At 38.2% G+C, this 60,948-nt stretch overlaps 2 protein-coding genes and 1 non-coding gene across 3 annotated transcripts; 1 reads left to right on the top strand and 2 right to left on the bottom strand.

Annotated features, from left to right (window-relative positions):
• Positions 1–6,781: 6,781 nt before the first annotated feature.
• LOC133082821 (U6 spliceosomal RNA) lies at positions 6,782–6,888 on the bottom strand. The gene has a single exon (XR_009699037.1). It is a non-coding gene; the product is annotated as a U6 spliceosomal RNA (small nuclear RNA).
• A 9,291-nt stretch (positions 6,889–16,179) lies between these two features.
• SLC25A14 (solute carrier family 25 member 14) lies at positions 16,180–48,524 on the top strand. Its single transcript, XM_061177934.1, has 10 exons — positions 16,180–16,260; positions 21,523–21,616; positions 23,587–23,734; positions 25,906–26,000; positions 27,266–27,351; positions 30,616–30,711; positions 35,454–35,578; positions 36,373–36,508; positions 47,007–47,087; positions 48,083–48,524. Exons 2-10 carry the CDS (start codon positions 21,553–21,555, stop codon positions 48,122–48,124), a joined length of 873 nt encoding a protein of 290 aa, XP_061033917.1. The 5' UTR covers positions 16,180–16,260; positions 21,523–21,552; the 3' UTR covers positions 48,125–48,524.
• An 8,781-nt stretch (positions 48,525–57,305) lies between these two features.
• On the bottom strand, positions 57,306–58,313 carry GPR119 (G protein-coupled receptor 119). Its single transcript, XM_061179209.1, has one exon. It carries the CDS (start codon positions 58,311–58,313, stop codon positions 57,306–57,308), a length of 1,008 nt encoding a protein of 335 aa, XP_061035192.1.
• Positions 58,314–60,948: the final 2,635 nt, after the last annotated feature.

Consider the following 60,948-nt stretch of genomic DNA (forward strand, 5'->3'; position numbering starts at 1 on the left):
AGATCACTTTTCCTCAGTATCTTTCTTCCCAACTTGGAGTCTTGTACTCTTCTCTTGGATGTCTGTACTCTTGTTCTTGGGCTGTTCACGTGGAAATCTGCCCCCCTCCTTTTGTTCATGAAACATTTATTGAGATTCTGCTGTATTCTAGTCACTGGAACTAACTGGGCAAGACAAAAATGGTCAGTCCACATTCTCTGGGCAGAAGGAATGCTCAATCTCATGGGGAATACAGGTGATTGTACTATATGATGATAAGTGCTATAATACAGACAGCCCATGGAGTAGTGGAAACACAGAAATAGAAGCAACACGTGCTTATGAAACCTTCAAGGCATATACCATACCAAATGAAAATGATAATCTGTTGTGTAATACAAGGAGCAGAAGATTTAGGCCTGTAGACATCTTCCATTATTCAAGTGGACTTGGTCAAGAGAATTACTCTCTCTGGACATCACATTCCCCACATGTAAAGCAAAAATTTTGAACAAGACCATAGTTTCCAAAGTGTGTTTCATAGACTATTACTAATGTGCAAATAAAGATCTCCATGGTCAAACACATTTGTGTATTACTGGGTTAAACAAAATTAAACAGATTTGTTTATTGTTGGATTTCTCAGTTTTTAATTGGATATTGTAAACTATAAATCTTTAAGAAAGGAATATAATTCTTCACATTTTTTTTACACCACAGAATCCCTCTGTATCAGTTAGAAAGTAACTGCTGCATAACAGTTTCAAGAAATATTTAACCTTTAGGTCTATGATTCATTGCGAGTTTATTTTTATATAGGAAATGAAATAAGGGAAACTTGATTTTTTTTGCATAAGGTTATCCAATTTTGACAGCATCATTTGTTGAAAATATTATCCTAGTCACCTCAGTCAAAAATCAGTTGACTGTATATGTATGGATCAACTTCTGGACCCTCTATTTTGTTCCATTGATCAGTATGTCTATCCTTCTGGCAATACTACTGTGTCTTGATTACTGTACCTTTATGATTCTAAAATTATAAATTTATAATTTTATATAAATTTTATATAAATCTTGAAATCAAGTAGTATAAGTCTTTTGTCATTCTTTTTCCAAATTGTTTTTTGTCTATTCTAGGTTCTTTGCATATCAATTATGAATTTTAGAATCAGCTTGTCAATTTTTACAGGAAAGCCTCCTAGGATTTTGGTTGGTATTGTGTTGAATCTATTCCTCAACTTGAGGAAAACTAACATCTTATTAATATTGAGTCTTCCAGCTCATGAGTATAGTATCTCTTTCTATTTAACCCTTCTTTAATTTTGTAGTCTTGTAGTTTTCAATATCTAGCTCTTGCACATTTTTCATCCAATTTATCCCTAAGTATTTCACATTTTTGATGCTATTTTAAATGATTTTTTAAAATCTAAATGCCCAATTATTTCTGACTAATATATGAAAATACAGTTGATTCTTGTATATTGACTTTACATCCTGCAACCTTTCCAGGCTCACTTGTTAGTTGTTGTAGCTTTCTTGTACATTCTGGAAGATTTTCGGTTTGGACAATTTATCATCCCTGAAAGAGAGCTTAACATTTTCCTTTCCAGTCTATATGCATTTTTTTCTTGCCTTATTGCACTGACTAGAATTTCCAGTATAATATTGAAGAGAAGTAGTAAAAGTGGATAACTTTGCCTTGTTCCTGATGTTAGGGGGAAATCATTCAGTCTCTCATTAAATGTGTTGTTAGCTATAGGTTTTTCTTCAGATTGAGGAAGATCCCTTTCTATTCCTAGTTCGCTAAAAGATTTTATGCTTTTGTCAAATGCTTTCTGTGTCTAATGAGATGATTATATGTTTTTTCCTTATTCTTTTATTAATATGGTGAATTACAGTGATTGATTTTTTTCTTTTTTTAATTGGTCTATTTTATTTACAACATTGTGTTAGTGTCAAGTGTACAGCAAAGTGATTCAGTTATACGTATATATATTCTTTAAAAATTTTTTTGTTTTTAATTAATTCATTTTTATTGAAGTATAGTTGATTTACAATGTTGTGTTAGTTTCAGGTGTACAGCAAAGAGATTCAGTTTTATTTATATATATGTATATGTATATATATATATATATATATTCTGCCTCAGATTTTTTTCCCATATAGGTGATTACAAAATACTGAGTATAGTTCTCTGTGCTATACAGTAGGTCCTTGTTGTTTATATATTTTATATGTAGTAGTAGTGTGTATCTGTTAATCCCAAACTCCTAATTTATCCCCCCTCCCCCGCTATCCCCTTTGGTAACCATAAGTTTGTTTTCTGTGTCTGTGAGTCTATTTCTGTTTTGTAAATAAGTTCATTTGTGTCATTTTTTTAGATTCCACATATAAGTGATATTATATATTTGTCTTTCTCTGTCTGACTTACTTCACTTAATATGATAATCTCTAGGTCCGACCATGTTGCTGCAAATGGCATTATTTCATTCGTTTTTTATGGCTGAGTAATATTCCATTTTATATATACCACATTTTCTTTATCCATTCGTCTGTCGATGGGCATTTAGGTTGCTTCCATGTCTTTGCTATTGTAAACAGCGCTGCTATGAACATTGGGGTACTTATATCTTTTCGAGTTAGAGTTTTCTCTGGATATATGCCCAGGAATGGGACTGCAGGATCATATGGTAACTCTATTTTTAGTTTTTTTTTTTTTTTTTAAACATCTTTATTGAAGTATAATTGCTTTACAACGGTGTGCTAGCTTCTGCTTTACAACAAAGTGAATCAGTTACACATATACATATGTTGCCATATCTCTTCCCTCTTGCATCTCCCTCCCTCCCACCCTCCCTATCCCACCCCTCTAGGTGGTCACAAAGCACCGAGCTGATCTCCCTGTGCTATGCGGCTGCTTCCCACTAGTTATCTATTTTACATTTGGTAGTGTATATATGTCCATGACACTCTCTCACCCTGTCACATCTCACCCCTCCCCCTCCCCATATCCTCAAGTCCATTCTCTAGTAGGTCTGTGTCTTTATTCCCATCTTGCCACTAGGTTCTTCATGACCTCTTTTTTTTTTTTTTTTTTCCCTTAGATTCCATATATATGTGTTAGCATACTGTATTTGTTTTTCTCTTTCTGACTTACTTCACTCTGTATGACAGACTCTAACTCCATCCACCTCATTACAAACACCTCCATTTCATTTCTTTTTATGGCTGAGTAATATTCCATTGTATATATGTGCCACATCTTCTTTATCCATTCATCCGATGATGGACACCTAGGTTGCTTCCATGTCCTGGCTATTGTAAACAGAGCTGCAATGAATATTTTGGTACATGACTCTTTCTGAATTATGGTTTTCTCAGGGTATATGCCCAGTAGTGGGATTGCTGGGTCATATGTATTTTTAGTTTTTTAAGGAACATCCATACTGTTCTCCATAGTGGCTGCACCAATTTACATTCCCACCAACAGTGTAGGAGGGTTCCCTTTTCTCCACACCGTCTCCAGCATTTATTATTTGTAGGCTTTTTAATGATGGCCATCCTGACTGGTGTGAGGTGATACCTCATTGTAGTTTTAATTTGCATTTCTCTAATAATTAGTGATATTGAGCATCTTTTCATGTGCCTTTTGGCCATCTGTATGTCTTTTTTTGGAGAAAAGTCTGTTTAGGTCTTCTGACCATTTTTTGACTGGGTTTTTTTTTTAAAAAAAACACTCTTCTAGCTTGTTGTTTGTTTATTTATTTATTTATTTATTTCCTGCACCCGCGTGGCTTGTGGGATCTTAGTTCCCTGACCAGGGATTGAACTTGGGCCCTCGGCAGTGAAAGTGTGGTGTCCTAACCACTGGACCACCAGGGAATTCCCCAGGTTGTTTGTTTGTTTGTTTTGATATTAAGCTTTATGAGCTGTTTGTATATTTTGAAAATTAATCGTTTGACGGTTGCATCATTTGCAAATATTTTCTCCCATTCCGTAGGTTGTCTTTTTGTTTTGTTTATGGTTTCCTTTGCTGTGCAAAAGCTTTTAAGTTTAATTAGGTCCCATTTGTTTTTCTGTTTTGTTTTGTTTTGCTTTTATTTCCATTACTCTATAAGACTGATCCAAAAAACTGTTGCTGCAATTTATGTCAAAGAGTGTTCTACCTATGTTTTCCTCTGGGAGTTTTATAGTATCTGGTCTTACATTTAGGTCTTTAATCCATTTTGAGTTTATTTTTGTATATGGTGTCAGAGAATTTCTAATTTCATTCTTTTACATGTAGCTGTCCAGTTTTCCCAGCACCACATACTGAAGAGACTATCTTTTCTCCATTGTATATTCTTGCCTCCTTTGCTGTACATTAATTGACATAAGCGTGTGGGTTTATTTCTGGGCTTTCTATCCTGTTCCATTGGTCTCTATGTCTGTTTTTGTGCCAGGATCATACTGTTTTGATTACAGTGATTGATTTTTGATTGTCAAACTTACTTTGCATTCCTCAGAGAAACCCCATGTGGTCATGATGAAGTATCCTTTTTACATATTGTTAGACTCTATTTGCTAAAATTTTGCTAAAGATTTTTGCATATATGTTCTTGAGGGATATTAGTCTTTTTTTTTCTTTCTTATAATGTCTTTGATTTTGATTTTGGAGTAATGCAGGTCTCATAGAATGAGCTGGGCAGTAATCTGTTATCTTCTGTTTTCTGGAAAAGTTTGTGTAGAATTGTAAATTATTTCTTAGTAAATGCTTTGGAGAATTCACCAGTCGCGTCATCTGGGCCCAAAGTTTTCTTTGTGGGGAAGTTTTTTAACTACAAATTAATTTTTGTGATAGTTGTAGGACTATGTGGGTTATTGATTTCTTCTTGAATGATCTTTGATAGTTTGTGTATTTTAAGAAATTTGTCCATTCATCCTTTTCATCGAAGTTGTCGAATTTAACATAAAGCTGTTGATAATATTTCCTTATCATTTTAACATTTGTGCTAGTTAACTAGTTCTACATAATAAATTATCAAAAACTTAGCAGCTTAAAACAATACATATTTATTATCTCACAGATTCTGCAGTTCAGGAATTTGGGCACAGCTTAGCTGGGTCCTCAGTTCAAGCTCGGTTGCATCAAAAGGCTGTAATCAAGGTGTCAGCCAGGACCAGGGTCTCATCTGAAAACTTGACTAGGGAAGGATCCACTTTTATGCTCACATGGTTTTTGGCAGGATTCAGTTCCTTGTGGGTTGTTGGACTGAGGTCCTCAATTTTTTTTGTTGGCTGTTGGCAAGAGGTGGCCCTCAGTTCTTTGTCATGTTATCTCTCCAACATGGCAGCTTGTTTCATTAAAGCCAGCAATAGAGAGAGTGTAGCAAGATGGTAGTCATAGCCTAGTTTTGGAAGTGACATCCCCCTACCTTTGCCATATTTTACTGGTTAGAAGCAAGTCACTAGGTCAGTTCACACTCAAGGGAAGAGGACTACACAGGGGCATGAATACCAGGAGGCAGGCATCAATGGGGACCATTTTAGACACGATATTTGTAGGATCTATAATTTATAGTTTATTGACATTCTCAAAGAACCAGCTTTTCTTTGTTTTTCTGTTTTCGATGTGTTTGAATTCTGTCATCTTTACTTTGGGTTTAAGTTTGCTTACTTCAGGTTTAATTTGCTTTTTGTCTTTTCATTTCTTATTTATTTATATTTTTGGCTGCATTGGGTCTTCGTTGCAGCGCACGGGCTTTCTCTAGTTGCGGTGAGTGGGGGCTACTCTTCGTCGCGGTGCGCGGGCTTCTCATTGCAGTGGCTTCTCTTGTGGTAGAGCATGGGCTCTAGGCGCACAGGCTTCAGTAGTTGTGGCGTGCGGGCTCAGTAGTTTTGACGCACGGGCTTAGTTGCTCTGCTGCCTGTGGGATCTTCCCAGACCAGGGCTCGAACCCATGTCCCCTGCACTGGCAGGCAGATTCTTAACCACTGCACCACCAGGGAAGTCCCTGTCTTTTAATTTCTTAGCGTGAAAGCTGAGGTCATTTTTTTCCAGATCCTTAATGTTTTCTAATATAGGCATGTAGTGCTATAAACTTTCTTCTAACCATCACTTTAGTTGCATCCCATAAATTTTTCTATGTTTTCATTTTCTTTTTAGCAGTAGAATTTTTATTTATTTTTTATTGAGGTGTAATTGACATATACTAGTTTCAGGTGTACAGCATAATGATTTGATATTGTATATATTGTAAAATATTCACCACAATAAGTCTAGTTATCTATGTCTTCATTTTATTCAGTTCAAAATGCTTTATAATTTCCCTTTTGTTCCTTTTTGATGTCTTTCTTGATATGTGTTATTTAGAAGTGTGTTATTCAGATTTCAAATACTTGGGGGTTTTCCAGAAATCTTTCTTTTACTGATCTACTTTAATTTAATCTTTAATCTAATAAAATCTAATTTAATTTTATTGTGTTCAGAGAACATACTTTGTATAATTTTAATAATTTAAAAATTTTTGTTAGGCTTTTTATTTATTTATTTTGTTTTTTTAAAATTAATTTTTATTGGAGTATAGTTTTTTCTCTTTAAGATTTTTTTGATGTGGACTATTTTTAAAGTCTTTATTGAATTTGTTGCAATATCGCTTCTGTTGCATGTTTTGGTTTTTTTTTTTCATTTGTCCAAAAAGTATTAGTATTTTAGGAATTATCAGAAACATTTTATTCTCATTTTTCAAAATGTGAAAATCATTTGAAATTACATCAATTTTTTAATTTAGCATAGGTAATGGCAACTGTATTTAAATAAAAAAATATGGAACGCTTCATGAATTTGCGTGTCATCCTTGCGCAGGGGCCATGCTAATCTTCTCTGTATCGTTCCAATTTTATTATATGTGCTGCCGAAGCGAGCACGCATGTTTTGGTTTTTTGGCCACAAGGCATGTGGGATCTTAGATCCCCAACCAGGGATCCAACAAGCAACCCTGCATTAGAAGGCGAAGTCTTAACCACTGGATTGCCGGGGAAGTCCCTTATTGGAGTATAGTTGATTTACAATGTTGTGTTAGTTTCCGCTGTACAGCAAAGTGAATCAGTTATACATATACACATATCCACTCTTTTTTAGATTCTATCCCCATATAGGTCATTACAGGGTATTGAGTAGAGATCCCTGAGCTATACAGTAGGTTCTTATTAGTTATCTATTTTATATATAGTAATGTGTATTAATTTTAATACTTTTAAATGTGTTGTGAATTGTTTTATGGCCCAGAAAATGGTCTATTCTGGTGAATGTTCCCTGGCCATGAAAAGAATGTATCTGTTGTTGATTGGAATGTTTTATAAAAGCCAGTTAGGTCAACTTGATATAGTGTTAACTCTTCTATAGCCTTACTGATTTTCTGTCTACTTTCACTATCAATTATTGACAGGTGTGTTGAAATCTCTGTGTGTTTTTTAAATTTTTTATTTCAATTCTGGTTTTGCTTCATGTCTTTTGAAGCTCTGTTATTAGGTGTGTAAATGTTTAGTATTATATGTCCTCTTGTAAAATTTATCCCCCTTTTAATAATCATATCAATATAATGTCCTTCTCCTGCCCTGGTGATATACACTTTTTAATTGGATTATTTAAATTTTATTGAATTGTGAGAGTTCTTTGTCTAGATACTAACCTGTTATCAGATATATGACTTGCAAATATTTTCTCCCTTTCTGTGAGTTATTTTTTCACTTTTTTGGTAGTGTCCTTTAAGGCACAAATTTTTTAAAATTCTGATGAAGTTCAATTTATCTAAATTTTCTTTATTTCTTGTTTTTCATAATATTTCCTTATTATTGTTTTACTGTCTGGAGGACATGTCTCTCATTTCTGATATTGGTAATTTATGTCTTCTTTTTTCCTGATCAGTCTGGATACAGGTGTATACGTTTTATTGATCTTCTCAAAGAACCAGCTTTTGGTTCATTGATTTTTCTCTATTTTCTATTTCCCTGATATCTGCCCTTAACTTTATTATGTCCCTTCTTCTGCTTACTCTGAATTTAATTTGTTCTTATTTTTCTATTTTCCTAAGATCAAAGTTAGGGTCATTGATTTGAGGCCTTTCTTCTTTTCCTATATAGGGATTTTGTGCTATAAATACTGCTTGAGCTGCATCCCACAGATTTTGTTGTTTTCATTTTTCATTTAGTTCAAAATATTTTCTAATTTCCCTTTCGATTTCTTGTAGCAGTGAACTCCAGGAATATGTGTGGAATATCTATGCCCAATGATGGGAGAGTTGGTCACATATGCACATCTTGTTAACAACTGGCCATGACCAGAAAACTCAGGACCCTAACATTCTTGTTGACTCCAGCAATGAAAACAGGTTCACATCATCAAGCTTGATATTTTTGCAAAGCAACCCTAACAAGATGGTACAGCAATGTCTATTACTCCAGGTGTACACAACAAAATCATCAATCCATTTGTGGTATAAAGAATACTCTGACAGACATATTCTCATGGGTTGGCTAAGGGTCAATCATGGTTCTCTTGGAGACATGCAAGGAGTAAGTCACCAAGCCTGCTGTGTGAACTCTTTTCTCATAACACCCAAACATGAGATTTCCCTATTGGTAACTCCTGCCAATTTGAGGCACAGGTCTCAGTCATGGGGCAGTGAAAGATGGTTAGGGATTGGGCACCATTTGGTCTGTAATCACAAATAACCAGGAGCCATTTGTTTTAATGGAAATTACTCTCTTTTTCATTTAAAAATGTAAAGAATAGACACCTCTGCTTTTTTGTAGTCTTGCTTTTTCCTGATAACGTCAACTTTCCCAGACTCTTCGAATAAAATCCAAAGTCTTTACCAGGATGTTACAGTCCTACCTGGTCTCCCCGACCCCTGTTACCTTTCTGACCTCATCTCCAACTGCTGTCCCCCTTCATCCCTCTTCTCCAGCCACCCTGGTGAACTTGATGTTTCTCAAACACACCAGGGTCACTCCTGCTTAGGGACCTTTGCTGTTGCCGTTCTCTTTGCCTGGAACGTTCTCAGAGATCCTTATAGCTCACTCCCTCACCTCCTTCACACCTCTCCTCAAATATCACCTCATTAGAGAGGCCTTCCTGACCATTTAATGTAAAACAGCAGCCCCTGCCATTCTCTGTGTTCTTTCCCTGCTTCATTATTCTTCACACTCGACAATGTTATTAACCTGAATATTTACTTCCTTTTTGCCTGCTCCTCCCCCAACCAGACTGTCTGCTCCATGGAGGCAGGGAATGTTTCTAGTTCACTGCTAGATCCCCATGCCCAGCACACAGTAGGTGCCTGTAGGTACCTATCAGTGAATGAATGAATGAATCTGATATAGATATAGACATCTATCTATCTAGATGTATATATATATATGTATATATATATATGTATCATAGATATAGATATAGGGAAGGAAGGCATTTGGAACACAAGATTCCTAATCCTCAGCTCCAGACTATAGAGGAAAATTGCTCAACGAAATTCTTAACTTTCAGGATTTGAGTATGCAAATATATTTAATACCATAAAATCTCTTTTATAAAGATGATTTGGCTTTGTTTTTCTTTTCATTTTTTCTGATTAGAAGTAACAGTTTTGTAAAAGAAAATGTAAGCAATGCAGAAAGGACTAAGGTGGAAAGTGAAAGTCCTCTGGACTGGAGGTGAGGAGAGAGGGCAGGCTGGGAGAGTGCACTGTACCTTGGGACGGGACACAGTGGGAAACAGTGGCTGCGTTGGAGCAGCTGTGTCAATAGGGCTCATCAAAATGTCCCCACAGATAAACTGGCCACATCAGACTGTCTTGCTTTGTTGTTTATATCTTTTACCTATTTTTCTAGGAAAATATCTTGAAGTGTTTGTATTTTTTTAAGTTATGAAGCTCATTGTATATTAAAGAGCTTTTAGTCTGTCAAATTTGTTATAATTTTCCCCAAATTATTGCTCATCTTCTAACTTTTTGGTGTTTTCTGCCATTCAGAAATGATTTTTATTGTGAGGTAAGTTCTAATAAGCCTTTGCTTTCATTGTCTCTGCCTCTGATAACATGCTTAGAAGGTCTTCCTCAGCCCAGGATTATAAAAATGTTCACTTGCGTTTTCTTCTAGTACTGTCATGGTTTGATTTTCTTTTTCATGTTTAAATTTTCAGGGGACCTGGAATTTACTTGGTGAAAAGACATGTCTGGAATGCTTGTGGTGTGCCAGGCTCTGTTCCAAATGCCTTTTGTGGATCATCACATTTGAATGCTCAGTAACTCAGGAGGTGGGTGCTAGCAGGAGTGTTGTTTTCACAGGGGAGGAAACTTAGGAACAGGGAGGGTGGGTAGTTATCCAAGACCACACAGCTGGTGAAATCTGGCCCATCAGTGGTAAAGTCTAAACAGGGTTGTTGTAAGGAATAGAGTCAGCATGTGAAAGGTTTGTGGAATATGGTAGTCAATAGAAGGTAGAGTTTATTATTATTATTACATAGTTCTCATAAACATAATTTCTGATGGCTGCATATTATTTGAAAAATGGTATATATTTAAGACAAGTATATCTCTAAGATATTATTCCTTCAAAAGCATGTTTAGAATTCCATGGTAACAAACAAAACCTTTATTTTAAGAAATAATTGTCATAAAAAGAAATCCTGGAAGAACGTTATCAATATGTGAAGAGTTTTATGGGATAATGGGATTAGAGGTTTTTACAAAAATCTTCTTTGTCTCTATACTCCAGTTTTCTTAAAAGAGCATGTTTTTAAAATGTTCTGATCAGAAATTTAGCCACAATAACTGTTCTTATTTTTAAAAAGGCTATGACAAAATGATGCAGCTGCTGTGGAAAACAGTTTGGCGGTTCCTTAAAAAGTTAATTATAGAATTACCATATGGCCCAGCAATTCCACTCCTAGGTGTATACCCAATAGAATTCAAAGCAAGGAGTCAAACAGATTGTTGTACACCAATGTTCAAAGCAGCATTATTCACAGTAACCAAAAGGTGGAAACAACCCAAATGTCCATCAACAGATGAATGGATAAACAATATGTGGTACATACATACAATAGAATAATTATTGTACGAAGGAAGGAATTTCTGATATAGGGTACAACATGGATTAACATTGAAACCATTATGCTAAATGAAATAAACCAGACACAAAAGGACAAATATTGTATGGTTTCATTTATATGACGTATCTAGAATAGTCGAATTCAGAGAGACAGAAAGAATAGTGGTAATTAGGGGCTGCAGGGAGAGGAGAAGGGGAAGTGATTGTTTAATGAGCTTCTGTTTGGGATAATGGAAAGTTCTGGAAATGGATAGTGGTGGTGGTTGGACAACATTGTGAATGTACTTAATGCCACTGAATTGTACACTTAAAAATGGTTAAAAGGTTAACTTATGTTATATATATTTTACCATAAACAACAACAACAGCAGCAGCAATGACAAAAGGAGACAAAATTAGACTATCGCATAGAGTGCTGGGCTTAAATGAGATAATTCATGTGAAGTGCTTAGCATAATGCTGGGCTTGTAGGGAATCCTCAATAAAGGAAGGACAAATGTATTTCTAATAATTGGAACCATTTAAAGATGGAAAGGGCTTCCTTGTGGATGAGATAGTGAGTTTCACGCTACTGGAAGTGTTTAACAGGAGGTAGAACAGACTTCTTAAGTTTTGTATGCAAAAAAATTGCCTGGGGATAGTGTTAGAATGCAGGTTCTAATTTAAACAGGTCTTTTGTGGGGCCTGAAATTCTGCATTTCTAACAACATCAGGTGATGTTGATGCAGCCAAGTGAGCTAGATGATTCTTTGGAGTGGGTGGATGCTGGAGAAGGTGCGTGATAATCTATCAGGTGGAGCATAAAGTTAGATCTCTGCTGTCCAGTACGGTGGTCAGATTGCCACACGTGACTATTGAGTATTTGAAATGTATCTAGTCTGAGGTGAGTTGTGAGTGTAAAATATACAAGAACTTAGTATAAAAAGAAACTGTAGGGCTTCCCTGGTGGCGCAGTGGTTGAGAATCTGCCTGCCAATGCAGGGGGCACGGGTTCGAGCCCTGGTCTGGGAAGATCCCACATGCCGTGGAGTGACTAGGCCCGTGAGCCACAACTACTGAGCCTGCGCGTCTGGAGCCTGTGCCCCGCAACAAGAGAGGCCGCGATAGTGAGAGGCCCGCGCACCGCGATGAAGAGTGGCCCCCGCTTGCCGCAACTAGAGAAAGCCCTAGCACAGAAACGAAGACCCAACACAGCCATAAATAAATAAATAAATAAATAAATAAAATTTAAAAAAAAAAAAAAAAAAAAAAAAGAAACTGTAAAACATCTCATTAATACTTTTTATATTGATTACATTCTGAAATGATATTATTTTGGTTATATTGGGTTAAGTAAAATGTTAAATTTTTTAAAACGGCTATGAATGGAAGGTGATCGGGCAATATCTAGAGGGTGTCACAGGGTTAGAAGAGGATTTTCTTGCTTTGGTAGCCTGGAAAGAACATGAAGCTAATAAGAAAGGGAGAAGTTGGCTCTCCAGGATCAGCAATGGGGCGGTGAGTGAGAGAGCAAGGTCTACAAGGAGGCTGGAGGTAAGGCAAGGTTTATGTGGCATGTATACAGTAATAGAAAAGACGGAAAGACTAGAAAGAAACACATAGAAATGTTAACGCCGGTATCTGGGTAGTGGGGATGACGTTTACATCTTATTTTTACTTCTTTTGTAATATATGTTTTTGTATTTTCCTTTTTCCTCCATAAAGAGGCATAACTTTTAAAGCCGGGGACTTTTAAAATCGGGGAAATATAGAGGGACCATAAATTAGAGGTAGCTGGAAACACTGACTTTAGCACGAGGCCACCCTGCAGGAACTTGTGACAGGAACATGCAAATCACAAGAATGATAGTATAAGCACGTGTGTAGGCATAGAAAAAGGACTAGGAGGAGGTGCTCCACACTGTTACGAGGAGTAGTCTTTGGATGTTTGGCTTTCAGGTAATTTATACCTTCTTTCCACTTTTGTATATAGTTCAAATGTTTTATAATGACTATGTACTTTTTTATAATCAGAAAAATGAAGCTATTGTACTTTCAAAAAATAGGTTTAGTCCTTTATCACAGAAAATAATAGTCCCTCTATATTCTGCGTGGATAAAACCACATCTTAGGATCTTGTCTCCTGCTGGCCTGGAAGGAGCAAGTGGCCGTACTGTGAACTGCCTATGGAGAGGGCCGCATCGTGGGAAACTAGGGACTGCTTCAGGGGCTGAGAGTGGCCTCTGGCCAACAGTCAGCAAGAAACTGAAGCCCTTGTGGTACAGCTGCATAGAAGTGAATTCTGCAACAACCTGAGTGAGCTTGGAAGTGAATTCTTCCCCAGTCAAGTCTCGAAATAAAAACACAGTCTGGCTGACACATTGATTGCAATCTTGTGAGACTCAGAGCCCGAGGACCCAGTCAAGTCACGCCTGGAACTCCTGACCTGCAGAAACTAAGAGACAGTAAATGTGTGATGTTTTAAGCCACTAAATTTGTGGCAATTTTTTTTTTAACACAGCAATAGAGAACTAATAGGTCCTCCCACCATCAGTGTATGAGAATTTGAAATGCTTTCCACCAAACCTCTTGTTTTGACAGTCCTTTTAACTTCAGCCATGCTGGTGGGTGTGCAGTGTGATTTTAATTTTAATTTTCTAGATGACTAATAATGTTCAGCACTTTTTCATAGGCTTATTGGTCATTTGGATCGACTCTTTTATGAAGTGTCTTTCAAGTATTTTTCCCATTAAAAAAATGAGTTGCCTGTCTTTTGATCACTGAGTTTACAAGCTTTTTATATTGGATATGAGATGTTGTGGGATACATGATTAAAAATCTCTTCTCCCAGCCTGGAGCTTGCCTTTTCACTCTCTTAATTGTGTCTTTTAATGAAAATAAAAATGTTCTCAATTTAATTTGTTTTTTCCTCAGTTTTATTGCGATATAATTGACATAATATTGTATTAGTGATGTGAACTTCACCTCAATTAGTAAAAAAAAGGTCTTCTGACTCCAAATAAAATTCTCTTTTCATTTTTTAAGACCAGATGTTTCTCTTGGGAGAGTAGAAAGATGAAAGCACGTTTTGGTTCAACATAAGTGAGAGTTTTCAGAGTTGTCAAATAGTGTAATGGGCTGACTTGTGATCTATACTTACACTGGAAGCATTCTAGCAGGGACCGGACAACTGTCTATAATGAATATTGTAGAAGGGACCGCTAAATCTCCTTCCAACTTGAAGATTCAAGGATTCTATTCTCTTGAACAGCTTATCTCTTGGAGAGATCAGAATTTGAGCATAACACAAGACAGAGTATAATCAAATATGGGTCTGTGTGGTAGAGACTACAAATAGAAGGCGATAATGTTGGAAACAAACTAAGCAAACTGCAAATGTGTTAAATAAAAGTGTGCTATGTGTTTATAATGCTATTTTTAAATTCATCTATCGTAGATCTTTTAAAATAAGTCGTTTGAGAACAGTGCTCCTTTTTAACAAAATTTACCTAGGTGGTTGGTGAGATTAGCTGGTAGTGGCAGTGGCTGAGGAGACAAAAGTGCAGTGCAGTCTCGTAGAAAAGCTAAGATAGTGATTTGGTCACAAAGAGAGCCAAAATTCTACAAGGTTGAGCAATCTGGATGTGAGGGACAGGCCCAGGCCACAGCCACAGCTGGACATACGATTCATGTCACTGGAGAGAGTATAGTCCTTCCGAATAAGAAAGACTCTAAGCTACAACCCCCTTAGTGCGGCTGAAAGGGAGTACTTTGCTGAGATGTAAATTTAAGGGTATTCGCATTTTGGAATGCATGTACGGGTTTCTTGCATTATCTCTATATTTAGTAAGGAAGTTTCTGAAGGTAACAAGGGTATTATTAAAGTTGAAAGCAGTATAGCAGTGGTTAAGAGCCTGGGCTCTGAAGTCAGAACTGAATTTGAGGTCTTAACTTCTTAAGACCTCAGTTTTCTCATCTATCAAAAGGGGGAAATAATAGCGCCTGTCTCACAGGGTAGTTGTGCGCACGTGAAGCTCTTGGCAGCACCCTTGGTAAGCATTCCATAATGTCAGCTAATACTATGTGTGCTGCCTGAATAGATTTTTAAGTGGGGGAAAAAAACCAAGATGTGAACTAAACTGAGAAAGATCCTTTTGGAACAAAGGTATTCCCAACATTTATTCCTTTAACAAATAATTATTTAGGGCCACAGGCCTTGCATTGACTTACTTTTACTTATACTCAACGTCTAAACCATAGTATTTTGTATTCTTGCGTGATTACGGAACCTTCACGCGAGAGGCTTAAAAACATAGCCCATTGGTTAACGTAATCACCTATGGTGCTTTGAAGTTATTCCTTCTGGCTCCTGGGGTGGGGCTAGAGCCCGAAGCTGGTCACCAGGCCCTCTCATCATCTGCTGGCTGATTGTGAGGTGCGGATTAACTCGGATTCCCCCGTTAGTATTTCTACTCTTCATTTTCTTTATCTTGAACTTTTTATGGTCCCTTTTCTGCTTCTAACTTGCTCTTTCTCAACCATGTGCTTTGAGCACCTGGCGACCTCAGACCTGGTGCTGAGGTTATTTGCTTATTTGATCTTTATTTCTGCCCCCACCCTGCCCCACTCCTCCCCCCCGCCCCACTCCCCCCCCCCCCAGCTCAGGCACCTCTCTAAATACCGCTCACTCCCTTTCCCTCATTTTTCCACTTTTGTTTTAAGCATTTGCCCCGCCCCCCCCCTTTCCCTCCTTTTTGGTACTCTGCTCGCAGGCGCCCCGCTCCGCCCCTTCACTCTGCTGGCTCCGCCCCTCGTACCCCGCCCCTCCTTTTCCTAGTCCTTGTACGCGGGAGGTGGGTGGTGATGCGGTGACGGGGCGACATCTCTGCACCCACGTTAGCTGCAGAAGCTGCCAAATTTCTCACGTCTTAGCCTCCTCTCCCTGCACCTCCCTAGAGTCAGGTTGCCCCGTCTGGGCCTTTGCGCCTGCAGCCTGCCCGACTCCCCCATTAAGACCCTTGTCTTTTCCGCCTCTTATTTCGCGCCTTCTCTTTTAGCCTCGGAGGGGGCGGAGTTGGAATGGCTGTACCACCGTTGCCGAGGCGACGACTTGGTTACTTCCGTTGGTAACAATACTTCCGGGTTGGCGTTGCAGTGGCGCTTCCGACTGTGGGAGCCTCGGCTTCCCAGTCGTCCGATGAGCCCGAGCAGGTGAGGGGGAGCTCCTGGGCTTCCAGGCTGGGGAGCGGGGCTGGGCCGCGCCAGGCCGCGCGGGGCCAGGCTGGCCTGGTTCCCGGCCTGGGAGGGGCTTAACGGTCCTTTGGTCTCTCTCTCCCCTCAGCTGAGTCCCTTCCCTGTCTTTCACTCTTCTGGCATCGGTGGTTTTACTTCTTCTTCGATTGAACCCTGCTTCCTCGAACCCCCAGGGAGGCCGCCTCCTTCAGGCGCCTCCCTTCTCTCCACGAACTCGCTCTGACAGCTGAGGAACTGGCAAGATCCTGCTACCCAGAGGGTGAATGGGTATCTTTCCCGGAATAATCCTAATTTTTCTAAGGGTGAAGTTTGCAACGGCGGCCGTGATTGTAAGCGGAGTAAGCAAACACCTCCATTGTATTAGTGTGACGGATGCTGTTGAAAGATGCTCCCCTTCAGTTTCTACCCCCTGCCACTCCTTGAGGTCCAAGGCATTGAAGGCATCTATTAAAATGCAGTTCAGCTAACTAATTGGGATGACAGCCATTGTTAACATGAATTAGTTTCTCAGACAAGGTAACAGCAGGGACATTTGTAGTGTTCTGTCAGTGTTTCCTTGGTTTTTTCAGGCTGGGGATGCTTCAAGTCATCATGAACTCTTCCCTCGCCTTCATTCCCTACATCATCAAGTTCCTTTGTGTCTCTATTTTAGAAGTTTATCTCTAACCTCACTGCCAACAAACATCTTGTCTGCTTTACTTCACACCATCCTAAGCTAGTTTCCCTGCCTCTCCTGTTTGTAATCCACTGGTTGGCTGCAGCCCTAGTAGGCTAACTAAATGTGGTAGATTTCCTCAAGTCACTTCCCTATTCAAAAATTTACAGTATCCCTCCCACCCTGCCACACACACTTTGGTTTCAGGACTTTCAACTTAACCTGTTCCTTATCATACTTTTTGTCTGATATTGTTTCAGTCAGATAAAATAATTTTCTGTTCCAGTTAGATTGCACTCTTCCTTCTGAGAACAAACCGTACTGATGCTTGCCTCCACATGCTGTGTTTTTCCCCACGTTTGTATCTATCCATCCTGTTCTCCTCCCCACACCCTCTCCTTACCTATACCTGTTGAGATTCTACCTGCCCTCTGTCAAGGCCCACTTTAAGTTCTCTCATCTCCATAAGCCTTTTCAAGTTATTCAAGCCCACGCGGATTGTCTCCTTTTCCATGCTTCTCCTGCTCTTATAGTTTGTGCTACATAGTTTAGCACTTATTTTTTTCTTTAATGAACTACTCTGATTTCTTCCACCAGTTTATAAGCTCTTGAAAGGCAAGAACTGTATTTCATACAACATTTATCCCCACACCCACCTCCTTAATTATCCAGGAAACATAAATATTGTCATGGTGTTAGAACATATGTATATGTGTGTGTGTGTGTGTGTGTGTGTGTGTGTGTGTGTTTGTTTTAAACATCACGTTTATACCCATAGCACATTTGGGCATTTAGTATGCCTTCAATAAACATTTGCTTGACTCTCCATTATTACCTCCTGAATCTGAGAATCTCTAATGCCTACTCTTCCTTAAAGGAGAAAGCAAGAAAGGCACCTGCATTTTTCTGACCAGATCTTTGGAGTAGTGTAACAGGGTTATGTAATTTGTGTTCTAGATATTCTTCTCACTCTTTAGGCTATAAGATTTCCCTTAGTCAGGCTTCAGAATACGTGTCTGCATTTTGAAGGCATTTTTCATTGGCTTCTTAACACGATAAAAATATTTAAGGTACTATATTTCTATTTCAACTCAGATATGACTCTTTTCTTTTACCCATATCTGGGGATAGCCCCCACAAGTCAAAATCATTTTTAAAGTGATTGGGGTATTTTACACAAGTAATTCTCTGCAACAAAAGCCAGGGGAGAGAATTAGTAGGGAGAGAATCTCTGAGGATCAGCAAAGTGTCGTGTACAGTGTGTAGCATTGGTCAGGTCCAGTAAGTTAACTTTCAAATTTTCCCTGTAACCTCTTACATACAGGCTGTATACATGCATAAAGGACATCACACTGGAACCAACCAAGTATTTATCAATAATGGGCGTGTACCCAGTTCTGTGCCAGCTATTGTAGGGGTTATAAAAAGTACTGTGAGACATGGTGTCGGCCTTCAGGGATCTTACCTAGTTAAGAGAGAAAATAACATGGGGCAACCAGAAGATAAACCTCATCCTAGTCATTATTTGTATGCCTGAGATTTAAGATATAGAAGGAATAAATGAAGGCTCAAAAGAGCATTATACAGCTGTGGAATAGGTATGACATAACATGCATGCATGTATACAGCATTATGTAAAAGGTTTTAGCTGACATTTGAATGATTCAGTAGTGTGATATGGCCCCCACAAAAGTGACTGCAATTTTCAGCTGTAGTAATTGAAGTGTAATATAGAGAATGACAAAAATGATTGTAGATATTTAGCTTAAAAAAATAAGATGTAGAACATGATAGCTGTCTTTAAATATTTGAAGGACTCCCCTAGGGAAAAAGAATAAATTGTTCATATTGCCTCAAAAATATGAGTGAAAACTAGGGGAAGGCAGACTTTTGGCTCAGTATGAGGAAGGAATGTCTAAAATCAGACCTAATCAAAGATGATACAGGATTTCTTCATAACAAGATTCTTTCCTGATATTGGAGGGAAGGGTATTTTACTATGAGATGGGGGTGGGAAGGTGGCAGTGGTCCCAGAGTTTTAGATTTCATGGACCAATAAAATTTAAATGAAAGTGTGGGGAGAGAGCACAAAGTAGGGTAGCCAGTCTTATTTTGCCAAATAAGAACACTAAACAAAATCAGCTACCAACTACTAATAGATTTCATACAAGAAAGGTGATTTTTAAAAAATGCTCCAGGAGTAGGAAGAACATGATCTTCTAATAGTCCTTTACATTAAATACATTTAGCTGAAAAAAAAGGCACTAGGTGCCCTTATTTTCTTTAGTTCAACCCAGAATCGTGAACATTTCATTAAAGAACCACTGGGCTAACGGACCTGAGATTGTGACTGGTCTTTCTGGTCCCCTGCTGTGGCTTTGCCCCCTGCCTTTAATTGCTTTATTATTGCTCCCTGAACCCTGAGCACATCTTCTTTATTAAAAGGCTGGGTAGCACGTTGTCAAGTCAGGCTTCTTCTGTGATGAAAAGAGTTGAAAGAAGTTACAAAGAGAAAGTGTTGGAGACAAGTATAGCAGCCATTTGAAATGTTTGACTGTTTTGGGCAATCTCTAAATTGGTGAATGGAAAGGGCATTCCCCCTTTCCCCATCTTATAGAAGGGATATGCCATGGTCCTTGCTTTTCCATGCCTACCCTCTCATCATTTGTGTCATGTTTTACTATCAATTGTAATCTTAAAATATGGGCATAGCTGAAAATGTTGATAAGGTAGTATTTAGTACTCAAGACTTATCTCAAGCTGCAGCTGATAATTGAATTGCTTATTTCTACTTTGCTTTTTAGAATTATTTTCAACAGCTTTCCTCCAAAAGAGTTGTCTATTGCAGACTCTGTCAGATGGACTGACTGATCATGCTATGTTTGAAAGGAAGTTTCCATAATTATTTTTGTGGCCTCTAAAACATTTGTCTGCATGTTAGCTATCCTCTCTGGAAAATTGTTCTTCTGTGCTTAGTTACAGAGAATTCCTTATGTGGAAACAAAACAAAACCTTGTCTCCCCTAAAAAGAGACTGTGATTCAATGGTGCTAACCCCAGATTGGGCAGTAGGGGAGGTGGGCAGTAAGTATTATCTGTTAAAATGTATATTTGAGTACTTAACTATTCAAAAATGTAATAATGATAATAGCTAATAGTTGAACTAGGTGCCGGGTACTTTTCTAAGTGTTTTACATATATTATTTAATTTTCACAACAACCCTATAATATAGTATTTATCATTATTCCCATTTTACAGTTCAGAAAACTCAGGCACACAGTGGTTAAATAACTTGCCCAAGGTCACAGAACTAATAAGTGGTGGTGTCAGGATTTAAACCTAGGCAAGTCTGACTTTAGAGTCTTCATTCCTAACTGTAAACCACTTGAAGTTGCTTTTGAAATTCAATAGTATGCATACCATGAAGATCTGAAAAAGGAATATTTAAAAGAAATCTGAGAATCCATCCTCAGAAAATGGATTGCTTCCAGCTGGACCAGGATTTAGTAGGCAATGCCTAGAGTAGTAGTTCTTAAAGCGTGGAAGCATCAGCATTATTTGCAAATTTGCAAATTCTCACGCCAGACCCAGACCACCAATCAAAAACTCTGAGGGTAAGGCCCAGTAGTCAATGTTTTAATCTGCCTTCTAGATGATTCTGGTGCACATTGAAATTTGAAAACCACTGATTTAGAAGACAGAACTGTGGAAAAAATAAAATCCAAGAGAGAAATAGCTGGGAGTGGCTGGAAAAAAAGGCTGAAAAGATTGAGGGTGACAGGTCTAATGGGGGCGGGATGGGGAAGGAGGTAAGGGGGATGGGGAGTAGTATACATTGTTAAAGAACCCAAACATCAAAGAAAAACAATATTTGTATGTATGTGCTTTAAAAGGCCAGGGAAAAGGAGATTCACTAGATGGATGTATGTTAAATGTCAGAGAGAGGAGAGACATCATCCATATTGCCGTCATTCCTCTGGGAACCAGAAGGAAGGTGAAAATGTGCCTAACTTACCCTGGGCCTAGTGGGGGGAGGTTGTGTGTAGCTGGAAAGTAGCTAGATGAAATACAACCCTAAAATTTAGTGGAGAGATGAGAGGACTAAGAATATGAGAGGGTAGTGGTGTCAGTCTGCCTTGCACCTGAATCAAGCTAACTGAATACCATGAACTGCTTTTATGAGATGCCTCAGCCTATATAATTTAAAGTCCAGGCTCCTTCACTTGTAATTGTCTAGTTGAATGTCTAAGTTGGGTGTGCTGGATGGAATGAAACCTCTTCTTTGGGTGGGGATGGGAATAACATTAAAGAAACTAGAGAACGTGAAGGGCACAGGTTGATATTTGAGTGAATCGCACACTTACCTCTACAGAATGGCAGTAAAGAACACATTCATGATCACCCATCACATAAAACAGGAGCCTTCATTTTTTGTCATTCCAATTGGTAGGGTTTTTTCTCTACATTTGTTTTATTTGCAAATTTTGTTGATATAAATTATGTGATCATACACTAACAGATGCTCCTCACTCTTGTGCCTTGTTCTGATTTGTGTTTATTTTTAGCACCAGAAAAGTGCCACTGTAAGCCATGAGATGTCTGGTCTGAATTGGAAACCCTTCGTATATGGCGGCCTTGCCTCTATTGTTGCTGAGTTTGGTAAGAATGTGAAAACTGAGAAACCTGCTCCTTAGGGTATAGATATGGTAGCGTTATTTTTGGTAAAAACTAGAGAAGAAGCAAAAAGAAGCTTGCCCTATTTTTAAAAAAATTTTATCATAAGAAAGTAATGTACTTTTAAAAAAAATATTTATTTATTTATTTGGCTGCACCGGGCCTTCGTTGGAGCACGCAGGACCTTTGTTGCTGCGTGCTGGATCTTTGTACGGCATGTGGGATCTTTAGTTGTGGCATGTGGGATCTTTTAGTTGCGGCATGCAGGATCTAGTTCCCTGACCAGGGATCGAACCTGGGCCCCGTGCATTGGGAGCGCAGAGTCTCAACCACTGGACCATCAGGGAAGTCCCGCCCTATTTGTTTTAAAAACTGTTGTCTCAAAGCTATCAAGTAATATTTTCTTTATATATGGAATCTAAAAAAAAAAATGGTTCTGATGAACCTAGGGGCAGGACAGGAATAAAGACGCAGACGTAGAGAATGGACTTGAGGACACGGGGAGGGGGAAGTGTAAGCTGGGATGAAGTGAGAGAGTGGCATGGACGTATATACACTACCAAATGTCAAATAGATAGCTAGTGGGAAGCAGCCTCAGAGCACAGGGAGATCAGCTCGGTGCTTTGTGACCACCTAGAGGGGTGGGATAGGGAGGGTGGGAGGGAGATGCAAGAAGGGGGAGATATGGGGATATATGTATACATACAGCTGATTCACTTTGTTATACAGCAGAAACTAACACACCATTGTAAAGCAATTATACTCCAATAAAGATGTTAAAAAAAAAGATATACACCTTAAAAAAAAGTACTACAAACGGTATGGCAAGTGAAGTTAAGAAAAGTCAATTTTGGGAAGCTGTTTTGATAGTTTAATGATTTGTTAATTTGCTAGGCTTAAGAAACATACATGAAAATATAGAGGGAGTTAGATAAGATAGGGGTTTCTGTTACGTTCTTATACAAGTGGCCTTTCTTTGTGCTCAGTTGTTTATAAATTTCTTAGTAAGTATTCAGACTTCCTTTTTTCAAACCTCTTTCCCATTTTAGAAGAAAATTGACCAAGATCAAACCAGATTCTTCTCTATTTGATTTTAATTTTGAAATACTTTTAGATTGTGTTTTTTCATCTTCCAAATTTTCTTTCCTAAACTGTTCATAAGTGACCCCAATTCACTAGTTTTTATTGACTTTCTTGGCATATTGTCTGGTGTTATGATATCAAGGTCATCAGTGACCAGAGCTGCATAAACATCTTGTTAGTTTTAGACCTTGAAATAGTCTTTGAAATATATTTTGCCAATATAATGACCACTTCTGTGTGTTGATATAATAAGAGAAAGAAGTTTGGTTAAAGAAATTTTCCCACTAAGCACTGTGCTGGTATTAGTCCTGAATTACCTAAGGAACCCAGATGAGTAGGCCAAATAGGACTTTGCCATTATCTTTCATAATACTAGAAAACTATTTCTCATAGACAGATAAAAGGAAAAACCCACAAAACTTTGTAATAGTATTTAAGAGTATGTGGAGCAGCAATCCCATGCTTTCCTATCTTCTTGGTGAAGATTTGGGGAGATTTTATGAGGGAGAAGTAGGGAGACTTGAGGTGGGAGGGGGCAGAAGGAAGAGACAGATAAATGCCAGATTGTATGTTAACAGATGAAATTAAAACATTTAAGTATTTTGCATTTATAGTGTATTAGAACTATCCTAAAGCACTTTATTATATCACAGTTTCAGTTATACTGTGGGTCAAATCCTGCTGCCTAGATATAGTACATTTCACTTGATCACATACAACTCTTGTCCTCTGACAGTGATATTTAAGTAGAGACCTAGGTGTTAGAAAAAGAACTTTGTCTTATGTTTTAAAAATTACCATTGGCTTAAATTCATCCAAAATTTAACTGTGATTCTTTGGAAAAACTTATAAATGAGTGTGTTCCTTCACAGGAACTTTCCCTGTGGACCTGACTAAAACGCGACTTCAGGTTCAAGGCCAAAGTATTGATGTCCGCTTCAAAGAGATAAAATACCGAGGAATGTTTCATGCCTTGTTCCGAATCTATAAGGAAGAAGGTGTATTGGCTCTGTATTCGGGGTGAGACTGGACTCTTTCCTTACGTCACAAATAGAAATACTTTTTGGAGAAGCCATGTATTTCAGCTGTCTGATAGTTTGTGCCCTTTATATTCACCATTTCAACTTATAATTCAATATTGATGTGCCAGTTTATATTTCACTTGCTTGTAAATCTTGAGCTTTGGATTTTGTGTTCATTTGGCTATAAGCGATACATTTTAAAATGGATATCTCATTGCAGCATTGGCTTTTTCCTGTTTTCCTGAGAGTCATCCATAGCCACTGTGAATAGCAGCACCAATTCGCAGTATATATTTCTGTGATAATCTTCCTGAGTTGCCAAATACTGACTTGTAAAAAAATTTTTCCTCTTTAAAGAAATACTATTCTGGCAGTTTAAATAGAAAATGCAGAATGAGAGAGCGGGAGACCCATCATTTTTTTGGGCGGATCATCTTTTGGTTATTCATAAGTCGGTGGTCTATTGTCCAGTGTGTTGTTTATCTGCTGCCAATTTACTAGTCCACTCCTGCATCTAGGGTACCAGTTTATTGCTCAGAGAATGGATATCAGTTTTATTATTAACTTATGTTAGACTTAATTTCAAAGATAATTTACTTGGGGGAAAAAGTCAAGTATTACATCCTTAAGCAAGTGAATCATGGATCATCTGTTTCACCTTGTTCTTTTATCGGCACAGATGATCACAAGATTATTTTTTTCAGATAGCAAGCAATAAAGTCAGAAATATGCATGTTTTGTCATCATTTTAAAATCTTAACTGTTTGAGCTGCGGCTGTCTTTCTATTTATAACTGCTAAAGTACAGTTCTGCAGTTTGGAAGAATCTCAAAGGGAGGTATGAGTGAGAATGTCTCCAGTTTATAAGCAGAACTTAAATAGGGTGAAATCTTGGCTCTGGTACCTCCTTGATAGGATTGAAGATATATCTGCATCTGCTAGGAAGTAAGGTTGATTTTTAAAAAAAAATCTATGAAGTGGGTAATGGTGTATACTTTTTCTACATTACTGGATTCGATATGCTGACATTTTGTTAAGGATTTTTGCATCTAAGTTCATGAGAGATATTGGCTTGTAGTTAGTTTTCCTTTTCTGTACTGTTTTTTTGGTTTTGTTAGCAGGGTAATACTAGCTTCATAAAATGAGTTGGGAAGTGTTCCCTCTTCTGTTTTCTGGAAGAGATTGTGTAAGATTGGCATTCATTTATTAAATATTTGGTAGAACTCCCCAGTGAAATGATCTGGGTGGGCCTGGAGAGTTTCTTTTTGGGAACTTTTAAATTATAAATTAAAAAATTTTAATGATTATGAGATTATTCAGATTATCTATTTCATCTTGATCGAGTTTTGGTAGTTTGTAGTTTGCAAGGAATTAGTCCATTTCTTCTAAGTTGTTGAATTTATGAGCATAAGGTTGTTTATAGTATCCCTTTATTATTCTTTTAATGACTGCAGAATTGTAGTGCTATTCCCCGTTTCATTCCTGTTGGTGACATTTCTCTTTTTACTACTGGGACCCTTGCTAGAGATTTATTAGTTTTATTGATTTTTTTTCAAAATAACTTTTTGTTTCATTGATTTTTCTTTATTTTCCTGTTTTCAAGTTTATTAATTTATGCTCTTTATTATTTACTTCCTTCTGCTCGCTTTGGGTTCATTTTGCTCTTCTTTTTTCTAGTTTCTTGACGGTAGGAACTTAGATTATTGATTTTGAGACTTTCCCTCTTTTCTGATGTAAGCATTTTGTGCTATAAATTTCTCTCTCAGCACTGCTTTGGTTGCATCCCACATATGTTAATAGGTTGAATTTTCATTTTCATTCAATTCTATGTATTTAAAAAATACACCCATGTCACCCATGGATTGTTTAGAAGTATCATTTAATTTCCAAGTGTTTGTGGATTTTCCTTATTGATTTCCAGCTTAATTCCATTACGGTCAGAGAACATATTCTATATGATTTCAATTATTTTAAATTTTTTGAGGTTTGTTTCATGACCTAGATGTGCTCTCTTGATGAATGTTCCATGGGTGCTTGAAAAAAATGCGTATTTTGCTGTTTTTATGGAATGAGGTGGGTGATGGAAGTGAGTAGGCTGTCTAGATATGTATAATCTGTGAGTGCATGTTAAGTGTAACTGACTTTCTTTTTCTTTCCTTCTTTCTGGCAGAATCGCTCCTGCTTTACTGAGACAGGCATCATATGGCACCATTAAAATTGGCATTTACCAGAGCTTGAAGAGATTATTTGTAGAACGTTTAGAAGGTCAGTATAAGACTCCTCATTCTCTTTTGAGGTAACACTCAAAGGGATTGTTGAAATCATGCTTAATGAGAAGTGTTCATCACAGGGTGCCTGAGAATGGGTAACAGTCATTGCAAGGACAAAATAAGCTTGTACTGATTTGGGATTAATCCTTGCAGAGGTGATGTATAGGTTAGAGGGACCTGCTCTTCAAGTTTGTCCCTTTTCCTATCAAACGAACAAAAAAAGGCTTCTGGTCATCACAGAGAGAACATGGAGCAAACTTGTTCAGAAAATTAATGCTGTCCTCATCTACAAGAGGACTTCAACTATAAGGAATCCTCTAGCTGTGGGTTTTGATAAGCTTTGGTCAGGTAGAGTAGTTTTATATATATATAAAATATGGCCACCTTAACCCACATTCAGCATTACCATATGTCTCTCTATTTGCTGCTGTAGCTTTTTCAGCTGGATACTATACTAAAATGGTTATTTTACTACAGGCCTGAGGCTGTTGCATAGTTGGGGACAGCTGGAGAGCTTTTCGGTTAGTAATGTCCTTTGAATTGCTTTATTGTCTAAGTCAACTTTTTCTGGAGCCTCTTCTTTGAGGATCCTGAAGGATTCTAGTCCTAAAATAATTTCCTTTCACAGATTCTTCACTTGGGTTTACCTAGTTTTTAATTTGTAGGCTCGTTATGGTGAGGCAGCGTGGTGAAGATTGAATTTTAGAACAATATGCTCTGTGGTTTCTTTGTTCTTTTTTCTAGCTGAGAGGATTTAGTTCCAAATGACTAGTTTTTCACATTTAACTACAAAAATCTTCTGTCAATAAATAGAGGCTAGTAGATAATATGGCCAATTAAAATTAATATTTAGGTATTTTTTTTCCTATTAGACATAAGATTTTATCCTTTAACATTCGGTTCCTGAGTCTTTAGAGTTGATGATTCTCCAGAAAAAGACTTAAAAATTTTCTTCTTTAGATGTTTGAAATGATTGAAGGAGAAATAGCACATTCTGAATTTATATGGAATATTGGCAGTTATACAGAATAACAGGATATATTCCAGGGTGTTTTAGAAATATTTATTTTAATTTTATATGTTTCAGTACTGATTTGGAACCTAGAAATATTTGAGTTTCTTTATTTTCATAAGCTTTGTGGTTCATTTCTATAGTCAGTTCTCTGACATGGTTCCCTTTCTCTGATAGCTCAGCACTCTGTTCTCGGAAACTGGTACCTCTTACAAGCAGACCTTTCTTTTTTTTGTTCATTTTTACAGATGAAACTCTTTTAATTAATATGATATGTGGGGTAGTGTCAGGAGTGATATCTTCCACTATAGCCAATCCCACCGATGTGCTAAAGGTAAGAGAAGTCTGGCAGCGTTGGATGTATGCAGTGTGACACGAAAAGAGCATGAACTTTGAGTCAGATTTGGGCTCAGATCCCCACTCTGTCACTTGCCAGCTGTAAAACCTTGGGCAAATCACTTAACTGCTTTAAGCCTCAGTTTCCTCATTTGTAAAATGAAGATAACTCAGTATGTATTGCATAGGGTTGTTAAGGATTAAAGATAATATATGTAAACTGTTTATCATTGTACTTGGTAGGTAGTTGATGCTTAATAAATAGTAGTCAATTTATTATGATGTGCATTAATCCATTGGTCTTCAAACTAGAGTATGCAAACCTTTATAGGTTCTTTCCAAGGGGGCTATGCAATTTTAAGGGAATCAATTTCCAGATCCCTTACTTTCTTTGTACCCTTCTCAAAAACTGATCTGAAAATGAGCTTGTGTTTAGAACAGCCCTTGCCCCACTTTACAAAAGAAAGGCACATTCCCCCACCCATTCCAAATCATAGTATGGTATATTGACCTGTGGTGTAACCTGGAGTATCAGACAAAGGGATAAATTGAAATACAGTTTTTAGAAAAGCCTCCTTTAATAACTAATTGAAATACCGTAAATCTATAATGTCGCTATCTTTTCCTGTCTTATCCATATTTCTATTAAGGACGAGATTTGGCTTTAAAATGATATATTTTGGCCTATTAGAGATATTCTGAATTCAGAACCAGAACAGTATAGGTTAGTGGTGCTGAGTTTTTTACAACATAATTGAATTTCTTTCAGATTTTATCAAAATTCAGAATGAAACATTTATTTAATAATATCAATAATATCAATCTATATCTTATTTAATCTAATAATCTAACTTAATCTAATAATAGCAATCTGCATCTTATTTTTGAGATAAAATGGTTAACATTTTTTACTTATTAACTCATTTAAACTTATGATAATTAAAAGCACTAAATATATGATTAAAATGTGTAAGAGGATCCCAAGTTTTTAAAAATCATTTTAGGGGGAATGTGTGAAAAAAAAGTAAGAGAACATATGTTTTATTTATTTGAAACCACAAGTGGCTAGGTCGGTGGAGGGGAGATCTATTGTGATTCAGAGTTTTGAGAACCAAGAGAGTGACTTGAAAAACAACACACATGAAAGAAACCAGTGGTGGTTGATGAAGAAACGATATGAAATGATATTTCTGGGTTAAATTGAGAATACTTTAGCTACAGAATTTTTATATCACTTTAGATTTACAGAGCAAGTATTTTGAAGATAATTGACTATATCCTAAAACTCTAAAATATTTGCAATATAATTACACTGGTTAGAATGTGCTTTTCAAGAACAATAATATTTAGTTCCCTAAAACTTCCTTTGTTATCCATCAGGATCCTAAACTTAATCATATAAGTGATTCACTTCAATTTCCTGTTGCTCTGACCTGTCTGGTACAATTACAACCATTGACCAATGCTACAATCTCCCTCTTCCTTTCATATCCTTAGGTAGGGCTGAGTGGTGAGTGGTGCTGGGACGTGGAGGGTCGGGGGTAGTCACAATCCTATATAGGAGTTATAATCACAGTTGGGCTGTTTAATCCTTTCATTTATCCTTGAATAGATCTTTCTCTGAACTACGTGCCGCTTCCTTGCCTTTGTGTATGTAGTTCTCTTTTTGCCTGCAATGCCTTTTCCCCCTTTCCTCATGAATTTATCCTTCAGGACTGCTCAGGAACAGGGCCAAGACTAGGACAAGGGAGATGCTCCCCTTGGGTGCAAAATGTAAGGGTGTGCCAAAAAACTCAATAATCAAGAGAAATAACATTTTTATGCAATAGTTTTCAAAAATTAAAATGAATGTGAAAAATTCATGATGAACAAAATAGCAATATTTTGTACAATCCATCTCACTCACTCTAATCCTGCCCTGTTGGATCCTGTCTTTAATTACAATTTTGATACTTGGTTCATCATGGGTTTTTGTGCATTAATTTTGATTTTTAAAAATATCACATTAAGATATTATTTATCTGGATTACTGAGGTTTTTTACATCACCCCCCCCACTACATTTTGTGCCTAAGGAAAGTGCCACACTTGCCTCACCCTCATCCCAGCCCTGGTCAGGAATCACCTGCATAAAGAAGTCTTCTACTTACCATAGGATATTTGTGGTTTCAATTTGTCTTTGTGATAGTTTCTATTCCATTTTAATTTTGTTTAGGTTTTATTTCAAAACTCTTAGTAGTAGCAGTTGACTTTCCGCATAAAAACATGCTGCTGTAACATGACTTACCAAGAACATTTATTAAAACCTAGAGTTGTGCTTCATGAAAATCAGGCCTACATTTGGGCCACTAGTACTTAGTGACTGACTACTATGATCTATATGTGCAGTCGGTGGGAAATTGTACCAAATCTTTTACATGGCCTTTTAATGCTGTATCTCCTTTCTTGTGCCTCTCAAAGGCTACTTTGCAGAATACAGTATCATGCTTTTTACAAGTAAAACTCAATTTAAGGTCTTGTAAGCATTAAATTATATTTTTAAACTTTTTTCTGCTTTTTATACTTCAATAAGCAATGCATGTTCAATGTAGTAAAAAGTGGAAGGCAGGAAAAAAACACAAAAGAGAAAAATGCCCACTTGGAGCTTCATCACTTAGACGTAAGCCACTGTCAACATTTGGGTGTGTATGTTCAGTCAGTCTCTTTGTTGAACATATGGTTATTTTTAAGTCTACATGTTTTTGATAAAAATGATATACCATACATATACTGCTTTGCAACCTGCTTTTTCTATTTAGCAATTAATTGTTGACATTTTCCAATATCCACAAATATTATTCTACAATAAAATTTTATGGCTGCATAGTATTCCCTTAAATGGATGTATCATAGTTTATGCAACTAATCCTTTGTTGTTATTTTTGGACATATAGGTTGTTTATAGTTTTTTACTAAACTAATCATAGTTTAAATGGATTATTTTCTACCCCCACAGAGTACTCATTCTTTCTTTTCCCCAAATTTTCTTCCAACTCCAGAAATGATGGACTTAGTATGAGGAATGTGAGGCTGATAAAAATCGTCTTTATAAAATATACTTTGACACAAATTACGTTCTTTCTATATGTAGCTTAAGTCATTAATTTCATCATAATAGTAAGCTGATTTTTAATTCCCAAATACTGTTTTCTTCATTTTAAATGAGTGAATCATCTCATTTTGGTTCTCTGTCAAAATAAAATGTTCACCTCTTCCGATTTTAGATTCGAATGCAGGCTCAAGGAAGCTTGTTCCAAGGCAGCATGATTGGCAGCTTCATTGATATATACCAACAAGAAGGTACCAGGGGTCTGTGGAGGGTGAGTACTCTTTTCTTGGTATTATTCTTTACACAGTTGCTAGAATTTGCAAAGATTACCTTTTATATAAAGCCATAAAATTGTGAATTGTCACCTTATACTATGTAAGATTCTTGGTAACCTAAAAAATAAGGTAAGAAGCTCCTTATCAGCTATGAAAGGACCAAAACTTATCAGTCGTCTTTATTTCTGCTTAATGTTTGGGGATTGTATGTGTGAGAGAAGTTATATTGTTTGAGATAGCCATTTTGGTTTGTTCAAATTCACAGTGAGTTTAATTTTTCAATATATATTTTTGCCAGTTTTGTATTAACACAGCAATGTATGTTTATGGTAGTCTCTGTAGTGCTTATGATCAAAAGTTATTGCCTAAAACAACTTTTTTAACATTATAAAAGGTAAAAGATGTACTATAAAATGTTGAGAAAATATATAAAAGATAAAAATATCCAGTAGTCCCACTAGCTAGAGATATCACTGTTAACATTTTGTCGTATTATCTTCCAGTCTTCTATCTATACTTTTTAAAACATTTTTGTTCCTGTAATTTTTTATCCAGTTTTAATCACTTAAGTTTGTAATATTAAATAAGACTACTAGTAGTAGAGAGTAGAATGGGAAATCCATTAATAGACTCTTAAAAGAGAGAGCTTTGCTTTTATTATTTCTTTATAATTTTCCCTAACTACTTACTATAAAAATTTTCAAACATACAGACAAGTTGGAAGAACAGAACAATGAACACCTACATACCTGGATTAAATGACTCAAAGTTTGGCCCTATTTGCTTTATCTACTTATGTATATACACACATGTACACATATACCCATACACACACACACACACACACACACACGTGCACACTCTCTTTTTTTTGTTGTTTAAATATCTAATGAGTCTCTCTCTTTCCTTTTTTTCCTAAACTATTTGAAAGGAAGTTGCAGACATCATGGTACTCCCCTAAGTACGTCATTATGCATCTCCTAAGAATAAGGACATTCTCCTACATAATAACAATACCATTGTCACACCTAAGAAAATTAATAAGTCCCTAATATCTAATACCTAGTCCATATTCAAATTTCCTTTATTGATGAGATCAGGTCAGTTTTCTTATATAAAATGCTTCCTTGCATTTCCCCTGTATTTCCTGTAAGCTAGAAGTTAGATCTGTTGGCTTGATTAGATGCATGTTAAACATTTCTGGTAAGAGAACTTCATAGATGACACTATTTCATATGCATCACAGCAAGAGACACAAAATGTTAGTTTGTCCCAAAATTGGTGATGCCAAGTTCGTTTACTTGTTAAGATGATGCCTACCAGGTCTTATCATAGTAAAAGGTACGTTTTTTTTCCCCTTTGCAATTAGCAAGTAATTTGTAGGGTAATATTCTAACAACGTGCATATATCCTATTACTTAATGACCTTAAATGATCTTAGCATCCGTTAATGATCCTTGACGTTTGCTTTTTGATAAAAAGCACTTGGAGGTACACTTTCTTTTCCTTTTTCTTTCTTTCTTTCTTTCTTTTTTTTTTTTGCCACACTGCACGGCATGCGGGATCTTAGTTCCCTGCCCAGGGATCGAACCCGCGCCCCTGCAGTGGAAGTGTGGAGTCTTAACCACTGGACCGCCAGGGAAGTCCCAAGGTACACTTTCTTGGTTAGTCTAATTTAAAACCAGAAAATGGAACTAACTAGAACTTTTTTCACAAACTAAGGCTAAGGAAAAGACAAAGACAGAACAATAAATAGAATTGGAGATTTTGTCAGGGGAACATAGCTACTTTGTTTTTAATTAAAATAATCTTTTAATTGTGGTAAAATACATATAAAATATCACATTTTTGTGCAACCAGTCTCCAGAATTCTTTTCATCCTGCAAAACTGGAACTCTGTACCCATTAAACAACAACTCCGCATTTCCTCTTCCCCTAGCTCCTGGCCACCATCCTTTTATTATCTCTCTATGAATTTGATGGTTCTGGGTACCTCATATAAGTGGAATCATACACTGTTTGTCTTTTTATTACTGGCTTATTTCACTTAGCATAATGTCCTCCAGGTTCATTCATGTTATCACATGTGTCAGAATTTCCTTTTTAAGGCTGAATAACGTTCCATTATATGCGTATACTACATTTTGTTAATCCAGTCATACATTAATGGACATTTAGTTTGTTTCTATATCTTGGCTCTTGTGAATAATGCTGCTGTGAACATGGATGTGCAGATACCTCTTCAAGACTGATGTCAATTCTTTTGTGTATATACCCAAAAGTAGGATTGCTGGATTGTATGGTAATTCTATGTTTAATTTTTTGAGGAACTGAACATAGCTACTTTTATGATCCAGGCTATTTACTTCATCCAGGCATGTAAGGAGAAGTGAAGTATATTGTGTTATGTATTCTTTTGACACAGACATGTATTATTTACATATTAAAATATGGGAATCTTTTTTTCATTTCAACAAGGAAATATGTTTACATTTTTCTTCAAACACATGTCTGTATTTTATTTTCCTGCTTTGATTGTAACATGGGTACTGGAAACATTTCACTTTCACTGGAAACACTTCACTTTCTTCCGAACTCCATTGTAAGAAATAACAACAGGAGTACAGTAATAAAGAGTAACTGGCACTTAGGTCAGAGTTAGACAGACAGTAGAGTAGTGAACAGGAGAGCACTTGCCCTGTTCATTGCTGTCATGCACCACGTTGAGTCCAGTGTGGCCAAATTTTCTGGGCTTTCAAGAGAAGCTGGAAATTTGCATTCCTGTGTGAAATATCCATTCCTGTGGTTTTGTTTTTGTTTTATGTTGACAGCTAATTCAGCCTTCTAAGAAACACTGTGTAGGCCACACAAAACATGTCTGTGACCTGAATTCAGCCCGTGGGGCCTTACGGTTCACCAAATTAGTCTTCTGAGGCCATCTTCTAACAGAGTTGAGCAGGTGGAAGGATCAGAGAGGAAGGTACTGCTGGGCCAGCCAGCCTGATCAGCAGAATCAAACATCTCCTGATGACAGCACAGCTACATCACTTCCACTTTATAAATGGAGTTTGGGAATTTAGAGATGATTGAACTCTTTAATTATAACAGGTATCACAGAAAGCAGTTGTTCCCCATGGTATGTTATTTTCAGTTTTTTAAATGATATTTAAATTTAAACACAATTGTAAAAGTAAAACATTCCTTGTGAAAATTTTTACAAAAATTTGGCATGTGTGTGTATGCCTTTTCCCCTAAAGTTAGAATAATACTATAAATAATTTTATGTCTTACCTTCTTCAACGTTATAGACATTTTCTTGTGTCATTCATATTCTTCAAAAGCAGGACTTTTAATGCTCTGGCAGTCCTGTGTTGTAACGTGAGCTGTGATAGGAATACTGTACTAGTGAGTGAAAAGCTGATAGTGTTATCACAGGAGGACTCATAAGGAGGTACTCCTTTGCCTTGGCCTTCTCCCTAGCTGCATCATACCTTTGCAGTCATCCTAGTGTGTCCTTTCTGCACATCCTAAATTCTGTGAAATAAACTTGAAAGTTCTCCTCTCCCTACTGACTTTTGCTTCATGGTTTTATTTTTAATAACATCTTTATTGAGATAATTCATATACCATAAAAATTTGCCATCTTAAAGTGTACAATTTAATGTTTTTTGGATATCCAAAGACTTGTGCAACCATCACCACTGTCTAAGTGTAGAACATTTTTATCACCACAAAAAGAAACCCCATATCCATTAATAGTCACTTCCCATGACCTCCAACCTTCCCAGACCTAGACAACCACTAATCTAGTTTCTGTCTCTATAGATTTACCAATTCTGGCATTTCATGTAAATGGAATTATACAATATGTAGCATTTATGACTAGCGTCTTTAGTTTAACGTACTGTTTTTAAGTTTCATCTATGTTTTAGCATTTATCAGTACTTCATTCCTTTTTATGGCTGAATAATAATTCCATTGTATGTATATACCACATTTTGTTTATCCCTTCATCAATTAATAAGCATTTGGGTGGTTTGTACTTTTTGGCTATTATGAATAATGCTGTTATGAACATTCATGCACAAGTTTTTGCATAAATATATGTTTATAATTTTCTTGGGTATGTATCTAGATGTGAAATTGCTGGGTCATGTAAAAGTCTGTTTAACTTTTGAGGAATTGCCAAAGTGTTTATCACAGTGGCTGCCCTATATTGTATTCCCACCAGCAGTGTATAAGTGTATATCTTCTTTGGGGAAATGTCTATTAGATCTTTTGCCCATTTTTTAATTGGGTTGTTTGTCTTTTTATTATTGAGTTGTAAGAGTTCTTTATTTTGGATACTAGTCCATATATAATATATGATATATACTAGTCCAGATATATGATTTGCAAATATTTTCTCCCATTGTGTGGGTTGTCTTTTCACTTTCTTGATGGTATCCTTTGAATCACAAAAATGTTTAATTGTGATAAAGTCCCATTTATCTATTTTCTCTTTCATTGCTTGTGCTTTGGGTGTCATATCAATGATTTTATTTTTTAGTACAGTAAGTGAATTGGGAATTTATAAATGTTCCGGTATTAGCTATTGATTTGAAGGAGTAATAACTCCTATACTTCAGACTTGGATTTTTTCTGTTATTTTTAAATTCCTGACTTACTTTGTTCACTTTTAGACTTATGTCGCTACCAGTGTATTTCCTTGGTGTCTCATGTCACTTATGTTTTGTAGGGTGTTGTCCCAACTGCTCAGCGGGCTGCCATCGTTGTGGGAGTAGAGCTACCAGTCTATGACATTACGAAGAAGCACTTAATATTGTCAGGGGTGATGGGAGACACAATCTTAACTCACTTTGTGTAAGTATGATAGGTTGTACTCATTCCATATATTCAGTACTTTAAGCACAAAAAGCATCTTTCACTGAAGTCCTCATGTAGAATTGATAATGGGTACATATGGTCTAAATACCTTTTTCTCTCTCATCACCAGAACTTCAAGCCTTCTGATACAGGTACAGAGATTCCAGATGCTATGGGCACTTTGGTACTTGGGGGCAGTGTCTAATACAGTAGCCTATCAGATGTCTGTAGGATTTGCATTTGTTCATACACAGCCTCTGTATCTAATAAACTCATCTTTTATTTGCTTTGGTTAATTTTGGATCAGAAAGCAAATTTTCTCAATGAGAAACAGAATAAAAGGGTGAAATTTTATAGGGCCTGTGAAACAAAACCACAGTTTTGGGCTGAAGACTGTTGCTAATTTCATCCTATGTTTTCTTCATCTTGCAACTTTTATGATATTTTACTACTCAAATACCTTTGGCATATGATGCTGTGGTTTGAAAAATTTACATAACTAATAGATGATGCATAATACTTCCTGCTTAGGGAACTTGCTAGACTTATAAACTGTCCCCTTAAAAAAAAAAGGCTATCTGAATTTTGGATTGAAAAGTGAAGGGGACAACTTTTGAATAATGTAAAGATTAGTAAAGATTTTCTTTCTCTTTAGATTGTAATGAAAGGGCAAGTGCCAGGTTTTATCTGATGAGTCTGACTCATTGTACATTTATGTTTGGACTAATTTCAGTTTAAGCGGGCAGAGGTGCAAGTGGGGCAGTCTATCTTCTTAAAGTTTTTATCTTTAGTTCCAGCTTTACGTGCGGCTTGGCTGGGGCTCTGGCTTCCAATCCAGTTGATGTGGTTCGAACTCGCATGATGAACCAGAGGGCAATTGTGGGACATGTGGACCTCTACAAGGGCACTTTGGATGGTATTTTAAAGGTACACACACTGTGAACTTGGATTGTATTTTTAATTTTCTTTGATGTCTCAGACCTTCTTGCAGTCCTTATTCTTAGTTGCTGCATTTCATTCTGAAGATGGAAGAATCATTATGTCTATTTTTAGTAGCCTCTCAGAGTAATTCCTAGGTAGGAAAGCTGTCTCCTTGGCAATCTGCTGATGCACAGTGGTCCTTAATATTATTATTCCAGTTTGAATGCTTAAGACTGCAGGATACTTTTATCAATAGCACCATGTAGAATTACTGGTAGAAAGGACTTAACATATCCCACATTTGCCCATTTCAGACAAGGCAGAGATGCTATAATAGAAAATCTGGTACTTGGTTTCCGTTCAGCATTGTGCTGTTGTTCACAGTTTGGCTTTGAAAGTTTCTGCTATGTTGTGTTTGTAGGAAGCTGAATATCATACATGTATTATGTATTATATAATCATTCGTGATAATACTTCTACAAAAAACAAATTTGGAGCTAAAATATGATACTGTCATATGGTTTCTCAGTTTAGTTAACAACTACTATCTATCAGGCACCATTTTAGTATGTACAGAAAAATTACAGTGTACCACATGTATACAAACAGATAATCAACACATCTTGTCAAGTGATAAACTCAGGGGTCTATGGGAGGAAATTTTAGTCCAATTTGGAAGTTTGGGATAGGTTTCCTGTAGAAGGAGGCATCTAAAATAATAGTAACTCACATCTGTTGAGTGCTTTACTGTGTATCGGGGACTGTCCTAATGAGACTTACATGTATTCATTCATTTAATCCTCACCATTACAGCATACTGAAGTGCTAAGAGATTAACTAACCTGCCCAAGGTTTCACAGCTAGTAAGTGGGAGAGCTGGGATTTCAACTTAGACCATTGACTTCAACCCAACCTTCTTCACACTGTGGTGCCTTCCTCATGTTGTTGGCTGAGGGTTAGTTAGGTTATAAAGGATATTGAATGCTATGCTGAGATGCTTGGACTTATTCTTTTACTTGATGAGGAGCTATTGAAAGATTTTAATCAGGTCAGATTTACATTTTAAATAGATCACACTGGCTTTGTGGAGACAGTTGTTCTCAATCTTAGATGCACACTGCAGTCACCTGGGGAACATTCACAGCTTCTGCACCTACCTTAAACCAATGACCTCAGAATGCCTGGGGTGGGAGCCAGGTTGTCAGTATTTTGAAAACTCCTCAGGTGATTGCAATGTTCGCCCAAGGTTGAAAACCATTAATCTAAGGGTTTGTGTCTTCTGTGCTAGGCACTGTTCTAGGTTGGTGAACAAAAAAGTCCTGGCCTTCGTGACATTTTAATTCTAATAGGAAAAGACAGATAAACACATAGGCAGTGAGGATAAGTAGACAAGTACAAAATACTCTTTCAAGAAGGTTGGCTAAAAGGAGGTAGAGGGTATAATAATATAGTAATAGCATTTATTGACTGCTTATTATGTACCACACACTAGAGTATATCCTTTAACTCCCAGCAACCCTATAGAGTGGATAATATCTTTGCCATTTTATACAGGAGAGAACTCAGGTTCAGAGTAGCTAAGTATTTACCCAAGATTATACACCTAATAAGTGGCAGATCTGGGATTTAAATCAGGGTTTGTTTGATTCCAGAGTTTATACTTGTAACCACTATGCTGTATGATATTGTCAGAAACATATTTTCATGTTGACAGTAACCTTTAAGTACTTACATTTACTCACTCATTCACTTACTTGCTATTAAAATTCTTTAAAACAACTTTGCTCTTTATTGTCATCATACTTTTTTATTTTATCTATAAGAGTGCCATAACACTTTGGTGAATGAAATTATGCATTCATCTCTGACGTAGAAATGAGCAGCTGCAAATCTCATCCTGTACCTCTATATTAAAACCCTTGAATGGCTTCTCTCTGATGCAAGGTCCATATGATTTGACCCCTTTTTACCTCTACAGCCTTATCTTTGCTACCTTTATTCTGTATTCCAGACATACTGAACAAGTTCTAGTACTAGACTTTTCTTTCATTCCCAAGTTTTCACCCATGCCATATACTTCATTAGACGGCTAGCTTCTACTCATTCTTCAGATTGCATTATTTTTTCATAAAGGCCTTCCCTGACCATTAAACTGTGTATGTGTATGTAGTTTTATATACTTGCTCTGTCATAGCATTTAATATATTTTAAAAAACATATTTTTTGATGTTTTTTTAACTTCATGAAATTCATAAAATTCACCTATTCAGAGTGAATAGGCTTTTGGTATATTCACAGATATGTGCAACCATCATCACCACAGTCAACTTTAGAACATTTTCATGACCTCAGAAAGAAACCCTGTGCCCTTTAGCTATTACCTCCCTATCTTCCCAGCCCTAAGAAACTACTAATGTACTTTTATCTCTGTAGATTTGCCTATTCTGGATATCTTATATAAATGGAATCATACAATATGTGAGCTTTTTGACTGGCTCATTTCACTTATCATAATGTTTCAAGGTTCATCCATGCTGTAGCATGTATCAGTACAGGCATACCTCAGAGGTATGCTTCCAGACCACCACAATAAAGCAAATGTCGCAATAAAGCGAGTCACATGAACTTTTTGGTTTCCCAGTGCATGTAAAAATTATGTTTATGCTATACAGTAGTCTATGAAGTGTGCATTAGTATTGTCTTAAAAAAAACAATGTACATACCTTGATTTGCTAAAAAATGTTAGCCATCATCTGAGCCTTCAGTGAGTCATTTCTTTGCAATAGTAACATCAAAGATTACAGATCACCATAACAAATATAATATAATGAAAAAGTTTGAAATATGACGAGAATTACCAAAAGTGACAGAGAGATATAAAATGAGCAAGTGCTGTTGGAAAAATGGTGCTGATAGACTTGCTCCATGCAGGGTTGCCACAAACCTTCAATTTGTTAAAAATCCACTATCTGCAAAGTATAGTAAAGTGAAGTGCAATAAAATGAGGTATGCCTGTACTTTGTTCCTTTTTATGGTTGGGTAATATTCTGCTGTATGGCTGTATCACATTTGTTACATTTTATTGTCTAGTTGAACCTTGAGCAACATGAGTTTGAACTGCACGGGTCCATTTATATGCAGATTTTTTTCAAGAGTAAATACTACGGTACTGCACAACCTGTGGTTCGTTGACTCTCTGGATGTAGAGGGCTGAAAATAAGTTATACGAGGACTTTTGACTGCATGGAGGGTCGGTGCCTCTAAATACCTGCATTGTTCAAAGTCAATTGTAATTGCTTTTAATGGCTGTCTGCCCAGTAGACTCTAAGTTCCGTGAAGGCAGGGCTATATGCATCTTGTTTATCACTTTATCCACAGCAAATTATTTGTTGAATGAATGTATAACTTCATGAAGTAGCCTCTTGTCTCTGTGTATCTACAGAAGTTCTTGCTTGTTTTCACTCAACTGCCTCAAGCCAAAAAGTGTGCATCCCAGTTCTAATGTTTGGAAGAAGTTAGTCCCTGTTTTGGAGCTCTACAAGGATTCATATGGCTCATGAGAGTGTTAGAGGCTGTGTGTGTGTGTGTGTGTGTGTGTAAAAGTTTGTGTGTTCATTTACTCAACAAATATTTATTCAGATATTTAGTGGAGACTTTACTGTGCCGGACAGTGTTACGTGGTGGGATAGAATGGTGCAGAAGACCAACATGGTCCCTGCTTTTCTGGAGATTACATTCTAGTTGAGGGAGACAGACAATAAACACACAGGTAATAAACAGTGTAATTTCATTATTCCAAATCTTTTTTTGGTCACGCTGTGCAGCATGCGGAATCTTAGTTCCCCGACCAGGGATAAAATCCATGCCCCCTGCATTGGGAGTGCAGAGTCTTAACCCCTGGACCACCAGGGAAGTCCAATAAACAGTATAACTTCAGATGGAAGTAAGTACTATGAAGAAACTAACACAGCATAATGACGTAGTGACTTGGTGATAGTGGTGGGGAACTACTTCAGCTAGGATGGCCAGGGAAAGGCTGTGAGGAGGTGACATTTGAGCAGAGGTCTGAATGATGAGAAGAAGGTGGCCACGAGAAGATCTGAGAGAAAAGCATTCCAAAAAGAGGGAGTGGGTACAAAGGCCATGAGTTGGGAATGAGTTGGACATGTTCAAGGGTTAAAAACAAGGCTGGTATGACTGCATGTGATGAATGAAGGAAAAAGTAGTAGGAAATGAAACTGGAGAGAGAGGCAGGGGCTAAATCATGTAGGTCATTAAAGAAAATTTGCAGTTAGAATGAAATCCACTGGGAATTCATTGGAGAGCTTTAAACAGGAAAGTGACTATCTGATTTATAATTTTAAAAGATTGCTTTGGCTTCTCGGTGGAGATTGTAGACCAGTTCCAGGTGAGAGGTGATGGGGTTTGGTTGTATCTCTCAGGTGCCTTATCTTAGCAGTCTATGATTCTAGGTTATCTGTATCCAGGATTTATTTTGGTTGATTTTCACAATTTTCCAACATCAATTTTGGTCTGAGACCTATAGCATTTGCTGATGATCCATTGGGGCAAGCATATTACCACTATGTTTCCATAAATAGTGCCCTTATTCTGTTACTATTTGCTTTAAAAATGATTAATAAGGATAATCGTATTGAGTGTTCTTAATCTATAGGATGGGATAAGGGATATTTAGACGTCTGGATTCTCATATTGTTGTCTTATCCAAATATTCATTTTTTAGTATACTGGTGGGTTTCACTTCACCAGTGGGAAGGCAAAATAACATTTTTTTCAATGTAGAATACAATGCCTAACACACAGGAGTTACTTAATAGATATTTATGCATTAAACAGGAACTGTTTCTGTTGGTGAAATTCAATACAATCATCAATTTATGACCTTTGGTATGCATTATTTGTCATTTAATTCTTTTGTTTTTGAATTTTTGAATTTTATTTTATTTATTTTTTTATACAGCAGGTTCTTATTAGTCATCAATTTTATACACATCAGTGTATACATGTCAATCCCAATCGCCCAATTCAGCACACCACCACCACCACCCCCTGCCACTTTCCCCCCTTGGTGTCCATACGTTTGTTCTCTACATCTGTGTCTCAATTTCTGCCCTGCAAACCGGTTCATCTGTACCATTTCTCTAGATTCCACATGTATGCGTTAATATATGATATTTGTTTTTCTCTTTCTGACTTACTTGACTCCGTATGACCGTCTCTAGATCCATCCACGTCTCTACAAATGACTCCATTTCGTTCCTTTTTATGGCTGAGTAATATTCCATTGTATATGTGTACCACATCTTCTTTATCCATTCATCTGTTGATGGACATTTAGGTTGCTTCTATGACCTGGCTATTGTAAATAGTGCTGCAGTGAACACTGGGGTGCATGTGTCTTTTTGAATTATGGTTTTCTCTGGGTATATGCCCAGTAGTGGGATTGCTGGGTCATATGGTAGTTCTGTTTTTAGTTTTTAAAGTAACCTCCATACTGTTCTCCGTAGTGGCTGTATCAATTTACATTCCCACCAACAGTGCAAGAGGGTTCCCTTTTCTCCACACCCTCTCCAGCATTTGTTGTTTGTAGATTTTCTAATGATGCCCATTCTAACTGGTGTGAGGTAATACCTCATTGTAGTTTTGATTTGCATTTCTCTAATAATTAGTGATGTTGAGCAGCTTTTCATGTGCTCCTTGGAGATCTGTATGTCTTCTTTGGAGAAATGTCTATTTAGGTCTTCTGCCCATTTTTGGATTGGGTTGTTTGTTTTTTTAATATTGAGCTGCATGAGCTGTTTATATATTTTGGAGATTAAGCCTTTGTCCATTGATTTGTTTGCAAATATTTTCTCCCATTCTGAGGGTTGTCTTTTTGTCTTGTTTGTAGTTTCCTTTGCTTTGCAAAAGCTTTTAAGTTTCATTAGGTCCCATTTGTTTATTTTTGTTTTTATTTCCGTTACTCTAGGAGGTGGATCAAAAATGATCTTGCTGTGATTTATGTCAAAGAGTGTTCTTCCTATGTTTTCCTCTAAGAGTTTTATAGTTTCTGGTCTTACATTTAGCTCTCTAATCCATTTTGAGTTTATTTTTGTGTATGGTGTTAGGGAGTGTTCTAATTTTATTCTTTTACATATAGCTGTCCAGTTTTCCCAGCACCACTTATTGAAGAAACCGTCTTTTCTCCACTGTATATTCTTGCCTCCTTTATCAAAGATAAGGTGACCATAGGTGCGTGGGTTTATCTCTGGGCTTTATATCCCATTCCATTGATCTATATTTCTGTTTTTGTGCCAGTACCATATTGTCTTGATTACTCTAGCTTTGTAGTATAGTCTGAAGTCAGGGAGTCTGATTCCTCCAGCTCCATTTTTTTCCCTCAAGACTGCTTTGGCTATTCGGGGTCTTTTGTGTCTCCATACAAATTTTAAGATTTTTTGTTGTAGTTCTGTAAAAAATGCCATTAGTAATTTGATAGGGATTGCATTGAATCTGTAGATTACTTTGGGTAGTATAGTCATTTTCACAATATTGAGTCTTCCAATCCAAGAACATGGTATATCTCTCCATCTGTTGGTATCATCTTTAATTTCTTTCACCAGTGTCTTATAGTTTTCCGCATACAGGTTTTTGTCTCCTTAGGTAGGTTTATTCCTAGGTATTTTATAATTTTTGTTGCAATGGTAAATGGGAATGTTTCCTTAATTTCTCTTTCAGATTTTTCATTAGTGTATAGGAGTGCAAGAGATATCTGTGCATTCATTTTGTATCCTGCAACTTTACCAGATTCATTGATTAGCTCTAGTAGTTTTCTGGTGGCATCTTTAGGATTCTCTATGTATAGTATCATGTCATCTGCAAGCAGTGACAGTCTTACTTCTTCTTTTCCAATTTGTATTCCTTTTATTTTTTCTTCTCTGATTGCCGTGGCTAGGACGTCCAAAACTGTGTTGAATAATAGTGGCGAGAGTGGACATCCCTGTCTTGTTCCTGATCTTAGAGGAAATGCTTTCAGTTTTTCACTATTGAGAATGATGTTTGCTGTGGGTTTGTCATATATGGCCTCTATTATGTTGAGGTAGGTTCCCTCTATGCCCACTTTCTGGAGAGTTTTTACCAAAAAAGGGTGCTGAATTTTTGTCAGAAGGTTTTTCTGCATCTATTGAGATCATATGGTTTTTATTTTTCAGTTTGTTAATATGGTGTATCACATTGATTGATTTGCATATATTGAAGAATCCTTGCATCCCTGGGATAAATCTCACTTGATCATGGTGTATGATCCTTTTACTGTGCTGTTGGATTCTGTTTGCTAGTATTTTGTTGAGGATTTTTGCATCTATATTCATGAGTGATATTGGTCTGTAATTTTCTTTTTTTGTAGTATTTTTGTCTGGTTTTGGTATCAGGGTGATGGTGGCCTCATAGAACGAGTTTGGGAGTGTTCCTGCAATTTTTTGGAAGAGTTTGAGAAGGATGGGTGTTAGCTCTTCTCTAAATGTTTGATAGAATTCACCTGTGAAGCCATCTGGTCCTGGACTTTTCTTTGTTGGAAGATTTTTAATCACAGTTTCAATTTCATTACTTATGATTGGTCTGTTCATATTTTCTATTTCTTCCTGGTTCAGTCTTGGAAGGTTATACCTTTCTAAGAATTTGTCCATTTCTTCCAGGTTGTCCATTTTATTGGCATAGAGTTGCTTGTAGTAGTCTCTTTTGATGCTTTGTATTTTTGCAGTGTCTGTTGTAACTTCTCCTTTTTCATTTCTAATTCTACTGATTTGAGTCCTCTCCCTCTTTTTCTTGATGAGTCTGGCTAAAGGTTTATCAATTTTGTTTAGCATCTCAAAGAACCAGCTTTTACTTTTATTGATCTTTACTATTGTTTCCTTCATTTCTTTTTTATTTATTTCTGATCTGATCTTTATGATTTCTTTCCTTCTGCTAACTTTAGGTGTTTTTTGTTCTTCTGTCTCTGATTGCTTTAGGTGTAAGGTTAGGTTGTTTATTTGAGATTTTTCTTGTTTCTTGAGGTAGGATTGTATTGCTATAAACTTCCCTGTTAGAACTGCTTTTGCTGCATCCCATAGGTTTTGGGTCGTCGTGTTATCCTTGTTATTTGTTTCTAGGTATTTTTTTAATTTCCCCTTTGATTTCTTCAGTGATCTCTTGGTTATTTAGTAACGTATTGTTAAGCCTCCATATGTTTGTGTTTTTTACGTTTTTTTCCCTGTAATTGATTCCTAATCTCATAGCGTTGTGGTTGGAAAAGATGCTTGATATGATTTCAGTTTTCCTAAATTTACCAAGGCTTGATTTGTGACCCAGGATGTGATCTATCCTGGAGAATGTTCCATGTGTAGTTGAGAAGAAAGTGTAATCTGCTGTTTTTGGATGGAATGGCCTATAAATATCAATTAAATTTATCTGGTCTGTTGTGTCATTTAAAGCTTGTGTTTCCTTATTAATTTTCTGTCTGGATGATCTGTCCATTGGTGTAAGTGAGGAGTTAAAGTCCCCCACTATGATTGTGTTACTGTCGATTTCCTCTTTTATAGCTGTTAGCAGTTGCCTTATGTATTGAGGTGCTCCTGTGTTGGGTGCGTAGATATTTATAGTTGTTATATCTTCTTATTGGATTGATCCCTTGATCATTATGTAGTGTCCTTCCTTGTCTCTTGTAACATTCTTTATTTTAAAGTCTATTTTATCTGATATGAGTATTGCTACTCCAGCTTTCTTTTGATTTACATTTGCATGGAATATCTTTTTCCATCCCCTCACTTTCAGTCTGTATGTGTCCCTAGGTCTGAAGTGGGTCTCTTGTAGACAGTATATATATGGGTCTTGTTTTTGTATCCATTCAGCTAGCCTGTGTCTTTAGGTTGGAGCATTTAATCCGTTCACGTTTAAGGTAATTATCGATATGTATGTTCCTATTACCATTTTCTTAATTGTTATTGGTTTGGTTTTTTTTTTAACATCTTTATTGGAGTAAAATTGCTTTACAATGGTGTTAGTTTGCTTTATAACAAAGTGAATCAGCTATATGTATACGTATATCCCCGTATCTCCTCCCTCTTGTGTCTCCCTCCCACCCTCACTATCCCACCCCTCTAGGTGGTCACAAAGCACCGAGCTGATCTCCCTGTGCTATATGGGTTCGTTTTTGTAGGTCCTTTTCTTCTCTTGTGTTTCCCACTTAGAGAAGTTCCTTTAGCATTTGTTGTAGAGCTGGTTTGGTGGTGCTGAATTCTCTTAGCTTTTGCTTGTCTGTAAAGCTTTTGATTTCTCTGTCAAATCTGAATGAGATCCTTGCCAGGTCGAATAATCTTGGTTGTAGGTTCTTCCCTTTCATCACTTTAAATATATCGTGCCACTCCCTTATGGCTTGTAGAGCTTCTGCTGAGAAATCAGCTGTTAACCTTATGGGAGTTCCCTTGTATGTTATTTGTCGTTTTTCCCTTGTTGCTTTCAGTAAGTTTTGTTTGTCTTTAATTTTTGTCGATTTGATTATTATGTGTCTCGGCGTGTTTCTCCTTGGGTTTATCCTGCCTGGGACTCTCTGCACTTCCTGGACTTGAGTGGCTATTTCCTTTCCCATGTTAGGGAAGTTTTCGACTATAATCTCTTCAAATATTTTCTCGGGTCCTTTCTCTCTCTCTTCTCCTTCTGGGACCCCTATAATGCGAATGTTTTTTGTTGTTTTTTTTTAAATAGCTGAGCTTTATTTATTTATTTATTTATTTATTTATTTATTTATTTATTTATGGCTGTGTTGGGTCTTTGTTTCTGTGCAAGGGCTTTCTCTAGTTGTGGCGAGCGGGGGCCACTCTTCATCGCGGTGCGCGGGCCTCTCACTATCGCGGCCTCTCTTGTTGCAGAGCACAGGCTCCAGATGCGCAGGCTCAGTAGTTGTGGCACACGGGCTTAGTTGCTCTGCGGCATGTGGGATCTTCCCAGACCAGGGCTCGAACCCGTGTCCCCTGCATTGGCAGGCAGATTCTCAACCACTGCGCCACCAGGGAAGCCCCAAAACCTTATTATATACAAAATGTCTTTTATAGCATAGCATTGGCGGTGACATACGTTCACTACTGCCATACTCTATTGGTGACACAGACCAATCCTGATATGCTGTGGGAGGGACTACACAAGGGTGTGAATAACTAGAGTTGGCTTTCATCGGGGTCCATCTTGGAGGCTGGCTACCACAGACACTTTCTCTCTTGTTTACTATTATTACTATTATCTCAAAATGGAGAAGAGTACCTTGCATATTGTAGGTGCTTAGTAAATATTTGTTGAATGAGTGGGTGGGTGGATTTAGAACACAAAATGTATGTCTTTAGAAAAAGGACCATTCATGGATTCTAAGTTGTTGGGGAGGGGCATGGAAGATGAGTACTAAAATAAAAATAATTGTCAGAGGTAAAGTGTAAGGAGAATTCACTCTTATTTTTTTATTATATCTTTCCCTCAGATGTGGAAACATGAGGGCTTTTTTGCACTCTATAAAGGATTTTGGCCAAACTGGCTTCGACTTGGACCCTGGAACATCATTGTATCCTTTTGGAACATGAGAATGAAAGTAAATGCTTCAAGCTCCCAGGTAATTCTAGGTTATAGGAAGGAAAATTTGATTATTGAAGCCTTTAGGCAAGTGAGAATCTACTCAAGCATTCTAATGGTGACCACTGCGGGTGGAACTAAGTACAGAAATGGCTTTCAGTTGGAGTCTAATACAAACTAAAGGGATTAGAAAAGAAATGCCAAAGTTTCTTTTCCTCTTTAAAACAAACAACAACAACAAACACAGCCAAATCTGGAAGGGGCTAGGAAGTTTTGGGAAACCCTGCTAGGAGATGTCCACAGGAAGGTCCATGCTGAGGTAGTCCATATTTCCTACCCCTAAGTGTATGACTAAAATAGCTGGGGAAATAATAAGACAGAAAACACTCATAGAGCAAAAGAATCCAGAGCGAAGCAGGGCTCTTTCCTCATGAATGACCCTCCTTCCTTTAGCTGTGTTTGAGTGCCTCCTATGGGCAGAGCCATGAGTTGGATAGTGTGTGTGGTGGTGTTTGTACAGTGGTGAGCACTTCAGGGTTGAAAAGTAATCCTTGCCCTTGTGGAGTCTATAGGTTAAGGGAGATAGTATCTCCCTCCCTCCTTGGGATTCCTCTGATCACCTAATGTCTGTAACAGTTACTCTAGCACTGAATTATATGTCATTGATGTTCTTGGATAGTTGTGTGTGTCTGTGTGTGTGTGTGTGTGTGTGTGTGTGTGTGTGGCCTGTTTGCCCCTGAAGAATATAAGTATGTTAGAATTTTAATATGTTTATATTGCTAAATGCCAACAATCAAAATTGGCACATGGTGGGCACTCAACACATGCTTGATTTGCCAGATATTGTTTTAAAAAAGACTTCTAAGCAAATGCAACTTAGAATAGCACAGACTAAGTACCTCAATTTAAGAGAATGCAATGCACAATTTTAGAACCGGGTTTGACTTTCAGTATCATCCCAGTGATCTTCCATGACTTACTCTTCAGTTTTTTATTACGTACGAGCAGCTCAAGAGGCTTCAAATCTAAGGACTGAATTATATGTGAGTCAAGCCCTGCCAACCTTTCTACTCTTCTTTTCCCTTTTTCTGTGTTCTAATGTATTTTGACAAAGTTGTAAGTGCTTACTGAACCATTGGTCTCCCAAGGCCCTCCTGATGGAAGAACGATAGGATGGTTCAAAATTGCTCATGTGTTTGTGTTGCCATGTGAACTTTTCCCTGAGAGGAAGTATTAACATTGAGACTCTGGCCCCAGATTGGTATCTTCTGTGAAGATGGATACTGATGGATGACACTCAAAATGACCTTCTCTTCAAATGTGGGTTAAATGTAGTTTGTTAGCCCCAGACTTGGGCTAGAGCAGAAGGCATAGGCCAGGGCAGTTACTGCTATTTATGTTACAGACCTCGGTTCTCATTAAAGTATTTATTGACAGAATAACTTTGGCTTTGTCTTCATTTACTGTTTTCTCATTTGCAAAATCTTTAATTTATATTATGTTCTCCAGAAAGCAATAAAGAGAAGGTGACTATGAAGTTGAGTCTGGACTCCCGAAGCACATTTATGGGAATAGACTAAGTACATTGTGCTTTCCCATTACCATTCATTGTCATATGCCACTTGTAAACATCAGACAAGTGGTTCTATCCTAAAGAATGAGTAAACAAACAAGGGGCTCATTTGGAAGTTTTCACAGATAAAGTGCTGAAAGAGGCTTAAAATAGAACCCTGTGTCCAGGGTTCTAATTGTCTTACAGGCAAAAAGTTCTGGCTACTTTCTTGTACCAGAATAGTGCCTACCACTTTGTAGGCACTCAAATATTTGTGAGATGAATACTTTAGTTCTTCATCTTTATCCATTCATTCATTTGTTCAACAAACATTTATTGTTATCTATATGTCTTAGATGCTGGGGATGTAAAAATAAATTAAAACATAGTCTCTGATTTCAAGGTCACATTATAGTAGGAGAAACAGACACGTAAGTAGGTACTAAGTACAATACAGTAGGTACTAAGTACTGTCTGAGAGATGAACTAAGTGCTGTAGAAGCACAGAGGAGGGAACAGCCAATTACCTAGGGGATTGGCCCAAGGCTTCATAGTGGAGGTGACAGTTGTGCTAAAAAGCAGATGTTACCAGGTAGATAAGGCAGGGAAGGACATTCCAGGCAGGGAAATGGGGGAGATTTCAGCGTGGCTGAAATAAAGGGTTATGGTTTTCAAATGCCACATGAGGCAGAATCACCTGGAGATCTTGTGAACATGTAGATTCTTGTATCCTGTCACCTGAGATCCTAACCTTATTTGGGGCAAAGGCATTTGCTTTTGTCGTAGGCATTTGACAGAGGGTGATCCTTAGATTACACTTTGAGAAGCACTTGTAAAGAAATATGGGCTAGGGACTTCCCTGGTGGTCCAGTGGCTAAGGCTCCGCCCTCCCAATGCAGGGTGCCTGGGTTCGATCCCTGGTCGGGGAACTAGATCCCGCATGCATGCCACAACTAAGAAGTCCATATGCCACAACTAAGAGCCCACGTGCTGCAACTAAGACCCAGTGCAGGGCTTCCCTGGTGGCGCAGTGGTTAAGAATCCGCCTGCCAATGCAGGGGACATGGGTTCGAGCCCTGGTCCGGGAAGATCCCATATGCCGCGGAGCAACTAAGCCCCTGCGCCACAACTACCGAGCCCACGCGCCACAACTACTGAAGCCCATGCGCCTAGAGCCCGTGCTCTGCAACAAGAGAAGCCACCGCAATGAGAAGCCCGCACACCGCAACCAAGAGTAGCCCCACTCGCCGTAACTAGAGAAAGCCCGCGCGCAGCAACGAAGACCCAACGGAACCAAAAATAAATAAATAGATTAATTAATTAAAAAAAAAAAGATCTGGCGCAGCCTAAATAAATAAATAAATATTTTAAAAAAATAAGGTGATTTGAGAACAGAAAAGTAATGTTAATTAAAAAAAAAAAAAGAAATATGGGCTAGAATGAAAGGAAATTAGAATAGTGTGGCCAAAACGGTCAAATTGTGAAGGGTCTCTATATACCCTAAGAAAGAGTTTGGCTTTTATCCTGGAGGGAGGGGCCAGGCAAAGGAAGTTTAAAATAGGGAATAATATAACCAGCTTTTATTTTTTAGGAAGATAATCCTTGTGTGGAGGGTAGCCTGGAAGGGAGCAACCCAAACAAGGTTAAGCCCCACTGAGCTCTACTCCCCTTTTTGTACAGGTAGACAAAATAGGGTCCAGAAAAGCTAAGAAAATTTGTCCTAAGTCACATAGCCTGATTATGGCAGATTTGAGGCTAGCACATAGTTATCAGATTCCTTCTCTGTCTCATTCTACCACCCCACAGTGTCTTCTTAATTGTCAATCTAAAGTACTACCTTTTCAAAATAAACTTTAATAGACTTAATTTTTTTAGAGAAGTTTTAGATTCATAGCAAAATTGTGTGGAAGATACAGAGATTTCCCGTGTACCTCCTACCCCCGCATACATGCAGCTTCTGCTTGATCAAAATTCCTCACCCAGGGTGATTCATTTGTTACAGTCAATGAACCTACATTGGCACATCATTATCAGTTCACATCCATCATTTATATTAGGGTTCACTCTCGGTGTTATACATCCTGTGGGTTTTGACAAATGTATAATGACATGTATCCACCATTATAGTATCATACAGAATAGTTTCACTATCCTAAAAATCCTCTGTGCTCTGCCTATTCATCTTTCCCTCTCCCCCAACCCCCCAGAATCCACTGATCATTTTACTGTCTCTATGGTTTTGCTTTTTCCAGAGTGTCATATAGTTGGAATCAAACAGTATGTAGCCTTCTTAGGCTTATATGGGCTATACTATATATAAGTTTATATCACTTAGTAATATATACTTAAGGTTCCTCCATGTCTTTTCATGGCTTTATAGCTCATTTTCTCTTTTTTCTTTCTGGATGTACCACAGTATATTTATCCATTCACCTACGGAAGGACGTCTTGGTTGCTTCCAAGTTTTGGCAATTATGAATAAAGCTGTTATAAATATTCATGTGCAAGCGTTTATGTGGACACAAGTTTTCAGCTCATTTGGTTAAATACCAAGGAGTGCAATTGCTGGATTGTATGGTAAGCGTATGTTTAGTTTTGTAAGAAACTGCTAAACTATCTTCCAAAGTGGCTTATAAAACTTTTATGTGCCAGATACTGTTTTAAGTGTATTATGTTTATAAAACTGTTTACATCCTTTCAACGACCCTATGAGATAGGTACTATTCTTATTTTTCAGGTGAGGAACTGAGGCACAGCAAGGTAAAAACTTCATTCCTAGGAAATGGCAGAGCCAGGATTCTAACCCAGGCCATCTGGGTCATGAGCCCATGCTTATAATCACCATGCTAGAGGTGTACTGACTCAGCCTTGGCCAGGGTCACTTAAAGTTTATGGCAGGTGAGCAGTAAAGAATACTGATTTCATTAGTTCCCCTGTCTTTATAGCACCCTGGGAGAAAGAAGGTCAATGGTCGTTGTGGTTGATCACTCTTTGACACTTAACTGTAAGACTAGATTTAAATTATTTCCTGGAGACCTGTGACTGCAAATATATCATTTTCTTCTTATTCTCCACCTTCTACTGCTTCCTTATGTTTCCTTTGTTGGCCTTTCTTCTCCATGACCTCCTTCTTCACTAGCCCCCTCTTCTTCCCCAGTCTAAGTGAGCATACCATACACACAGGAGTTTGTTCTTGTTGTATGTAATACTATTTATTGAAGAACTTAGAATTATTGATACAGATGTCACTAATTTCTGTTTTTTAAAGTCTTTATTGAATTTGTTACAATATTGCTTCTGTTTTATGTTTTGTTTTTTGGCCCCGAGGCATGTGGGATCTTAGCTCCCCGACCCGCACCCCCTGCATTGGAAGGTGAAGTCTTAACCACTGGACTGCCAGGGAAGTCCCAGATCTCACTAATTTCAAATTGAGTAATTTGGGCATGGGGCTAGACTTCTCACCCTCTTTCCTCCCATGCAAAGAAGTCTGTTGTTAGGCTTATAAATTTATGGGAGGAATGATTAAACTTCTAAGAACCTGATTATAAATACTTCTTTTCTATTCACTAAAACATATCCCTTAAGGGATAATATTTTCGATCTTCATATCTTCTCAGTTAGAATGGCCACTCGCATTAATCTTAATTCCTGAGGTTTCAGTAAAGGATATCTCTTCTCTCTATCCAGTGTCTCAGCATCAGAATTCAGTTGTATTTGGGGCTGTGCCTAACTCATTATAAACACTCTTCATGCATCCTTGGCTCTCCCGTTTATTTAGTAAATAAGAAAAACAATTTAACACATCATTGCATAAGATTACTAAGGGACCTGGTAATCTTAAAGTGGTAGTTGGAATTTTAGATTATGAGCCCGTTTTCCACATTTGAAATAACCTCACAGCCATTCAGCTCTAATTTCTTGGTTCAGTTTTCTTACTTTTTAAACCACCTCTGAGATGACATCGGTTTGCTCTTCCATAGGATGTGCTTTAGTATTTGTCGAATGGCTCAGTGGGCAAATCCGCAAAACTATTATGAGTGGTAAAAGCACAATGAACAGTTTTGTAAGACAGCATGGCATTTTACTGGGCCAATGACTGTTATCTCAGCGTGTTCACCATCTTTTTAGTGCCATAATGTCAACTCAGTTGAGATAGAACTGGAACCAATATGGATTTATTATATTAAATGGGAAATATAATTCAATCATGGAACTATTGGGTAACATACACCAAATGAAAACAAACCCAAAAAAATAGAGAACCCCCCAGCCCCCAGGTTCTTGGTCTGATTTTAGTCCCTCTGGAGCTTTGGAGCAAATGAATTCTGCCCGCCCCATTGTGTAGAAGGCATTTTGAAAGAAACAGGAACTGCTTTGTGCATTAAAACAGACTCTGAGACCCTTAGCAGCTGCATTAGTTGTTTCTAGGACTCCTCGTGAGAGGGCTCTTTGAGCTCAGTGGCTGCTTATGGTCCCAACAGCTTGTAAATCCAGTGAACATATGGCTGGCTAGTAGCATGTTAAGCTTTCCCATACTTCACCCTGCCACAGTGGATCCATTAGGTGGAGCACATCTTTCCTGGTCAGCAAGGCTGCGAGACTATGGCTTCGTGGCTTCAGCTGCATCAAGACCTGGCTCCTGGCTCCATGTGATCATATTTTCATATTCTCGTGCCTATTTAGCATTTTATGGTATTGCACAAAGCCACTATCAGAAGATTTTAAGAGTGAAAACACACTGAAATTGGTATCTGTATATCACACGATGCTGTATCAATGATGCAGTTGTCCTGTGAGGGGTGTTGTTAGACTGCTGTGTCCCATTAGTCCAGAATTCTGGATTTGCAGATTAACTCTAGCAGTAGGGCATAGCAACAGGTTTCCTTTTGTTAAAAAAAAAAAAACTGGTCAGCCCCCTTGGTATGGTTTATGCTTTCAGGAAGCCATGCACTTTTATTTCTTTGAGATATTCACATCACTGTGGTCTGTTCATTTATGGCTCACTTTTGACTTCTCATAGCAAATATCCTAGGGAAACATTACCCTTCAAGAAAGGCCAGCAAAAGTATGAATCAAAATTCTTTTAAGTGTTTAATGCTCCTTGACCTAGTAATACTACTTTGGAGAATTTTATCTTAGGGCATTAAACAGACATGTCAAAGATTTATACACAAGGGTATTTACAGTGGTATTATAACAGTGAGAAATTGGAAATAACATAAATGTACAACTATAGAAAAATGGTTAAAATATTATATACTCATGTTGAAAAACATGCAACCCTTAGAACTCATGTTTTTGAAGAAAGCTTAATGACATAGGAAAATAGCACAATATAATATTAAGTGAAGAAAACAGATGAAGGAAAATAACAGTGATCATCTCTGGGTGGTATAATTATGGGTACCTTTATGATTTTCTGTATATTCAAAAATTTCTAAAATGAAAAAAATTGCTTTTATAATCAGAAAAAAAATAATGAACATCATGTATACATCAATATATAGCTCTAAAAGAAATCCAGAAAAGCTGGAGTAGTTTTAGCACCTAGCCCTCAATAAATGCTTGTGGGGTAGGTAGATGGATGGACAGATGAATGAATGAATGCCAGTTGACACTTGTAGGTACGATCATTGAGTTTATATGATTGCAAGAAATAACAAATGAAGATTTATTAATTAAAAGGAGAAGATTCCAGACCAGTCAGCCATTTGAAGGATGACATGGAAGGTACTGAAGGAGTCACAAAATAAGTGAGTGGCTGATGGCAGCAAGGGGTTGGGTCTGGCCTTGGGACCATTGCTGTTCTCATTGCCCAGCTGTCAACACCATGTTTCCTCTTGTTCTGTGTGTCCTTGAAGTATCTCTCGAACCTGCTGTTTTCACTGGTCTCTGTTTAGTTTGGCCAGTGACTGAGCAAGTGAGTCACAAGTTCATTGCCCATGTGAACCAGTAAACACTTCATCGTATAGGGAGAAGATATCCCAAGGCTAACTCTGGCTGGCCAACTCTCAGAGATGGGCTTTTTGGTCATGTGGACAAGCAGGAGAGTGTTGGTGGATCAGGGCAACCTGCCTCTTAACATTTGTGAAACCACTCAAAATGCCCCTGTCCAGAGGGCTGTGTGTACTGTTCTTGAGGGTAGTCCTCTGAAACGGAGGTGTGCTGTACATAACATTAGCTACCCAAGGAATTAGTATAAAACTTAGTCATGTCACAATGTTTTTTAACGGATTCACAATAAGCTTTTCATGGAGATTATAGATGGGACCAATTGATCTACATTCTGTCCTACAAGGTCTTAATATCTTTTTGGCTGTTTTGATCAAATTGCTGAACAGGATCTGGCTTCTCTGCAAGTCCATCAGGAGACAACATTGGATGTGTGAATGAAATCTAAATGTCTCCACTCCAGTGCATTCCCTTATCTGTACAGGAGCCTGTGTCAAAGAAAGCCATTAGGCTCTTTAGCATAGCATTCTGTATCTCTGCTCTTGGTGGCTTACTAAACACAGTGTTCTTAATTGCGGTTACTCTTAAACCCAAGAATATGATAACAGTGCCTTGTTTATATCTGCTCTGTCTTGATCCTGCTAAAGTATTAGATTTATGTTTGTCTTTTCCAGCCTGAGTCACCTCTCATCACTCATTTTTCCTAATGTCTGCAGATGTGACGGATTCCCTTAAATTGGTCAGCTGGATGTTTTATTCTTTAGGATTTTTAAGGAAGAGGAAGAGAACATTTTCTGAGCACTAACAATGTGCTGTGGTGTACTAGGCATTTTCATATGCATTGTCTGAGTTAATCGTCACTATAGCCAAATAAGGTAGGCATTATCACCCCAATTTTACAAATGAGGAAACTGTGGCTTTGAGAATTTAAATGACTGAATCATAATTTGAACACTGGTCTGTTGGACTTCAAAGCCTGTGATTTTCCCACTGCGCACACTGACTCCCAGGAATAGCAGGGTTTTTTAGACTGAACCTCATAACACAACAATCAGCTGGCCTCCCCTCAGCTCCTGCCTTTCTCCTGTAACTAGCTTCCATTCCACTTTGCTTGTGTTACCTTGGGAAGATCAGTCCTTTGCAGCAAGGCCAGGAAATTAAGCTTTGAACCACCAATAAGGAGGGCATTGATTTGAGCCTGCTTTCAATTTTGTCCCCAAACCCAGTTACTATTTGTGTTTGTGTTTGGTACCAAATCCCAGACAAATCAATTCATACTGTTTTGGTTTCTTCTGCCCTTTTTTGTTGTCCACTCACCAGCTTTCTAGGGAGATAATCTAGTTGAGGGCCTTAAGAGACAAACTCTCTAGGAATGTACTGTGGAGACCAGGAGGTTGTGGAAAGGGTTGCAGGAAAGCTCAGGAAGGCTGAGCGTGGTTCCTGGGTTTCTTCCCCACTCTATTCTTGTAGTTTCTGCTGCCAGGGTTGCCCAGGGGGAGCCTGAGTATAATTCCCAGTTGCCAACAGTCATTTTCTGTACCTACAAGAAAGCAGGATAAGGCTGGTCTCCTGGGCCATTTTGGAGACATCCTCTTATGCAACTGAGTTTCTTAGGAAAATGCAAATTTGAGAGTAAATGGAAGAAGGTCAAGCTCTGAGGAGCAAAGTGGGTCCAGTGTGGGGCGCTTGGCAGTGACTTTTTTGGTACCTACCCCTTTTTTCCCTTTCTTTCCTTTCAATGTCTCAGAATTTGTGGTTTGGCATCGTCATCAGCAAGTAGCTACAAGTGACGTAAGAGGCCAACTGAGGGGAAGGGGCACCACAGAGTTAGGAAGGTGGTGGGTTGGAGGGGTAACAGCAGAAATAATTACAAGACAGGCGATTCGCCAAAGAAACACTGTTTTGAACACCGTGACGTGTGGAAAAAGACAAGCTTTAGTATCTAATTCAGGTTCCTACATTTATACAACCTCACTACATAAAATGTCTGATTTACATCAGGGAGGGCAGGACTCCTCATTTCACCAAAGCAATCACTGTAGTACACAGTTAAAAAGAACAGAACCTCATTTCTCTAGTGCTGTGCTGTCTAATATGATAGCCACTGGCCACATGTAGCTCTTGAGCATTTGGCACATGGCTAGTTTGAATTGAGATATTCTGTAAGGGTAAAATACACACCAGACTTCAAAGATTTAGCATGAAAAAAATAGTGGAATAATCTTTTATATTGATTACATGTTGAATTAATGTTTTGGATATATTGAGTTAAATGAAACATTATTTTTGCCTGCTTTTTTTTTTTTACCTTTTTAACATGACTACTAGAACATTTAAAATTACATAGGTGGCTTGCATTAGACTTCTATTAGACAGTGCTGCTCTAGTGTATTCAAAAATAAGATTTGAGTTTAAGCATCTTTCCAGTAGTATACTTCTTGCTTTAAGTAAGTATACCTCTACAGAAGAAACAGACTCATTGCAAAAGAAGGGCAGGGAGGAATGGAGATTTGCAAATGGGGAAGCTGATTATAGGGGGAAGTCAGCACCCTGCCTTAGTTACCTCTCAGTCTGAGGTTAGGAGGTGCAGGCGGTGGTCAGTTGCTGGAAGCAAGTGCTCTCTTTTCCCCAGCTCCATCTGATCTCCTAGCTGGGGCTCTGAGAAGGGAGAGAGAGGCACTTTGAAACTTGTCTGCCCTTACCATCTTAGCCATCGAGCTCTGAGTGGGAGATGGTGGTGATGTGACGGGCACTTTCCCTGGGCCCCTGTGGGCCACCATCCCTGGCCGAGAGAAGGAGGAGGAATGCGGCGAGCCCCTTCTTCATTCCCAGGGCCATCTGGGAGAACTGTTGCCGTATCTCCTTCTGCCAATAGGCATAGATGAGTGGGTTGAGCAGGGAGTTGCCCACACCAAGCAGCCACAGGTACCGTTCCAGCACTGGGTAGAGGTGGCACTCCTGGCAGGCCACCTGCACAATACTAGTGGTAAAGAACGGGGTCCAGGACAGAGTGAAGCTGCCAATGAGAACGGCCACAGTGCGGACAGCCTTGAAGTCACTGGGGGTCCGTGGGGGCCGGTGAGCCCCGGCCGGGGCTCCCGCATGCTCCGTCTTGCGGATCTGCTGGCTGTGCGTGGAAGCAATCTTGAGTATGTCACAGTAGAAGAAGACAAAGAGGAGCAGGGCTGGGAAGAAGCCAACGCAGGAGAGGGTCAGCACGAAGCGTGGGTGAAACACAGCGAAGAAGCTGCAGGGCCCCTTGTAGGTGGTCTGCTGGAATACGCGGACCCCGAGTGGGAGGAAGCCAATGAGGTAAGACACCAACCACAGCCCGGCAATGCAGGCCCCGGCCATGAGCCCATTCATGATCTGGAAATAGCGGAGGGGCTGCTTGATGGCAAGGTACCTGTCAAAGGCAATCAGCATGACCGTGAGGACAGAGGCAGCTGCAGAAGAAGTGACAAATGCCATCTGAAGGCTGCACAGGGTCTTCTGTGTGGGCCGAGCCGGGCTGGAGAGCTGGTCTGTGACTAGGCCAGAGATGGCCAGGCCAAGGGAGGTGTCAGCCACAGCCAGATTCAAGGTGAAGCAGAGACTGACACCATCATTCTTGTGGATCAACGACAGCACAGCCATGGCCACTAGGGCATTAGCAGCAATAATGAGGGAGGCCAGGATAGCAAGGATCACTCCAAATGAGAAAGATGACTCCATGTCTTGAAGTGGCAGGATTTCCACTTACCAGGGCATGCTGGCTCTCCAGCTCAAATTCTCACGGGGTAGGCAGAGCAGTGGGTTCAGAGCTGCAACGCAGTGCCGGCCATCGCTGGCAGTCCAGGCCGGCAGCTTCCTTTCTTTGGGATACTGCTGGTCACCGAGAATCACTCCCTGTCTCGTTTTCAGTCCTCAGCCTCTTGCCTCTCCAACTCTCTGAAGGCAGCAATCCCAGCGCAGACGTCTCCCTGGGTCCTGAGCTAGTCCCTCCTCCTACCACCAAGTTACTAGACAACTCCCAAGTACCTGCTGCCCGTTGTCTCGCCAGGCTCTCTCCCTTCACTGATGTTTCAAGGACTTTGTTTGGAGAGACTCGGACATTCATCAGGTCTTCCGTCTGGCAGAAGATATAATTGACTCTAATCACACTTTTTCTTTCTCCATAGCTTGATCTTAGATGTCCACTTCTTTTCTTCCTAAGACTCAAGTTCTAGCTTAGCAACTAATCTCAGTTTAATTAAGCATTTGCTTAATAACGAATTCTCAGTTACTATTATGACTTCTTTTAATCAAGCAAGATGATCATAATCAGTTGAAGTGGGAAGTGGGGCAGGCAAGCTATTTTAGGGTCCAGCATACTTTCAGGGGAGTTACCACACGCTTAGGCTGTTTCTTTTTTTCCTTTTTTTTTTTAACATCTTTATTGGAGTATAATTGCTTTACAATGGTGTGTTAGTTTCTGCTTTATAACAAAGTGAATCAGCTCTACCTGTTGTGTCCTAACACCTCAGATTCTAATTCTTTCAAATAGGGTGTGCTGGTCCCCTATTTCTCATCCCTCAGAACTTGATTAGTTGAGGATTCAGAAGGGCAGGAAAAGCAAAACAGAATTGTTACTAGCTGTCATTCAGTTTAGAATAGAGCCTACTCCCTGTCGAGAGCTGCTGTCTATTGGGTATACTCACTGAGAACTTTTTCTGCACTATGTTGGACCATGTCTCTGGTCATGAGTTGTGGCTGCCAGCCTTGTACTTTCTTTTTTTTTTTTTTTAGGCCACACTGTGAGGCATGCAGGATCCCTGACCAGGGATTGAACCCGTGCCCCCTGCAGTGGAAGTGTGGAGTCCTAACCACTGGACCGCCAGGAAATTCCCTGCCTTCTACTTTCTCGATCCTGTAGCCTTGCCTTTCTTTTTTTTAAAAAAAATATTTTATTGACGTATAGTTGATTTACAATGTTGTGTTAATTTCTACAGTACAGCAAATTGATTCAGTTATACATATATACACGTTCTTTTTCATATTCTTTTCCATTATGGTTTATTGCAGGGTATTGAATATATTTCCCTATGCTGTACAGTAGGACCTTGTTTATCCATCCTATATATAATAGTTTGCACCTGCTAATCCCAAACTCCCAATCCCTCCCTTCCCCACCTTCCCTCCCCCTTAGCAACCACAAGTCTGTTCCTTATGTCTGTGAGTCTGTTTCTGTTTTGTAGATAAGTTCATTTGTGTCATATTTTAGATTCTACATATAAGTGATATCATATGGTATTTGTCTTTCTCTTTCTGACTTACTTCACTTAATGTGATAATCCCTAGGTCCATCCATGTTGTTGCAAATGGCATTATTTCATTCTTTTTATGGCTGAGTAATATTCCATTGTATGTATGTACCACATCTTCTTTATCCATTCATCTGTCGATGGACATTTAGGTTGCTTCCATGTCCTGGCTATTGTAAATAGTGCTGCAGTGAACATTGGGGTCCATGTATCTTTTCGAATTAGAGTTTTCTCTGGATATATGCCCAGGAGTGTGATTGCAGGATCATATTAGCCTTGTTTTTCTTGATCCTGTAGACTTGAGGTATCTCTGGGACAGGAGAAGGGGAGGTGAGCTCCATTCTGGAAAGTATCTACTCTAATGTTTGGTTGTGGAATTTTCCATTTTCCAGGGATAGAGTTAGGCCAAAGGGCGGCAGTGTTGCTGAGGCAGGTGAGATGGGCCCAGGGAGGGCGGCTGTGTAGCTCACTGCTATTTTAGATTGTATATCCATTTGCTCGGGTACATTAGAACTAACCTTTTGCCTGCTACTCTCATCTTGGATACCAAGAAGAGAGGGGTGGGGAGAAGAGTGGTTAGAAGCTTGTTTACTCAATTCAGGTCAGAGCACAAATGGGAAAGGTTAGTGTTTTAAGTGAGGGAGTGAAGAGCAAGGTACAGAGTTGGAAGCAAATATTATATTCCAGGATGTTTTGACAGTCTGAGAGGGCCTTTGGCAGATGTCTCTCTTACAAAGGATCAGAAAGGTTGTGGCGTGGGGACTTGGTATTCTGGTTGCCAACCTGAGAACTGTTTTTATTCTTTGGTACACCCATTAGGGGGCTGGTTTCAGTCGCTTAGCACCAGGCCTAATTTTATACCTGGATCTAAGGTGTGCTTTTGTTTCCCCAGCCCTTGACTCTATGCGTGGAGTCAAGGTGGCCCTTTTCAAACCCATGCTAAAACTCAAGAGTGCATCAGAATCCCCTGGAGGGCTGGTTAACACCCAGATTCTTTTCTTTTCTTTTTTTTTAAATGTGAATTTTATTTTAATCTCAATGCTCTTGCATCTAATTTTTCTTCTTTA

The sequence above is a fragment of the Eubalaena glacialis genome, chromosome X (assembly GCF_028564815.1).
Source record: "Eubalaena glacialis isolate mEubGla1 chromosome X, mEubGla1.1.hap2.+ XY, whole genome shotgun sequence".
Lineage (NCBI taxonomy): Eukaryota > Metazoa > Chordata > Mammalia > Artiodactyla > Balaenidae > Eubalaena > Eubalaena glacialis.

What these genes read in the sequence shown, in the direction of transcription:
- SLC25A14 (XM_061177934.1), top strand. Translation starts at nt 21,553, where the DNA reads ATGTCTGGTCTGAATTGGAAACCCTTCGTATATGGCGGCCTTGCCTCT. An exon ending in ATTTGTAGAACGTTTAGAAG is followed by an intron (nt 26,001 to 27,265) that starts GTCAGTATAAGA and finishes TCATTTTTACAG; the next exon opens with ATGAAACTCTTTTAATTAAT. An exon ending in CTTTGGATGGTATTTTAAAG is followed by an intron (nt 36,509 to 47,006) that starts GTACACACACTG and finishes TCTTTCCCTCAG; the next exon opens with ATGTGGAAACATGAGGGCTT.
- GPR119 (XM_061179209.1), bottom strand. Translation starts at nt 58,313, where the DNA reads ATGGAGTCATCTTTCTCATTTGGAGTGATCCTTGCTATCCTGGCCTCC.